This window comes from Bidens hawaiensis, unplaced genomic scaffold (genome assembly GCF_021521415.1).
Source record: "Bidens hawaiensis isolate Kalapana, Puna unplaced genomic scaffold, B.hawaiensis_p1.1 tig00005637_1, whole genome shotgun sequence".
Classification (NCBI taxonomy): domain Eukaryota; kingdom Viridiplantae; phylum Streptophyta; class Magnoliopsida; order Asterales; family Asteraceae; genus Bidens; species Bidens hawaiensis.
In genome coordinates this window covers 160,165-221,112 of record NW_027491366.1, presented here as the reverse complement: position 1 = coordinate 221,112, position 60,948 = coordinate 160,165, and the positions used below count along the sequence as shown (strand labels likewise).

Genomic DNA, 60,948 nt, shown 5'->3' with positions numbered 1-60,948 from the left:
GACGGAAGGTTGATAATTGAAGGGTGCTTGTGGATGTGGAACGTGGTAGAACCGTTCCTAATTCGCGACCTCGTAGACTTGGCAGCAGACTTGGAACAACCAAGATCAGGGGTGAAGAAGTTAAACCAGAAATACTCGGTGAAGTACGTAAACCATCTCATTTTTTAAGGACAAAGAAACACCTTTGTACTATAGTTCTAAGAAGCTATTTGCAAAACCGAACAAACTAAAGTTTTCAGTCGTGGCTGAGGATTTATGTTAAAGAAAGGCCACTTAAAACAGATTTCTGGCCACCTCCGCGAGCCCGTCTGTTTCCCAGGGTACAACAGCCGAAGCAGTATGTACTGCCGGGATTACCCTAGCACCTGAAACATAATGAAATCAAATTTCTTACACATTCAAATTGATCTCAAATAAACCACAAATACAAGCTTAATCCCAACTCTTTTGAAGCAATATTAAACCAGAAAATGTAAACCAACAACGTAAGGAGGTTCAGTATGGTTACATCAGTCCAAGAAAAAAACAAGAATCACTTATCAACTATGCTACATTTTCACTAACTGACCACGAATAATGTGAAACTAATAATGGTTTTCTGTCTATGTGGTTAATGCTAATCACTACAATTAGCAAGATCCCCGAGTTTATATGAGTATGCGCAGCACCGCCAAACCAACAGCAGAAATTGAGACAAGGGTACCTATGCAGTATTTTATCACATCATATTTTGCTGCTTCTAGTTGGGCCTTTAACGAATGAATTTCCTGGTTTAACACAAAGTTTACAAGTCAACTTTTTGGTCAAACTCAAACTTTAACAAATATACAACCAAAAACTCACCCGATCAAGTTTGTTTGTGAGGTTGGAAGTTTCTTGGCTCTGATTTGCTAGTTCATCACGAATTCTCCTGCAGTTATCAAACACTAATAATATTATTATAATATCACATTGGCTGTAATCTTTACTGGTAATTTATTTTAAACTGATCACAAATATGCATCAATATTTCATAACCTCAAACTTTTACAGTCAGTAAAACATTCTTACCCTCTTTCAAGATTCAAATCCAGACGTTGCCCTGCAGTCACTTTGTCTATCTCGTACCTGCATCACATACAAAATCACTACTTTTCATATGCTACCACCATCAAATAAAACTTTGATAATTAATAGTCAATTACACATAATACCTCAAATCACTACGCATCTTCTCTATATCATTCCTCAACTTTTCTGTCTCCCTTTGCAACAAAGAAAAATGGTTTTCCTGTAAAAGAATGAAACTTCATTTGGGAATATCATAAATTCCAAAATGCATATTAACATATTATGATAGCAATAGAAATGCTTCAAAATGAAACAAGAAATAATCACCTGAGAGCTTTGTACTTGCGATTTAAATTTCCCCAAATTACCATCTTGAGTCATCTCAATCTAGAAACAACACCAAACATCAAGAGTTAAACCATCAGAGGCATGTAAATTGACAGCGTACATAAGACTAAGCGTTGTGGGGTGGCACCCCAAGCCACCTCACCATCAAACCTCTGCCAAACCCCAAGCCACCTCACCATCAAACCTCTGCCAAACCATAACCAGAAGGTCGCCAAGGGCATCGAGTCCCCTTGGGCACTACCATGTTAACGGGCACAAGGGTGCAAGGATGCAGGACACAGTTTTCCAACCAATCAAATTCAGCCTTTCACATTTTTATTAAAAAATGAATTAAAAATAATTGCGTTTTTAGTTAAACCATTACCTGTTTTTGAGTGAAAAGTCAGTGAGGGGCCCCATGTCTAGGCATGTAAACGAACCGAACATTCAGCTAACTGTTCGTGAACCGTTCGTTTATTTAATAAACGGAAGAACATGAACAAAAAATTTGTCTTCGTTTCGTTTTCATATTAATAGAAAATATTATTTGTTTGAGTTATCTACTTAATGGTTTTATATTTGTTCGCCTGCGTTCATTTATGTCCGTTTATGTTTGTTTGTGTTTATTTACATTTGTTCATATATGTTCATTTACCTTTGCTCAGTTATGTTCATTTAACAAAGGAACATAAACGAACATGAACATGTTCATTTTAAAAAAAAAAACGAATATGAACACAAATATTTGTTCAATTAAGTGTTTGGTTCGGTTCGTTTACAGGCCTATTGGTTGTTTTTCACTTTTTAGTTAAACCACTACTACACATACACTATGGTAACAAAGAAATACAAGTATAATTCATATGACATAGAAACAAACCCTCTGCATTTCACCCTTGGAAACAAAAGACTGAGCCACATTCTCCAAACTATCATTCAAAACCTCGGTAATCGCAGAGGTAATCGCCTCGGCCTGTTTCGAAGGCACGCCTTGCCCTTCCAACCTCCTAACCTAAAAACATCAATCAATCCACATTTTCAACATTCAAACCCTAGAAATTAGGGCAAAATCAATACAACAACAGCATTAACATTAACCTAATTCATAACAAATAAAAAAAAAAGGATAAAGTAAATTACCAGCGCTAGCGTATCAACGAGGAATAATCGCTTGCCGTTGGATTGAGCGAGTTGAGAAATCTGGCGGGAATCGAATCTGGTGTAATAATGATGATGAGATGATGTTGTTGTTGTTGAGGCGTATTTGAAAAGCGATGAGTTGAAGGCCGGAAGAGATCGGAGTTTAGTTCCGGCACGGTAAGCGGCCATGAATGAATAATAATGAAGAAAAGAATGTAGAACGGAAATTAGATCGACGGGATGTTGTTATTATTGATGAATGATGATGCTGAAGGAAATGAAAATGAAAATGAATGGTTGAATGATTGGGTTTTATATTATTGTTCGTTAATTGTTAAAAGGAAGTTGGTTGGTTTTAAACGTTTCTTTTCTTGTTTGTCAAGTTGAGGATGAAAGAATAGAATGAAGAAGAAGCCATCCGTACACGTTTACAAGGAGTTGTCAAAAAATAAAAAATAGATACAACGCCCACCGTGGGGCTCGAACCCACGACCACAAGGTTAAGAGCCTTGCGCTCTACCAACTGACCTAGACGGGCTTCTATTCAAAACAACTCCGTTTATCCTAAAGAACAAGCCTCTGATGTTCTAGCTATCTTCGTAAAACCTATATACACACACGGGTTGAATAAATTAAAATTTCTTTAATTTTGCAACTTGTAAACTTGTATATTACGAATGAGTAAAAGATGAGATAAGATAAATAAGAAAATGTAGGTTGGAGTTTAGATAATTTCAGCAATTGACAGTGAGTGAATATATTAATTAACGTGTTAAAAACAAAACATTAAGAAATAAAAAGTTAAATTCCATTAAAAGAATAAAATTTCAATTCCTTTCGTCACCGACCAAACAACTTTAGTTTTGTGGTAAACCACATTACATGTAGAGGTTGGTTTTCGGTAAAGAGCCTCTTAAGCACTTGTACATCGTACATAGTGTTTATGACGAGAGAAAGAGAGACTTTTTTATACAATTCTCATATTTAAATTTGGTTCTATACTTCTATATTAAATAGTCCCCTGCATATATGGTCGTTAAATATATATCACATTTAAATAGAAAGCGAGGGGAGGGGGAAGCGTATAAAGACATACACAAATCGAGTTTAATGCTATACACATGGAGGTTATTAAACCGTATAATTGTCTCTTTCCCTCATGATCACGATGTACACGGGTTTATATAGTCCTTATGATTATTCATATAAAATTTGTTTGTATTACTTAATCTCTGGATTAATAGTTTAAAAGTGTAATTATGTATAATATTAAGCAAAGTTATATCAAAGTTGTTCCGAGTAATTACAACTTACAAGTGAAATTAAGATTGCAAATGCAGCAACAATTATTCAACTATGCTTTCGAAGAATATGCAGTACAAAAGTGAACTCATTTTCTGCAATTTTAAGTAGGTGTACAAAAGCAATACTAGGATGCATATCACAAACCTAAATCAACAACAAATTTGATACTTTGTTTCACCACATTCATTATGAGCAAAATTGAAAATTCAAGCATCCTTAAAAGTAGAAGTTTACCATAATCTTCATCTCACATAATCATCGCTTCAGTAGGCTGTAGGCATTTCCTTATTTTGGCCGTCTTCGATAAGGATACAAAATGTCATCAACACTTTCCGTTATTCGATTCCCAACTTTGCGAACGTTCTTTGCTACTCCTGATGCAACTATATTTGCATTTCTGGTAAATCTGTTAAGCATAATTCATCAAAGTCAGAATGATAAAGTTCGGGACTTGAGGTCAAAACTCAAAATACATTGTTTTTTATTAAAAATTTCACAAAAAAGACTGAATCTTGCATCATTTTGAAGCAGAGAATCATCTTACTTGACCTCAAAAGTGAAAATTTCACAATTATAGAACAAATGGAGCACATTAGAAAACATAAACATAACTACTTGCCTGCTAAAGAAATCATCTGATGTAGACTGAGGTGGTCTGTTTACTCGTGGTTGTGGAATTGCATGATTATCTTCAAAAAACACAATGCATTAGTTCTGCTTTACCAACTATGAGCACAGAAGATATATACAGATAGAAGATCAAGATCAGGTACAAAACAGCATAATTTGGCTTTGATTTAAATAAACAATTTAAAGGGGAATTTGCCTCTTCAACCTTTTAAAAACTATATGTATATCCTTACCTTTTGGAGAAAACAATAACTAACTATAAAGTACAACTACTATGAGTTATAATGATTGTTAATTATGTAAAACGACATATGTAATACAAGTTTGACATTCCATATCAAAGGATGACAACTAACACGTAACAAAGAGAGTATATCATATAAATAGATCTTTTGAGAGTTCACTCTAATTCCATAGAAACTAGTAACAAGAAGTCTCAACAAATTAACTCATGATTTTAATAAAACAATTTACCTTTGGTATGAGCATGAGTAGAAGGTGAGTTAGCATTAGTAACTTTTCTGTCCACCAGAACCTGCAAACAGTTATGTAAAAAGTGTTGTTATTGTATTATACATACATATACATATACATATACATATAAATAGATAGATAGATGGATAGAGAGAGGGAGAGAGGACCTCTATGCCAACACAGACTGGCAACTCCTTTTGTGTTTCTTGTACATGTCCAGGTTGATTTTTGATATCTGAATATACAGAATAACCAAGACAACCGTATCTAAAATCAGCAAGGCTCCTGCCCTCTTTTGAAGCTTCCATCTCAGATTCTCCAACATAATATTGAGCTACTAGTCATCAATGTTAAAAATCAGGATCTCATATATTTTAATTTAACTTCCATGATAACTTCATGTTCAAGTTAGACTTCATCGGTTTTCTAGCAATGACCAGCACAGTATTCAATAGAGTGTTGAGACTCTATTCAAAATAAGCAAGCGCAATAATAAATCTGTTTTCTTTCACATAAAGTTTATACTCAAATACTCAATACACCATAAGATTATCATTTCTCTTATCAAATGTAAAACAATTTGAATTGACATCCAAAAACAAGTTAAACATGTCAAAGTTCAACTAACACTACATGCATAGTATCGTAGTGAGGCACCAACAACTCAAAACTTCAAAAGAAGTTATTACATTTGTTAGTGTTATGACTGTTGTCACTACAAATTTCATATGTAATGAGGTAATATTGCCATGATACCTATGTAGTGTGATAAATTAGTTTTACATTGTTAGACCATCCGTAATGGAGGCGGTATCCCAGGCGTTTTCCTCCATAACACCGGGGAACACCGCCCCCCTAGGCGTTATGGGGGTGGCATTATGGGAGAGCATTTTCTACAAATGTAATTATTGTAGGAGAGTTATGGCGTTTTGCCCACTACGCCACTTTTTGCAAAACGCTCAATTGATGACGGGGGATGCCAGGTGGCGCATAATGCCTAAGGGTGGGGCGTTATGACTAAACATGGTCTTAGTATTCCGTGTAACTCCGCAGTAAACTAGCAATCTTAAATGTTACAATTATAATGAGTTATAATGCACAGATACTTAACATATAGCTATAGAAGAATCAAATGACGGTTTAAACTTAACTTCTCTAACTGATTTCTTTAAAGCCTAGAATACAATCAAATTACGAAATAACAATTAACAGATACTGCACCTGTTGCCATCCATTCCCACACAAAGTGGATTAGTTTCAAAGTGAATTGTACATAAAAACAAAATATGAAGCTGCCTGATATAAATAATCAAAAGATAACATGTATTCCAGATGCATATAATTCCAAATCAAAGCAACCTAAAGGAAAACAGAATACCTTTAGGAAGAGAACGGGTGAAGCCGAGGCAAAGGGGGTTCTTGGAACTGGATTTGAGAGTGGACGAATAGTACAAGCATCCTTTACACGATTTACCTTTTCTCATTCAACAATTGTAAATTATTATTATTATTATCATCTTTGTCTTTGGGGTTATTAGGGTGGGTTTCTTCCTTTCACTTCTTCTTCCCCCATCTCTTACCGTAATAATAATAATAATAATCTCTACATACAGAATAAATATATGTGCAACACAACACCTTATTTATTTTGCTTCAGATTAGATTACTTTCTTCCTTCCTTGTTAACTAAGCGCACCTAATAACTTTATTTGTTTATTTTGCGCTGCTTGTTTCAGAAAGGATCACTTGAAACAGGGTCGCTGCTTGTAACTACGGATCATTAAGCTTCACTTACTTTAGTTTGTTATTGAATAGAGACCGATTTAACCGAATTGATTGGAAAAACCACACCCAAAAAAAAACCTAATTGAAGCATTAACCGACGCTTATTTTTTGGTTTTTTCTTTTTCTGAAAAACTGAATTTTCTGTTTCGAGTCGGCTATCCATTTTAAACAAAACGAAAAAAACCGAAACCGAACTGATTGATGGTGATAAAGATTATCAAGATGATGACGAATGGACTAAATTTTGAAGATAAATAAGATGATGAATGAAAATTGGGACTAAACTTATAATATTTTTTAATTAAAAACTTTGCTAAATTTGAAACTCTATTTAGCAACTTTGTATTCGTATAGATTCACGTAACACGTGTTCATTTTTTGTTTTTTAAATTCAATATATATAATACGTTCTTATACAAGCTTAAAATATGAATTTTCATTTTTTTATTTTTTTTTGCAATGTCTACACAGAAATGGAAAAAAAAAACGAAAATAACCGAACCGAAACCGAAAATAACCGGAAAACCTAAACCCGAATGGTTTGTATATTCAAAAATACCAATTACTTCGGTGCCGGGTTGGGTTTCGTCTAATATCGAACCGAACCGTGTTCAGCCCTAATTATTATGACCGGGTCTTCCCACGTCCTTCGAGGAACCTTTGCCCCTAATGCCACTTGACACCGGTCCACAAGAGTTGAAATCCTTCATTTAAACAAGTGGTCTCCTAAAGTTACCATAACCAACTGGGCTAGCCCAGAATGTTAAATAGGGTTATGAACTTAATAGTAAAAAAAAATTAAATTTTGATTTTAATTTAGGAGTAATTAAGTTAAAACAACACAATTCATAAACTCAAGTCTCTACATTCGGTTCCCACAGCAAACACCGCAGCGTTCGACTAGTTGAGTGCATATACGTATACACAAGGTCATACTCCCCGCAGGCGAGCGTAATTGTGATCAGGTGTGATGTGCCCATCACATATGTAAGGATCCAGACAAACGTACACGATAGCCTGAGGCCAATGTTTATACTCTTCTTTATAAATGTTTTAGAGAAATTTAGTCTCATGTAAACCTTTTTCATTTAACACATTGACTCGTTTGAAAACAAGTTTGTAAAGTTGGGGCGTATTCACCTTTTTTCAATTTGGATCGGCTTCAAACACTGTCCGAGGGTCTTTCCCGTTGCTATCCCGCACCTATAGTACGAGTATAACCATATGTTAGTCGGATATACAATCCGGCTTAAGACCTTTAGTCTTATTTTATAAACTTTACCCCGATGAACCTTTAGTTCAAAATCTCTTTTACTTTAAAACCTTTAGTTAAAAAAGTAATATTATAAACCTTTTGTTTATTTATAAAACCATACGTTTCTTCTTCTCTAAGAAACGTGTATTTTTCTTTTCTTTATTATTTAAGAATAGTTATTTATTACTTAAATAATATTTCTATAACAAATAATCAAGTATATATAATGACACATATATATCTTTATCAATATTCATAATTTCTTTCTTTTATTTTTCTTTGTTATATTTTCTTTTCTTTTATCGAGGTATCGAGTATAACCTCGACTTAAAGTTTAAGTCTTTTTAATATTTTATTTTTATTTTATTCGTGCATTATGTCTACCTTTACTCGGCTTATAAACCCTAAATACTCGAGCAACACTCCAACAATGTTTCACCTTCTTTATCTTCTCAATCAATTCTTCTTCTTGTCACTTCTTCTTTGGCACCCAAATCAATAAACACCAATACGTCACCACTCGTTGGCACACTTCACAAGGCTAGTCATCATGATGTCGTGGATGGCAAACTCCTTGTTGGTTGATACGTCGGTGTAATGTGGTACAAACAACGAGGAAAAGACACGATAATCGAGGAATCGGGGCACGGATTTCAAGGTGGATCGATGGTATGGAACTTGGGACTTAGAGAGATGTTAGAGTGAGAATTGTATGTGTGTTTTGGTGTGAGAATGGAAGATGGTCATGATTGCTATTTATAGGCGAAACCAGGAGCCCGTCGCGATACGCGATGGATTCCTTGGTCACCCGTCGCGTATCGCGACGTAGCTTAACACAGTCACCCACTAGACCTGCCACATGGCGGGCGTTGTGCATCGTGTTGACACGTAGCAATCGTTCTACCACGTGGTGATACGTGGCGACACATAGTACCATCGTTTGCCACGTGGCACACGTGTCACATTCTGTCAGATAGGTCATCACGATACGCGATGACCTTGACCCTAAGGCCGTCGCGTATCGCGATCGGCCAGAAAAATAGACTTTTCATTTTTAACCTTGGGATTTAGAATTTGGCAGATTTGATCCCTTGACTTTGGAAATTTTGACAATTTGAATTCGAAATTTTCATGATGTTACACGTGGTTTACATATAAACTTTAAAATTTGTTTGATTTCAATATTCAGTTAAGATTACGTTAATGCATCAAATAAAATAAGATTATTAATCAATTTCAAATAAAACTTGTAACATGTCATAACAATTATTATTATTAGGTTAAGGGTGTCACACCCCAAACCATGGCCTAGGCGTATGACACATATGTTGGTACCACAATTGTAAATAAATCAGAGTTACGTTTAATGGCGGGAGACTTTATATACTTGTGGGTTTAAAGTGTAATATTACAAAAGATGGGATTATAAAATACCCGTTTTAAGTTATAACAAAAGCATTACTTGTTTTTAATTACAAACCACCATTTTAATATTTTAAGTTTATACAAAATAGATCCGAGCCATCGGATATCTTTTGAGCACTTCGTTCCTCCAAGCGCTAACTTTGGTCACCTGCAAAATGTAAAAAAATACGTCAGCAACGAATGTTGGTGAATATGCTGACGCTAAAAATATTTTCTTTACTTAATCACCCCTCGGGACTACGTAGGTCCCTGCCCAACGTGGCTTAGGAATAATCAAGTTAAAACATACAATTTATAAACTCAAGTCTTTATACTCGGTTCCCCCAGCGAAACACCGCAGCGTTCGACTAGTTGAGTGCCTATACGTATACACAAGGTCATACTCCCAGCAGGCGAGCGTAATTGTGACCAGGTGTGATGTGCCCACCACATATGAAAAGATCCAGACAAACGTATACTATAGCCTGAGGCCAGTATTTATTCCATTGTTTATAAATGTTTTAGAGACACTTAGTCTCACGTAAAGTTTTTCATATAACACGTTGACTCGTTTGAAAACAAGTTTGTAAAAGTTTTGGGGCGTATTCAACTTTTGATTTGGATCGGCTTCAAACACCGTTCGAGGGTCTTTCCCTTGTTATCTCGCACCTATAGTACGAGTATAAACATTTGTTAGTCGGATATACAATCCGGCTTAAGACCTTTAGTCTTATTTTATAAACTTTACCTCGATGAACCTTTAGTTCATAAATATCTTTTACTTTAAAACCTTTAGTTAAAAAGTAATTTATAAACCTTTAGTTTATTTATAAAACCCTACGTTTCTTCTTCTCTAAGAAACGTATTCTTTTTTATTTTATTATTCAAGAATAGTTATTATTACTTTAATAATATTTTCATAACAAAGATATATACTTACACACATATATTTATCAATATTCATAATCGTATCTTTTGTTCTTTTCTTTATCATGTTTACTTTTTCTTTTATCGAGGTATCGAGTATAACCTCGACTTAAGGTTTAAGCCTTTTTATAATATTTATTTTATTCGGGCATTATGCCTACCTTTGTTTGGAAAATAAACCTTAACGACTTTAGCAACTCTGCAACGCCGCTTCACTTTCTTGATCAACTCTTATTCTTGATTGTAACATCCCGAAATTTCAAGATAATATTAATTATATTACTTAATAATAGAGGGAAAGTTTACTCGGGTTATCGGGATATAGAAAGAGTAGGAGTTGGTATGGGTCGGGCTAGTGTTGGGTAATGGATATGGGTTATGGACTTGGGTTATGAACGAAGGAAGGAGAGTCCATGGGCTTAAGCCCATGATCCCTAATAAATACCCTTAACCACCATTTCTCACATATTCCATACACACACTCAAAACACACACATTCTAACCGATCAAGATTCGAAGCCGAGACCCGAGATTTTGTTGATAGATCTGAGTTGGTAATGTAAGAACAAATCCAACAAAGCTAATATTACTGAAAATGGTTAGGATTGGATGGGTTAACCGGACCCGAAACCCAAACTGCCCAAATCGGACCCCTAAAACGTCGATTTTAGGCCGATTTGATGGTTGGGTTTTGTAGGCGCCGATCATACGATTCCGTGGGTACCAAAATCGAGTTATTTGGCTAAGAAACGAAGGAGTTATGGGCAAACAGATCTGCAGCGCGATAACTTCGCCTGCAAGATTAAGTTCGCCTGATGAACTTCGCCTTCAAGCGTAACTTCGCCTTCAAGCGTAAGTTCGCCTAAGGTTTAACTTCGCCTGAAGCCAAGTTCGCCTAAGGTTTAACTTCGCCTGAAGCCAAGTTCGCCTAAGGTTTAACTTCGCCTGAAGCCAAGTTCGCCTAAGGTTTAACTTCGCCTGAAGCCAAGTTCGCCTAAGGTTTAACTTCGCCGAAGCTAAGTTCGCCCGAGGGTTAACTTCGCCTAAAGCCAAGTTTGATTAGAAAATAAATTATAAAGCGATAAGTTAAAGTAAGCTAATGCTAGGCCACCAGATTAGATCAGGCGAGTATTGATACGTGTAACTTGTACAGTCAGCCGAGCTCAGATAGAGAAGGGATTTACAGCTATCAGAAAAAGAAGCAGAGTTCAGGTGAGTTTCTAGCCCCATTCCTTGTTATGTTTTCGGGGCTGTGTGCATACTCGATGTGTTGTTAATACATTTATCCTAAGTGATAAGTGTATGTCATATGTGATATGTGTGATAGATATGAATGATTGTTTGTCGGTACGCGAACGATCTTCGGATATTGCGCGTACTGTCAGGTTAAAAATAAAGGTACGAATATTATATATCGAAGATGTATGAATATTTCAAATGAATACTTGTCGGGGCGTGAACGATCTTCGGATATTGCACGTAACGACAAGGGGCATGGTTGTTAAATGAATGAGGTAAAGAATGCCTAGAGTGTTCTTATGTTATAATGTAAGTATGTGTATATAGGTACACGAATGGCATGTGAGTTCTACGTTCGACATAGTAAGTTAGGATGGCAAATCCCTCTAGCTTCTGTCGGACATAGACTCGGCTGGTGATGGCGTAGTTAAGGACTGCGAGCCTTATACGTGAAGTAGATGATATATGTAAACGTAGATAAGGACTGCGAACCTTATACGTAATGTAGATAGACGTCAGCATAGGAAAGGACTGTGAACCTTATACGTGCTGTATTTGTAGCATAGGGGAGGACTGCGAACCTCGTACGTGCTATGAATTAGGTTGCAGCATAGGAAAGGACTGTGAACCTTATACGTGCTGTATTTGTAGCATAGGGGAGGACTGCGAACCTCGTACGTGCTATGAGTTAGGTTGCAACATAGGGAAGGACTGCGAACCTTGTACGTGTTGTGAATGTATGTCAGCATAGGAAAGGGCTGTGAACCTTATACGTGCTGGTTTTGTAGCATAGGGGAGGACTGCGAACCTCGTACGTGCTATGAGTTAGGTTGCAACATAGGGAAGGACTGCGAACCTTGTACGTGTTGTGGATGTATTATGGTATAGGGAAGGACTGCGAACCTTGTACGTACCATAAATGGTGAACATAGGTAAGGACTGCGAACCTTGTACGTGTTCACGACCTTGAGTACAGGTATAGACGGTGAGCTATGAACATACTCTCGGTAGACTGAGGTTAGTGATTGTAGATATGTATGTATGTGTGGTAGCAAGTATGTATGTAGAACAGAAGGGTAACTAGTGAAGTATGGATATGTATCTACGGATATGTATGTATGTGTATGTATTGTATGGCGATCGATTAACTAGAACTCACTCAGCGTAGCTGACTTTTAGTATGCACGCAGGTGAGCTGATTATAGAGTTAGCATGAGGATGACACACGGCATGGATTGAACGGCTGGCATCTGAAGAAAGAAGAAAAGATGTTTTAAATATAAAGTTTTGTGTTATGGTATCAAAGAAAAGATTTAATGTTTTGTAACAAATGATTGATGTTTTATATTCCGCGAAAAGTTTTAATAAACTCTGATTTGAAGGACTGTGTTTATGAGTAAATCCGACGCTAAAGTAGGGCTACCGGGTGTCGGGGCCTTACAAGTTGGTATCAGAGCATAAGTTCGAGAGATTTAAGCATCCTACATGCTTAGACTCGAACAGAAAATGGGATTTAAGTAAGAAAGGAAAGAAGATGTCAGTTCAAGAATGCCATGTGTCGCTCAAGCAAGATCAGTAAAGGTAAAGTGTATGATTAAATGATATATGTTAATGAGAAAGAAAAGATATGTGAACGATAGGGATAGGAATAATTGATTGTTTGATTTGACTAATTGCTTAAGTAGAACCAGCACAAGTAGACTCATAAAGGGGAGTGTATAGGACACGGAAAGCAACGTGATCAGCTAGTCACAGCTGGCCACTGTTATTACCTGTTATCCTTGCTATCCTTGTACTAAATAGTTCCTTGAGTGATGATGTTTGTGTTGTCCCTTTAAGAATACGGATGGCTGGAGCTGGAGAATTTGTTGAAACTGGGGGTCGCACTGGGCGTCGTGGCAGGCCTCGTCTTGTCCGGCAACCCTCGGTAGAAGAAGCTTCCCATACTGAAGATGAAGGAAGCGCAGCTGGAGGAGACCAGAACAACAACGAAGAAGTTCAACTTAGCCCTGCAGTTCAAGCAGCCATTGTTCAAGCTGTAGTTGCTGCTGTGAAGAACCTGAATCCCGAAGGATCTGCTGGAAGCCGTGAACGAACTGCTGAAGGGGCGGGTGGTGATGGTAGGAAGGATGGGGAAGGAGAAAGAGGGGCCTCGAGTGAGGATAAGTCTGTGAAAGTCGATGACAGGAGAAGAGGCCAAGGTGGGTGCAACTATAAGTCCTTCAAAGGATGCGACCCGCCAAAGCTAACTGGGTTGGGAGACGCAATCGCTACTCTCCAATGGATAGCCACTATGGACAAGGTTATCCGCATTAGCGAATGCCGTCCCGACCAAGCTGTGGGTTATGCTACTCAGTCGTTTGAGGAAGAAGCTATGTATTGGTGGGAAGGTGTGGAGCAGAGAAAGACTAGGGATGAGATCAAGGCGTTGAGATGGGACGATCTGAAGGAGTTGGTGATGAAAAAGTTATGCGCAGATGCCGAGGTTGAAAGGACGGAGATGAAGTTCCTGAATTTAAAGGCCGGTATGATGACGCATCGTGAGTATACTACTGAATTCAACCGACTATCTAGGTTGATGCCTGATATGGTTGACACTGAGGTCAAAAGAATCAAATGTTATGTGAGGGGATTGCCATAAAAAGTCCGCATGTTGGTCAGAGCAAATAAACCTGCTACTTTTGACTCTGCTGTTGAACTTGCAGAGGTGGTTTATGCTGACCTGGCTGAGGACGATGTGGTGGTGGGGGAAAAGAAGGAGAAGAAATGGGCTACCTCTGCTAAGCGGTCTGGCGAGATGGTGACAACAACTGATGAGAGGAAGGCCAAGGTTGGGAACAAGGATGCGTGTAAGACGTGTGGGCGAGTGCACCCGGGGGAATGCAGGATTGGGACAGACAGGTGCTATCGGTGCGGAAAGGGTGGGCATTACTCTCGAGACTGCCCTGATCGTCCAAAGTGCTTCAAATGCGGAAAAACTGACCACATGGCTAGGGATTGCAAGGAATCAGGGGCGGGAGGTGCGAAAGGATAAAGACTTGGGGAAACTGCGGGGAGGAACACCTGATGAAGGAATAATTGCTCATGCAATGGTTTTATTAAATTACATTTGCTTAAGAACTTGCTTTGTGTTAAGGTTTAAAACTTATGTTTATCAGTGACGTGTAATATATTGAGTTTGGTTATGAATGATTATTATGTTATGATGAAATGTTGTTTTAGACAATAGTGTTAAAAGTACTAATCGCAACCCTTAGAAGGATGAGATGAGTCTTAGTACATCGAGGGTCTCATGGACAAGCTACCTTAAATAGCTAAAACACATGACCACCATTCGATGACTGCAAAGTCGGAAGTAAGAAGGATAACTCAGAAAGCGAAGGCGATTCATTAAAGCGTGTAAATATAAGAAGTTTTCATTTTATAGGGAATAGGTTAGGTTTCGGGGACGAAACCTCTTTAAGGAGGGAAGACTTGTAACATCCCGAAATTTCAAGATAATATTAATTATATTACTTAATAATAGAGGGAAAGTTTACTCGGGTTATCGGGATATAGAAAGAGTAGGAGTTGGTATGGGTCGGGCTAGTGTTGGGTAATGGATATGGGTTATGGACTTGGGTTATGAACGAAGGAAGGAGAGTCCATGGGCTTAAGCCCATGATCCCTAATAAATACCCTTAACCACCATTTCTCACATATTCCATACACACACTCAAAACACACACATTCTAACCGATCAAGATTCGAAGCCGAGACCCGAGATTTTGTTGATAGATCTGAGTTGGTAAGGTAAGAACAAATCCAACAAAGCTAATATTACTGAAAATGGTTAAGATTGGATGGGTTAACCGGACCCGAAACCCAAACTGCCCAAATCGGACCCCTAAAACGTCGATTTTAGGCCGATTTGATGGTTGGGTTTTGTAGGCGCCGATCATACGATTCCGTGGGTACCAAAATCGAGTTATTTGGCTAAGAAACGAAGGAGTTATGGGCAAACAGATCTGCAGCGCGATAACTTCGCCTGCAAGATTAAGTTCGCCTGATGAACTTCGCCTTCAAGCGTAACTTCGCCTTCAAGCGTAAGTTCGCCTAAGGTTTAACTTCGCCTGAAGCCAATTTCGCCTAAGGTTTAACTTCGCCTGAAGCCAAGTTCGCCTAAGGTTTAACTTCGCCTGAAGCCAAGTTCGCCTAAGGTTTAACTTCGCCGAAGCTAAGTTCGCCCGAGGGTTAACTTCGCCTAAAGCCAAGTTTGATTAGAAAATAAATTATAAAGCGATAAGTTAAAGTAAGCTAATGCTAGGCCACCAGATTAGATCAGGCGAGTATTGATACGTGTAACTTGTACAGTCAGCCGAGCTCAGATAGAGAAGGGATTTACAGCTATCAGAAAAAGAAGCAAAGTTCAGGTGAGTTTCTAGCCCCATTCCTTGTTATGTTTTCGGGGTTGTGTGCATACTCGATGTGTTGTTAATACATTTATCCTAAGTGATAAGTGTATGTCATATGTGATATGTGTGATAGATATGAATGATTGTTTGTCGGTACGCGAACGATCTTCGGATATTGCGCGTACTGTCAGGTTAAAAATAAAGGTACGAATATTATATATCGAAGATGTATGAATATTTCAAATGAATACTTGTCGGGGCGTGAACGATCTTCGGATATTGCACGTAACGACAAGGGGCATGGTTGTTAAATGAATGAGGTAAAGAATGCCTAGAGTGTTCTTATGTTATAATGTAAGTATGTGTATATAGGTACACGAATGGCATGTGAGTTCTACGTTCGACATAGTAAGTTAGGATGGCAAATCCCTCTAGCTTCTGTCGGACATAGACTCGGCTGGTGATGGCGTAGTTAAGGACTGCGAGCCTTATACGTGAAGTAGATGATATATGTAAACGTAGATAAGGACTGCGAACCTTATACGTAATGTAGATAGACGTCAGCATAGGAAAGGACTGTGAACCTTATACGTGCTGTATTTGTAGCATAGGGGAGGACTGCGAACCTCGTACGTGCTATGAATTAGGTTGCAGCATAGGAAAGGACTGTGAACCTTATACGTGCTGTATTTGTAGCATAGGGGAGGACTGCGAACCTCGTACGTGCTATGAGTTAGGTTGCAACATAGGGAAGGACTGCGAACCTTGTACGTGTTGTGAATGTATGTCAGCATAGGAAAGGGCTGTGAACCTTATACGTGCTGGTTTTGTAGCATAGGGGAGGACTGCGAACCTCGTACGTGCTATGAGTTAGGTTGCAACATAGGGAAGGACTGCGAACCTTGTACGTGTTGTGGATGTATTATGGTATAGGGAAGGACTGCGAACCTTGTACGTACCATAAATGGTGAACATAGGTAAGGACTGCGAACCTTGTACGTGTTCACGACCTTGAGTACAGGTATAGACGGTGAGCTATGAACATACTCTCGGTAGACTGAGGTTAGTGATTGTAGATATGTATGTATGTGTGGTAGCAAGTATGTATGTAGAACAGAAGGGTAACTAGTGAAGTATGGATATGTATCTACGGATATGTATGTATGTGTATGTATTGTATGGCGATCGATTAACTAGAACTCACTCAGCGTAGCTGACTTTTAGTATGCACGCAGGTGAGCTGATTATAGAGTTTGGAGCCCGTCGCGGTACGCGACGGCCTTTTTGGCAAGCCCGTCGCGTATCGCGACGTAGGCTGCCTGAGTCACCATGTAGACCTGCCACGTGGCGACACACTTTGCCACCGTCTGCCATGTGGCACACGTGTCACACTGTGTCAGACCACGTCATCGCGATACGCGATGACGTGGATTCAACAGCGATCGCGTATCGCTGTTGACTCCTTCTAGAAACTTTTGACCAATCCCTTCGCGACACGCGATGGGCTTGTCCTTTGTCCCGTCGCGTATCGCGAGAGGACAAGAAAACAAAATTTTTATTTTAAACCCTAAGGTTTGGAATTTTGACATTTTTGATCCTTAGATTTTGGAAAGTTATCAATTTGAACTCGAAATTTTCTCGATGTTACAAAGGGTGTGCGTGGTGCGGTTCAATGCGGTTTTGGGCTATCATCAAACCATAAGTATATTATTAATTTTTATACAATAAAAATAATAATAATTCAAAAAATAAATAAATATTAGAAACAAATAATATAAAACAACCCCTGTAAGATTTGCTTGATTTTTAAATGGAGGCTTCTCATGCATTTGATCCGAATTCACGGGTATGGGTCTCATCAAACCAAGATATTTCTTAAATGAGCTATAACATCTCATTAAATTAAAAACTAATCTCACAAAATATTTGATATAAAAATCTTATAAAGTAGGGATATACTAAAATTAATATTTGATTTATTTAAAAAAAGATATATATTATTTATAATTAAAAAAACCAATTTATAGTAACAAAAATAAACGGGTCTTAGGTTTCATCAAACTCATATCGCTTTTAAACCTGGTTATAACATCTCATTTATTTCTGACACAATTTATCATCAAACCGTAAGTATATTATTAACTTTCATACAATAAAAAAAATAAAAATTCAAAAAATAAATAAATATTATAAACAAATAATATAAAACAACCCCCGTAACACAGAGGATAAAAAAAAGTATATATATATATATACTAGGTTAGACCCCGTGTGACACACGGGTTGGTCAAAAATATAACAAACAAAATAAAAAAAAATCATATATATTGAAAATAAGATAAAAAAAATGGGTTCATATTATATAAACAATTATACTACTTCAAGTAGACATATAAATTACAATTATCTAAAAATTTTCTTGATTTTGGTTTACAGTCAACGCAACATATGTATCGAAAAATTTTTATTATATATAGATTAAATTTCAACAAAACTAATAAATTTATCAAAAAAATTTAAGACTACTTTTAAAAAGTTTATTTATCTTTTTTTTTAAGTAACGCGATATTGCAAACTTATAAATAATTTAAATGTTTTCGTGAAAAATTTTGACCGGTGCTCAAAATTTTAAATCAAAACTAAATCTTTGATTTGTTCTCCCTACATAACTAGCAAACAATTTTCTGTTACAAAAATAACTAAAAAAAATTCTATAATTATCCTTCTGATGCGAATTTGATTAACAATGTGTTGTTGGTAATTTGTTACTAACACTTGTGGCTAAAGAAAATGCAGATTCAGAATGGTCATTTGTAAACATGATCATGATCTTAAATTATTCAATTGTTTTTTAAGTCACGAAAGTCTTGTTTCAACTACTTCAAACATCAAATTCCACTTTCTTTAATGTAACTGATAATTATTAACTCTGTAAATACTTTAATAACATAAGAAATCATATTGTCTACATATGAAATATTTGGTAGTAATAAAGGGTTAATATGAGAATGTTTTACAAAAAAAATAAAATTATAAACATGTTGGCATATTAAAAGTTAAAAAAAAACATTTTTCTTATAAAGACAATGTATGTACATTACATATAAATCAACTAAGTGAATCGATCAGATTACATGATTCGGATTGAATGAATCACATTAAGAAGATTGATCGATTGAATTGTGAATCGATTGAATATGTGATATAATGCTAAATATATATGTTTCCCTTGTTCATTTTAATTAATATTTTAAAAGTTTTTGTTCGCTTTTAGTCAAGATTTGTATACTACTAACATTTCTATGTTTCGTAGGTTCCGGGATTTGATCGTGATTAAAAAGTGCGAAAAACGAGCCAAAACAGAGATTCGGAATGCGTCATGAAGAACCAAAACAGAGAACCGGTCAGACCGGGCCGGTCTGACCGCCCCCCATGGAGAAGCACGCCGCGCCGCGCGAAGGGGGAAGGCCAAATGCCCTTAGCGCGGCGCCTAGGCAATGATGATGGGTTTTTAACTCGTTTTTGTTTATTGTCGGGCCTTGTTTTCGCTATTTAAACACCTTTAACTTAAACCTGACATAACCTGAAGCCACCAGCCGATTTTGGAGAGTTCTTGGAACTATTTTACGAGTTTGTTGGTGATTTTGAAGGCACGAGAACAGCCGGTGAATAGCTTTACGTTCAAGATCGAAGACTACGGGTTTTATCGCCTTTAATCTTTCGTTTCTCATTATTTCACCATGTTTTCAGTTTTATTTGCTTTGTTTGATTTAGACTATATGATGCTAGGCTAAACTTCATAAACTACCTAGGTCGTGATGAACCTTTGTTCGGTTTGATTTTGATTGGGATTTCTTTTCGTTATGGATTTTATGTTCTAAGTAAAGTGTTGAGTTTGAATTAATTGATGCGTATGATTGCTTGGTTTTATTTACTTGGATTTATTGTTTCACATTACCCTTGGTGATTGTTTCATAGGATAGGGTTTTGTTAGGTCATTTATTAGTGTGTTCTTGACTAGTTTATGATTGATATGCATTAAAATCATAGAAACAATAAAATCAATTAAATAGATAAAAGTGAGATGCTAGCCTAGAAAGCTGTAAGGTGATAGGTTATTGATAGATCTTTGTTGGTCAGGATTGCTAGGTTTAGTTCTTCGTAAGGAGTCTGTCTAGGTTTGATTGTCAGCTTAGTCTATTAAGTCAATTGAGTCTTCTTAACTATCTTTGATTTCCGCGCTGTAAGGTAGGATTTAGTCATAAAGATACTTAGACATAAATTATTAAATAACCGTAAGGAAGTTTAATTTATAAAACTGGTGAGTCTTAAAACTTGTTAGAAATCCATAGGTGTCTTCTTGAAGGTCAAGGGTCCTGTTCGGGTTTTCTGTCAATGGTCTATTTTACGATCTCGGTTCCATAACATAAGTTTCCCATTTGATTGATTGTCGTGACATTGGGGATTCTAGCCTAGATAGTTATTTTCATCATCTGAGTTAATCTAAGTGTTTTAATAGTTTATTATATTTTATTTAATTAGGGTTAGGTTTAGTTAATTAATAATTAGTTTAAAACCCCTCTTCAAACATTATTATTAAATAGTCACGTCCTGTAGTTGAGTCTAATTAGCTAGTATACGTAATTTATAGAGTCTCGTGGGTTCGATATCCGGACTTACTTAGCTGTACTAGAGCCGACCGGTACACTTGCCGGTTAGTAGTTTAAGTTAAGTTGAACCCAAGCGAGTTTGGCTCATTTAAGGTACTACACAAGCTCGAAAATATGTTAGGCTTGTTTAAAGTTTTGCTCAAAATATATAAAAACAATTAAAACCGTATATGAATTAATTAATGAATGATAACCGAGCTGAACTCGAGATTGAAAAATTAATTAAAAAGTCGTGCTCGACTAGACTCTTTTACACACGTGGTGCCTACTACTGTTTGATTATGTATGTGCTGTTTGAAGTTATAATAATCGAATTAATTATTTAATCAGATCATGTTTTTGTAATAATAAAATAGTAACCAGATTTGTTTTTTGTTGGTGACAATTTTGCTTATTTAGGGTTCTAATTGAGGCCAATTAGGTCAAATTACAACATGTTACTGATGGATATAATCATAGATGGTGCAGAATTAGTAGCAAAATTGTATATGCTGATTAAAGAATTACAGTATATGGGCAAACATGTAGCAATTGTTTGAATATGAGTTACCTGTGATTGTCTTCTCCTAAGCAGAATTGCAGAAACCAGAAGAATGGTGAAATCAAGTTTGGAGAGATGATGAAGGTAGGTGTTGAAGACATGGCGGGTAGTGGGAGATATTCCCGCCATGATGTTGACAAGGGCAAACATGGAATTGAATTTTTAACGTGATTTTATGTCTTTCTTTCTCTTCAAATCACTCCAAATTGGGAAGAAACATATAAAGACTAAAAACCCATGTGTTTCTCTTCTCCTCTCTTCCTTTCTCTCCTAAAAATAATCTCTGGAACATCAATTTTTTTCTTTTCACTCCAAATCATCTCTCTTCTCTCCTAAACTACAACTCTGGAACACAGTGTTAAAGTTGGTTGTTGAATTGGTGTGTTATAACTTGTTTCTTACGTTTGCCAATATGGTGTAATAACAAGCATGGCCTAAATCTTCAACAGTGATAAAATGATGGAGGTTGGTCATTGAGTGAAATGTTTGGGTTTGAAAATAATCAACAATGGAATGGATTGGATTGCTTGTGTCGGCTAACATAATAACAAGTAAAAGAGGTGATGATTGACTTTTGATATCTTAAGATATATTTGTGAATATTTTGTTTTACCACCATGAATTATTTAGATATTTGGGTGGTTTAGATTAACTATGTTAGTTTATGACTAGTTGAATGCATTATAAATGAACTAGGTGGTTAAGTAATATTGTATGGAGATTAGACATTAATCATAACCTTAAACATTCGAACGCTCACGTTCGGGTAGTGTAATGCAACGTAGGATTATAAAAGAAACGCTTGTAAATATTTTTGTATTCGTTGTTGATATTTATATAAAAGTTATAAAAATAATCAGGTAACATAGAATCAAACCTCCCGGGTTGTTCAAATATATATATCCAAGTAGTTTAAAGGTTTTCTATCATCAACGTTCGTTATCGACGAATATTTTTGCCGTTTTAGCCTCCGCCGTCGCCGTGTGAACTCCGGCGAGCTTTGCCATTCATCTAAATCAAGCATTGTTTAAGGTAATTCAATTGCCATTCTGCTCGTTTTGATTCCGACCAATACTACTTATTGAAGTTGTATCCACACAACACAAATTATGTAATTGAAATAAAGAAAAATCCTAAGTTATTTATTTGTTTATTTGGAGAAGACGTAACTAGTTTTTACTTTGGTACTGTTTAACTTTTGTTTGCAAGAAATTGTGTACGTGCTGTCATATTTTCATGATTAATAACCAATTGACTAGTGCATCTTTCTTTAGTTGTTTATTATTATTATTATTATTATTATTATTATTATTATTATTCGATAAAACAGTAACAAAATACTCAATTCTCATATTTAATTATTAGATAAATATTATTACTATCATTACTATTTTAAGTGTTCTATGTTTTTCATAAATGTGAACAAACTTTAATAAACGAATGATCAATTTGATTAAATAAGGAATTTAGATAAAACTATGTATTTCATTTATAAATAAAATTTTACGGATCTTTCGAAGTTACCCGTGTCTTTCAAAATATTTGATGGACTTATGCCATCAATCTCTATTATAAATGACATTCAATATTGCTTTATATAAAAACATGTTAAGATTTGTTTTTCTTTTTTTTTATGCAAGATTAAAGGTAAATTAAAGTCTAAATGATTATAATAAATATAGGTTCCGCATCAGTTACTTCTTGCTCAAGTAATCTCTCATTCAGATATTGCTAGCTCATCGAACCGAACCGACCCGGCCCGACTCTCTCATTTAACTTACTTTCATCCTCAAACGCGCATTTTACCATGTGAGTTTACATATCCCCCTTTTTCCTCTTTTACGTTTTGGGGGTGGCATGTATACCCTATTTAAATTACTTATTTTTTTTACTTATCTATTCACAACACAATTCAATATATGTTAATGTGTGATTATTGCATGATCTATGATAATGCTCTATGTGCTTAATAGTTTATTTTATGTTTGGTGGTTGGTATCTCATCCTCATCTATCCTCATCTAGTATGATCATACATTTACCCAAGTACTTTGATTTCGTATCAATAATAACGGGTTCACATCTATTTAGTTGTTTACATTTTCAAATGAATTGTAATACTCATCATTTATATACGAATTGTGGTTTTTATCTATATATATAACTCAACTAAAACTTATGTATTCTCACCAACATTCGTGTTGACAAACTCTATTTTCATACATGTTACAGGTACAAGTAGTTGAAATTATTCAAGATTGAAGAATTTAGTTTTACATTAGGATATTATTCAAAATACAAAACATGATGTAATTGTTGTTCTGTTTATTGAATTTGTGTACTTGTTTTGATATTAATGAATTAAATAATTATTGTCACTTTAATTAGTGTCTTTCGAGCTACTGTCCAATCAATACGTTACGCACCGACATGTTCCGCCTTTGGTCGGGGTGTGACAGGAAGTATGCATACTCTTTTCATTATGTTTAATATTTTTTGGTTAGTTTTTAGCTAGTTTAATTAAGACGTACATGTTTTATATTGTTTGGTTAGTTTTTAGCTAGTTTAATTATTTTGATTTTGAAATTTAATTAAAATAATTAGAAAATGTCATGTGATACTTTAAAGAAATTTGGTGAATAACAAAATGAGAATTTGATGGAAAATCCACCTATTTGTTATATAGAGAGATTGTTTGGTTACTTTTTAGCTAATTTAATTGTTTTGATTTTGAAATTTAATATAATTAAAAAATAATCAGAAAATGTCATGTGACACTTTAAAGAAATTCAGTGAAAAACAAAATGAGAATTTGATGGAAAATCCACCTACTTACTGTATAGAGAGATATGTGTTTTTTATTTGTACCTCATACTTCTGGCTTGATTATATAATTTATATTATTTCACTTATTAGTGGGTTTTGTTTCTGCACTTAGATCATTCATCTTTATTAATACTCTTAAGGGTGTCAACAAAGGTCTTTGTTGTCTTCAGCAATTATTTACACGTCCGAAGGCTAACCTTATAGGGTTATGTCTCCCTTATTATTGGTTCCTTTCATCTCCAGATTTTCTACATTTCACCTATGCTCTATTACTCTTCATCAATCGCAGGTAACACTTTTTTAGGGCTTTTTTTCCTTCATCGGGTTTTCATATTTAGATCATGGACTTATGCTCAGGTTTTGTGCTTTTAATTGGTTTTTCATGTGTTCGAATTTGGCCTAACAAATGCAAATTTGACTTTCATTGGTTTAGGTTTTATTAGTTGTAATTGAAAATTTTGCTATATTAGGCCTGCAAAGTTGGCGATCTTATTTATTTATGTTAGTCAAGGGTTTTGTGGTTCTAATTGGGTTTTGTGTGTTTGAATTTGGCTTCTAATTGGATTTTCATGTGTTTGATTTTCGCCATAGAAATGGAATTTTTTACTTAAAAAAGGGTTTAGGCTTCTAATTATTAATTGTAATTGAAAGACAGTAGTCATGGTGTTTGCATTTGGGTCATATATATTTTAATGAATTGCAAACGTCAGATATCTAACATTATTATTATTATTATAAGGTACCACATTGTTGTTTTAATTAAAATAATCCAACATACAAAGACAAATAGAGAAAAATAACAATTTAAAACATAATTCTAAGTTATGCCACATATTTCTAACTTATACCACGAAACAAAAAAAAACATATTAATTAAAACTTCATCATCTACTGAAGCCATATGTTGTAAATTATGAAACGTAAACATGTAGATGTTGTAAGTTGTGTGTTATAAAACTATTTTTTAAGTACACAACATAAAGAATGCTTGAAATATAAATATAACTGCAACATTCTAGGCAAATCCCACATCGGCTGTAGACAAGAGAGATCTTTGGTTCATAAGTAAATGTTATGCCTCTTAAATCACTAACGCGCTTTGGGCTTAACGGTAGTGGACGAGAGGAGAGCTTCACAGTTAAGCGTGTTCGGCTGGAAGTAGTAGCAGGATGCGTGACCTCCTAGGAAGTCTCCACATGAGCAACCAAAAACAAATCCGTGAGTTATTCGTGGGCAAAAACGGACAATATTGGTGGTGCGATGGGTCGAATGTTACAATAACAATGAGATATAATTATAATTTTTACTAAGTCGCACATTTAATAAAGCAACAATATAATCCAAACCTCGTGATTTAAACAACTATTTAAATCCAAACATCCAGTCCAAACGTTCATAAATAATTTTCCAAAATCCAATAATAATAATAATAATAATAAAGTTTAAAAATTTAGAAAAGTAACAATGAAAACAATTAATTGTCCTTATTACTCAATAAAAGATGATTATAACTATTTATTTTGAAAACTTCTTCAACTTAGGACTTAATGTTTAAAATTAATGTTCAAATTAACATGTGGTAATTATCATCATCGTACTCAGTATATCCCACCAATAGCAAAGTTATGGTAGGGTCTGAGAATGGTAAGATGTAGACAGCCTTACCTCTACCCCATAGGGATAGAGATGCTGCTTTTGGTGAGACCCCCGGCTCGATAGTAGTTTTGCATCAAGCCTTGGATATAAGACACATAACACTCAACCATCGGGACACCGACTCATTGGTGCATGTACCCTTGTCTTTCGGCTATCAACGCCACCACATGATGCCTAATTAACCTTCCACCACTTTTAACCTTATTTTAACGAGATTAGTAAAATAACGTCAAATTTAGTGCAATTTCACTTTTGCCCACCCGAGGGTTCACACATATATACATTATATGCGTGCACCGCAAGTATGGCGTCATGTGGTAATTATATAAATGAAAAATTGGTTAGTTGGATGCTTATGTGGACATACTAATTGAATGCCATGTGAAAACTTTGTATTGTTTTAATAGTGTAGTAAGATAAGTCATATCAAATGATAGTATTATATTTGGTATTATGTCCATTGTTTGTAATAGAGCTTACACTAAGGTTAGATGAAAACTAGCATATATCTTAAACAATTATTATACACTAAGGTAGCGTTTGGTATGCATGAAAGACAAGAGGAATGAAATGTATCATTACGTGAGAATAAAAAAGGTGGTGTTTGGTTGCTTAATGGAATGGAATCATCCATTACACATGGAATCCCATTCCATCAAAATCATTTCTTCCCATCCCCCTTTCTTTTTTTTCATTCCATTCATCCCTCACCATATTTTTTCAACACCACCACCACCTAACAACAACCACCACCACTACCATCACCGCTACCACCAATGACCGCCACCGGTGACACCACCTCCGCCGCCACCACCACTACCTTACCACCAGCGCTACCACCACCACCACTGTCACTGCCTAACCATCAACTTCGTCGTCGCCACCATACCATCACCATCACTACCAATGCTACCACCGCCACCCCACCGCCAGCACCACCACCACCATTTTCGTCGTCGGAGCTACCATCACCACCATTTTCGTCGCCGGAGCTACCACTATCGTCACTATTTCAGTTTTTTTTTTTGTAAAATATAAATATATTTTGAGATATGAATGTTTTTATTATTTCTATTTCATTCATACAATTTTGTTTTATACCAAAGAACATAAATTAATTATTCATTTCATTCCCATATGTTAACCAAACAAGACAAAGGAATGGTAATGATCCATTTTATTCCCTTATTCATTCCATTCTTTCTCTCATTCCATTTCATCTTCATTCTATTACTTCCAACCAAACATACTAGAGGTGGCAATAGGAGTGAGTTGGGTTGGATTTGGGTGATGGGTCAGGATGGGTATGGGTCAGGATGGATATGGGGTTAGGTCCGTAGGATGGATATTTAAAATAGAGGGTTAGGATGTATATGGGTCAAGATGGATAAAACTAACCCATCTTGACCCAAATGAAGGTTGACATACAAAGGGTTTTAAAAACCCTCAAAAAAATATTCAAAAAAACTATTAAAAAAATAATAACACAAAATATAAATAACAAACGCAAAATGTAAAATAACTAAAATATTTCCCCCATTCTCCTCGTTCATAAAAAAAAAATGTTCCGGTTCAATTTCGAGTTTTTCGGGGTTTTTTTTCGGTTCGGTTTTGTTTTTTTTTTCATTTCGGTCGGTTTCGGTATCTGCTCGGTTTCAATGATTTCGGTTATGATTTCTCGGTTTTTTCGGTTTCAGTGTTGTTTTGTTTTAGTCAGTTTTTTCGGTTTCATTTCGTTTTTTTTGTTTCGTTTCGATTCATTTGTTTTATTTTGGTCGGCTACGTTTCAGTTTTTTTGTTTCGTTTTGGTAAGCTTTTTGATTGCGTTTCGCTTTTTTTGTTTCGTTTTGGCCAGTTTTTCGGTTTTATATCGGTTTTTTTGTATCGTTTTGGTCGTTTTTCTATTCGAGTTTAGTTTCGTTTCAGTTTTTTTGTTTCGTTTGTCGGTTCGGTGTTTTTGATTCGTTTTGGTCCGGATTTTAAATTGCATTTAGTTTTTTTATGTTTCCTTTTGGTCAGTTTTTCAGTTTAAATTCGGTTTTTTGTTTTGTTTCGGTCGTTTTTCTATTTCGGTTCAGTTTCGTTTCAGTTTGTTTGTTTCGCTTTGGTCGGTTCAGTGTTTTTGTTTTGTTTTGGTCAGGTTTCAGTTGCATTTCGCTTTTTTTTTGTTTCGTTTTGGTCATTTTTCTATTTTGGTTCAGTTTCGTTTTGTTTTTTTTTGTTTTGTTTCGGTCGATTCGGTGTTTTTGTTTCGTTTTGGTCGGTTCGGTGTTTTTGTTTTGTTTTGATCCGCTTTTCAGTTGCATTTCGTCTTTTTTTGTTTCGTTTTGGTCAAATTTTCGGTTTCATATCGGTTTTTTTGTTTCGTTTTGGCGGTTTTCTATTTCGATTCAGTTTTGTTTCGGTTTGGTCGATTCGGTGTTTTTGTTTAGTTTTGGTTAGCTTTTTGGTTGCATTTCGCTTTTTTTGTTTCGATTTGGTCAGTTTTTCGGTTTCATTTCGTTTTTTTCGTTTTGGTCGTTTTTCTATTTCGGTTCAGTTTCGCTTTTGTTTCATTTTAGTCAGTTCGGGGTTTTTGTTTCGTTTTGATCGTTTTTTGGGTTTCGGATAAGTTTTGTTTCGCACATGATAGTTTGGGTATTTTGAAATAGATAAATTTTGGATAACTTGGATATTTTGTTTTGACCCATTTTAACCTATAAATGAAACCCACTTGTATATTTACAACCCATCCTGACCCACTTGTAGAATTTTTATGATCCATCTTGACCCAAAACAACCCATTTGGGTTGGGTTTGCCACCCTCAAAACATACCCTAAAAGTTATTATAAAAATAAAATTATATATTAACTAAAGTCAAATCACTTAAAACCAGGTCATAGTCATTATACGATATAACAGTTGTCAGTGTATAATTTGGATCCAATCAAGCACTCACTGGCATAATGCACTTGAACTAATGAATAAGCATCCCGTAGTGTTTGAGGTTTAGCTACGAATAAGATTGTTGAAAATACGGATGCTTAACCGTCGTCATTGAGTGGCCTAATTTGTATCACTAAGGTGACCTCTTCTATCTCATTATACTTGATTATCCCTAGAATCATCTCATTCCCCATGCGCTTTCCACGCGATTGCCAAGGAAGAAGTCTCACGCCATTGTTGAATTATATTATCAAAATCTATCTTCGTTTGTGGCAGAATAATAATAAACAACAAAAAATAAATTCTGTTGCCGGGACTTGAACCCGGGTCTCTCGGGTGAGAGCCGAGTATCCTAACCAACTAGACTACAACGGATTGATGCTAAGGGTTAATTCCAAACACTTATCAAACATTATTACTCTCGTGTTCAGGAGCCTTCTATCCCCTAACCTGACAAAAACCTTGCTTCAGTATTGCTCCTAAATCCTAATCCATTGCTTGTCGTCTGATAAATCCCCATGAAAACTACTCCGTACAAATTCAAACTATATTATCTCATTCTCTGATACTTGTCACTCAGTTCATCCTTCAGGTAATTTAATTAATTCCTCTTTGTATTAATAATTTTGCACTGATTTCCACCTAGGGCACGACATGTTTCATATGTATACAAACAGTACCCAATTGCTTGTTCGTACAACTACCCAACTGAATATGTGATAAGATTAGTTGAATACAATGTAGGTTTGCTGAAATTACTCTCATAAATCTGGAATTGTTCACCTTTTTCCATTAAGTTTTGTGTTAAAAGAGTCGATTATTGCCGCTCAGTTTATAACACCCAATTCAAATAATTGGTAACTGTTTTGTTATTTCGGGCAATTTGTATTTTTCATACTCATGGTCAATCTTGTTGTGTTATTAGGCTTAAGATCAAGTTTAGTTCTACGTGTTAGATAAGATGAATCTGTCCGGATTGACCGGAAGCCCCGTAAGATATTGCTTCAATCTACATTCGAGACGTCCAGCTGTACCGTGTAAGCGCGCTTCGGCTTTCCAAGATAAGGGTAAAGTCAGAAACTTGTTTTGTCTTGGAAGGTAGTTCTACTGATCACTCTTTATGACTTTGTATGTGACAACTATTTAATTAGTTACTACATTTTTTTTAATTATTTATTTGATATCGTTAACTGATTATGTAAGCAGACGGAATAATTTGGCTGGTTCAACAAATAGATGTTTCACAAAGAGAACGTTTATGGTGAAATGTGCAATGGATGCTTCGTTTGGTGATGCTAGAGATGAATCATCCGGTAACTTTTTAGTTATTGACTCTTTAAAAGTTCTGAAATTGCTTAAAAACTAAGTCTTTTTTAACTGCAGCCATGTTTCCAAGAATCAACATAAGGGATCCATACAAAAGACTCGGAATCAGCAACGACGCTTCTGAAGAGGAAATCCAAAGTGCTAGAAACTTCTTGGTTCAGAAATACGCTGGTCACAAACCAAGCCTAGATGCAATTGAATCTGCACACGACAAAATAATAATGCAAAAGTTTCATGAGAGGAAAAACCCTAAAATCAACGTGAAGAAAAAGATAAGGGAAGTTAGTCAGTCTCGAGTTGTCCAGGCTGTCACGAGCAGATTTAGAACACCGGCTACTAACTTCATTATCAAAACATCCGTTGCATTTGTGGTACTTGCAGCTCTTACAGTTCTTTTTCCAACCGAAGAGGGACCCACCCTTCAAGTTGCCATATCATTGTTTACCACGATATATTTCATACATGACCGCCTCAAGAGCAAACTCAGAGCTTTTCTTTACGGGTATGCTTCACAGTTCACACTTTCCATTTTTGTTATGTTTCATGAAGGGTTAATCGTATAAAGAAGTAACCAACTTTGGTCCAATTTCTATCTTTAGTAACAAACTTTGTTTTAGCTAGAAAAACATCAAAGTTTTAAAGGTTTTGGGTTATACTTCAAGAAGAGTTGAATGCATATAAAAATAACCAACTTTGGTCCAATTTCTATTTTAAAGTAACAAACATTGTTTAAGCTAGAAAAATATAAGTTTTAAAATGTCACTTCAAGAAGGGTTAATTGAATAAAAAGTAACAAACGTTGGTCCAATTTATATTTTTAAGTAACAAACTTTGTTCAAATGTTCAAGCTAGAAAAAAGCATCAAAGTATCAAAAATTTTGGTTAATACTTCAAGACGGGTTAAATGCATAAAAAAAGTAACCAGCTTTGGTCCGATTTCTATTTTTGGTAGTAGACTTTGTTTAAATTAGAAAACAATAAAGTTTCAGAATTTAGATCTAAGGTGGTGATCTAAGTATTTGACCCATCCGGTACAGTGGTACTTGGTCAAAATGATGATGTGGCGGCTGACAGGTCAGCAACTTTTGACCATGTGGACATTATTTTTCATATGTGGCGCTGAGCCACGTCTAAAAACTGTATATTTTAGATAATTACCTCTAATCAGATGGAAGTAGTAAGCTGGTTACTTAAGCAATTAGCTCTTCAATAAACCAAAGTTCTGGTAATTTAGTTAGAAAGTAGTTATTCATGACATGATACATGTTAATGCTGACGTATTTTGAGTTTCAGGGTGGGAACTTTTGCTGTGTCGTGGCTGTTGGGAACGTTCTTGATGGTGTCGGTTATCCCACCAATACTCAAAGGGCCAAGGAGTTTAGAAGTGACAACATCGTTGGTAACTTACGTGCTTCTGTGGGTTTCTTCTACTTATCTTAAATAGCAGAATCAACTGTTTGTTTCATTTAGATTCCAAAATTTTGTTCTTTAAGGTGGTAGCTTTGTTACAGAGATCAGCTTTTCGGTTTATTTGTTGCCTTTAATATGTTGTACAAGGGGTTTCATGAATCATGACATTACTTCTGTGACTTGTTTAAACTGTTTTTGGCTTCCTCGTCATGATTTATGATTTGTTTACACCATTAAGCTTTAACATGTCAAAATCATCTTCATAAAAGTGGTGGATTCATGTTCATTGGTATCACGTTGAACCGCCTAAGAATCTCACCACCAACACCACCACGATTTCATCCGTCAGTGATGCTAGTTTGTTGGAAAGATAGTGTGGTTTGGTTTGATGGTTGAGTTGATCTTGGTGTCTTGTAGTATGTTCTTGGTTTGATGGTTCAGTACTAAAAAAAATTGTAAAAATTGAAATTCATATTATTTTGTATATCTTTTAAATGGTACGAAATTTATTTAATTATTTACAAAAAAAACATATAGTAAGAAGATTCATACAGTAAAAATGAGTTAATTACATGGATAAATGCTATTTATGGTAAGGTTATATACAGTCATACACTTTCGGTTTCGGTTTTTTGAAAATTCAATTTACATCCCACACTTAAGGGTGTAAACGAGCCAATTCGAGTTTGGCTCGTGAGTATTTTTTGAGCTCAGACTGGGCTCTGGTTTAACTCATTTATACTTATTAATTAATTTAAAGACATTTATAATTATTTTTTTATATTAATTTGTAATTATAACTTTTACATATAACATAATATGTATTGTTTAGTTATCATAAGTTTTTGTATAATATCATTACAATATAAATATATGAATTATAGCCTTTTTAGACTCGCGATTCGTTTAAGTTTGGCTCAATTCAAGTTTCCAACATGCCAATCTAGAGTAACTTACGGGCGTCTTGGCTTGTTTACACCCTCTCATATAGTTACATTACTCGTTTAAACCTAGTATAACCTTACCACCGATACCGTCCGCACAATAATTAGCTTAAAAACAAAAGTGAAAAACCAAATCGAAAGTAACATAAACATAAGTCCAGTGACCATTAATGTTGTCATTCTAAGGTCTATAACCACACGTTCAATTAACGGCAAATAACACTTCTGACATGGAGCAACTTTCATCCCTTCATCAAATATCATCCCACTGCCACGTGAGCAAAGTTATCATCCCACATGGCAACCTCTCATTGGCCAACAGATTCTGGCCTCTAAAAGCATATCAGCAGTGTCACAAGTAGAAGTATAAAAGCAGTGAACCCAAAGACACAATGAGTGGTGCATAGTATATTATTCTAAAGGATAGAAGTTGATACCAAAACCAATCATGGTCTCAGCTTCTCTCTTCAAACCATCTCCAGCAACCATTCTTGATAAGTCTGAATGGGTCAAGGGTCAGTCTCTTCGCCAAGCCCCGGTCTCCACGGTCCGGTTCAACTCAACCGCACCATCTGCACTCACGGTCCATGCAAGTTCATACGCCGATGAGCTTGTCAAAACCGCGGTACATGTTTTACATATGTTTAGTGTTTAAACTTTATACTTTTGCATGTTCGGTCCGAAAACAAACATATTTGTAATGAGTGAATATGTTTATGTAGAAAACTGTAGCCTCCCCGGGCCGAGGAATCCTGGCCATGGACGAGTCAAACGCCACATGCGGAAAGCGGTTGGCCTCTATCGGTCTAGAGAACACCGAGGCTAACCGCCAAGCTTACCGGACCCTCCTGGTGAGTGCACCGGGTCTAGGAAATTACATCTCGGGTGCCATCTTATTTGAGGAGACTTTGTACCAGTCAACGGTCGATGGGAAGAAGATTGTAGATCTCCTTGTGGAGCAGGGGATTGTTCCCGGTATCAAGGTCGACAAGGTAATGTATCTAGACTCGACACGACGTGTGTCTATGGGCTTGTACATGAAATATTATTATCGTACACCCTAGAAAAGGACATATCACATATGTGCAAGCCTTGGTTAACCGAAGGTTTATGTTTTACAGGGTCTGGTCCCGTTGGTGGGTTCTAATGACGAGTCATGGTGCCAAGGTCTTGATGGACTCGCCTCCCGTTCAGCTGCTTACTACCAGCAGGGAGCCCGTTTCGCCAAATGGTAAATCTTACTATTAGTTAATGATAGGCTGGTCAGTTAACGAGCCAATACAGGTTCAGGTCCAAACGGGCCGGGTCTGATTGACCCGGCAACGACTTTTTATGCATGTTGTTGGACATTTTAGTTAACGGGCAAATACAGGTTGAAATCCAAACGGGCCAGGTCCGCTTGACCCGCAACCACTTTTTATGCATTTTGTTGGACATGTTATATATTATTCGATGTTAAATATAACTACAAAAACCATATGTAGGAGGTTATATGCATTAGACGCACTTTGGACTACTTTCAACCCGTTAAACCTATGTGGCCCGTTCCATTTGGGTGGACTTTTACTAAACCGACTCGTTCCGTTTAACAACCCAAATCACGAAAAATGGGCCAAAATCACAACTGCTAATTCAGTTATTATATCATGTAGGCGTACAGTTGTGAGCATTCCCAATGGCCCGTCAGCACTTGCAGTCAAGGAGGCAGCTTGGGGTCTGGCTCGTTACGCTGCTATTTCTCAGGTAATAAACTGATTGATGAACTATGGGTTGATGTGGTTCAAGGTCTGAATTTGTGTGGTTTGTAGGACAACGGTCTGGTCCCGATTGTTGAGCCCGAGATCTTGCTTGATGGAGAGCATGGAATTGACAGGACCTTTGAGGTTGCACAACAGGTGTGGGCTGAAGTGTTCTTCTACTTGGCTGAAAACAATGTTTTGTTTGAAGGAATCCTTTTGAAACCAAGCATGGTTACACCCGGAGCGGATTGCAAAGAACGGGCCACACCCGAAAAAGTTGCTTCTTACACTCTCAGCCTTCTTAAGAAAAGAATCCCACCGGCGGTTCCTGGAATCATGGCAAGTATCCCAAACTACTTAACTATTTACAAAAAAAAAAAGTTCTTAAAACAGGCCAACTCAGCCCGGCCTGGCTCGTTTTGACTTGTACTAAAATTCGATTTGAATGCAGTTTTTGTCAGGTGGGCAATCTGAGGTGGAGGCTACACTCAACTTGAACGCAATGAACCAGAGCCCGAACCCGTGGCACGTGTCGTTTTCATACGCGCGGGCTCTTCAGAACACTTGCCTGAAGACATGGGGAGGAAGGCCCGAGAATGTGAAGGCGGCTCAGGACGCGTTGCTCCTTCGGGCGAGTGCCAACTCACTGGCTCAGCTTGGGAAATACACCGGCGAGGGTGAATCCGAGGAGGCTAAAAAGGAATTGTTTGTTAAGGGCTATGTCTACTAAGTTATTAAAAAAAATATCATGAATGTGTGTTAATGTTATCAGCCCATGGAGACTGTTACTTTTGCTCATAGCATATCTACTTCTAGCATTTCTATTAAGTTTTTCATGCTATTGATGATGATGAGATATAATATCTTGTAGCTTCAAGAGAAATCTATAAGACGCCATTTTTACTAATTACGCAACAAAAAAACGACACAACTTATGAAACAACGAAGGTCGTATACATTGTATGTCTTATTTTTATCATCATCATAATACGTGCTAAGACTTATTAGGAACGTATAACGTTATAAACTATAGCAGATCTAAAGAAAGTGATACAATTACATGTTAACTTGACCACCTGTTAGATGCTTGACACTGAGACAGCCATAAGTCTATATGTTCAATTATCTTTATTCTTACTTTGTCAACCGCATCTGGTGATGTGCAATTCTTAGAGCTCCCTGCAGTATATCATTAAGAAATCCGGTCACAATTTGTCCCAAAAAGGTTTAAGCTGATGCAAATTATATCTTTATGTACAAAATATACTGACCTTCAGGAACTAAAGGAGACTGTGGGCATCCTCTTAGATCACTTCCGTGACCACAATTGTGACATGTGATTATGTAAGACGGCACTAAAGAAAAAAAACAAGTTTAGTTGCGGGAAAATGAAACCAAAAATGAAGAAATTGAAAAGATAAATCAGTTACAATATTAGTGTTGGCGACTTACTAGTTGGAGATGACACCTGCTTGGATGCACGTCGCCATGGATCTTGTGATCCATTTGTAAAAACTATTTTTGATCCTGGATGTACATGTTGCAACATTAGATTTTAACCGGTTGATCACTACTCAAATGTCCAAAATACCCTTAAAATTCCACAAAAAGAAAACACTGAAATTAAAGTGTGTATACCAGCAATTTCTGTGCCTCCATAGTACAGGTTAGTATCATCAACAGTAGGATAAACGCCCTCTCCAAATACATTTTTGCATAGATCCAAATGGTACCTGTCACAAATCACATCAAATTACAACAAATAATAGACCAACGGCGTATGCTGTAAATTTAAGAAACTTGAAAATAATGGGATGTAATGTGTATGCCTTGTGTTGACTTTTGAAGACCGGATGCTATCGTTTGCAGGTGCCACTTGGAAATATGCAACTTCAGTACAAACTTGGAACCACCATAACCGAGAACCAGATGAGTCACTCTGGGTGGTGCTTTTTAGGCTTTCTTGGTTATATTCTTCAACTCCAACACCAAGACTTCCGACATAATAATCTTTTATGTAATTTGCATAGGCATTCTGCGTAAATATTTAGAGTTTTTTTTATTATTATTATAAAAGAAATAGGAGTTTAGATTAGGAAACAGATTCAAAGAGACATGGGATTACCACTAGATCATCTCCGGCCTTCCTAGCTTCAATCATTGGAGTGCAAACTTTATCAGGATTCCCATATTGAAACTATCAAATGGGTAAAAAAGTCAAAAGTGGCGCATAAAACTTCCTAAATCAGTTATTTTTAATAAACTAGATTGGTATCGTAGTATCATTTATGTAACAATATTAAAATATATACAAAAAAATAGTTTTTTTATGACATAAGCATTTTGGTAATGTAAGTTATGATGTAAGCTATGGCAAAAAGATTATAAACAAGATATACGAGATAACGGGAAACAAACTTACGGCTATGGCTGCAGCATCGGCTAGAAAATACAAGAAGTCTCCATCTATTTTTAGCTGAAAATGACATTTACATTTAATCAAACATAACAATGGTTCGTCAACCTAGGTATAGTTGAACTGAAGTGTTAAGTTTTGTATACCTGGGTAGCATTAAATGTGGCTTTTAACGTTTTAGCATTTGACGCAAGCTTTTCTTCAACAAGTTTAGTGACTTCCTGTAATACCGCTTTGCATTCTGGTCCTGCAGACTCGCCAACCTGCCATAATCACAGAATTTGGTGATACAAATATCAGAAAAGTCAGACAAACATATTGAATTAAACACATGCAATTAAGTTATAAAACATTTTGGATCACCTGCTCATCAAATTCAGTGAAGTTGTAAACAGCAAGAACTACAGCAGAACTTGCAAGACTGCCACATGTCAGATGAGGGAACTTCAAACGAAACCATGCGCTGAGAGCTCCAGGATAAGAAACGCCAAAAACAAACCACGGATTATCGACATTCGTTCGGTTGAGTTTCAAATTTAAGGATTCCTACATGATCATGAACATAATTTGTGATAAACCATTAGTCTTTCCTATCAGATTTTGTAAGCAGCTTGCCTGTCGTATGACATTATTCACCCTATCATACGGCTCAAATGGTTTTTGTCAGTGGTCACATCAATCATTTCTTTTGTCAGGAAAGATATCATATAGGTCAGTATAACCTTTTTTTCCCTATTACATGGCTGTCAAAACGACCAATTTGACGACGTTTCGGCCTACCATATGGCTTGTATGACCTTTTTCATTCTATCATATGGGCCGGGCCGTGTGATGTCATGTGGACTGTATGATAACGTGAAAAAGATCATACGGCCTGTATGACTCTTGTCGGTTCTCACATCCGTCATTTCTTTGTCATGCAAAAAATCATACGGCTCGTATGATTTGTCCTCATACGACCCCTACGACCTTTTTCACCACAAGATACGACCCGTATGACTATCAAAACGACCCGTTTGACCACTTTACACCCTACCATACGGCTCTTATGGTTTTTCGTCCTATGCCAGGGTGAAAAACGCCATAAGGACTGTATGACTTTTGTTGGTGGTCACATTAGTCATTTTTCTTGTCAGGCAAAAAATCATATGGCACGTACGATTAGGCCCTACCATACGGGCCGTATGACACGTCACTGGTGTCCGGATAACACATAAGTGGTGTTTGTATGGCCCGCTTGTAAACAAAACATGCCTGATAAAATTGACGAAAAGCAGCCAAGTCAAACAGTGCTTGCTTAGACGAAAGAAACCGTAGATTCTTGGTAGCCAGAGACTTAAAAGGCGAACTCTTTCCATAATAGCGATGCTCAAGGCTCACCACAGCAGCTCCAAACTTCTTAGCCAAAACCTGTTTGAAATTAAAACATTCTGTAAAAACTAACTCCGACTTTATACAAATATACACAACTTACAATCTTATCAATCATTTAAACATGTATCTTGAAATTTGGTCAAACCAGTTAGAACATACACTGAGATAATCATTTGGTATCCCGCTACACGCAGATTCACCACATATCTTTAAGAAGATGGGACCATCAGGAAGCCTGAAATCATCCAAGTACTCATAGTATCGTTGTCCAAATTTACGATGATCCTGTTAAAATGTTACAGTTTAGAATAAGAAGAATGAAAATGAAATCAATAAGCTGAAAAGTAAGTGTGTTAAATGGGGTCTAACCCGAACCCGAAAATCATGAGAGACACATGAACCGGAACACGCCCTCGCATATTCACGGGTTGACCTGAACATGACCCGTTTGACCCAATGGCTTTTTATTTTTTATCACATAATAATACTTAAAATTTAAACTTATACAAGAAAAAATATACACATTTATATAAAACAATTGCATTTTAGTTATAAAATCTTATGTCAAATACCTTTTTAGTTTCAGATTTTCGCAAAAGATACCCAATCAATAATGGGTTACACGGGTCAACCCCCGATCCGTTTAGCTAAACGGGTTAGTGGGTTCGACCCGAAACCGTCTGAAGAACAGAAGTAGCAATAATTAAAAAGCTGTTAGGTAACAATTTGAGCATCATTAGAAGCAATTGATGCAGAAAAGAGATAGTGTGAGAATAAGGAGTGATACATAGGGAGAAAAGTGATCAAGTGTCTGATTGAACCAGAGTTCATCTGTCGTTAGATACTTGCTACTGCTACTGCTTTGCATGTGCTCGAATATTCGAGTAGTAGATAAACCTGTACAAACACTGATAAACATCAAAGTCATCAACATAAACACAATCGGAACCATCATTGTTAATACGAATCTATCTTCACTCTCGGTTCGCCTAGTATTACTGGTCTGAGGTTGAAAATTTATGAATCTTTTTGTCACTTGATTTGATTTTTTTCTTGTCTTTTGACTTCAAACTCAAATAAATAGTCATTCAAGTTGGATCTGGACTTTCCAAACTGACCCGTATTTCATAAACTAAAAAACCCGAACCAATTACTTGAGTAGCCGGGTGCCAAAGCTTGAAGAGAATGCTAGGAAAGCCGGATTCTAACATGTATTATAAATGAGGCGCGGGGGAGGGGGGCGCTTAAACTTTTTAGTTAAAAACGGGTAAATTTACACTACGTATAAAACACAAAGGGGTCGGTGGCCCTCACTATCCTTGGCCAATGGAAGCATGAGAAGTAACGAAATGCTACAATCACGTGTTCAATCTTCGGTGGAACTGGTGATCTTCGGTGAAACTGGTATACCACTTGCTTGTTTCGCATAGGAGGGGGGGTGTGTTTCAAATTTTCGGTCGAAAACTAATAAAATTTACACCGCTGCATAAAAAAACGGTGTGTGTGTGTGGAGGGGGGGGGGGGGGGCTGCCCTTCATTATCCTTCGCCAATGGAAGCAGGAGAAGTATACAACTGTGTGTTCAATCTTTGGTGGAACTGGTAAACCACCTGCTTGTCTAGTGTTGCTTTATGAAGAGCGTGTGGGACCAAGTAAAAGTATGGTGCAACATCTCAGGATCTCAGGGTTAATAGGAAACTCCGTCTCAGAAATACTCACTTTTTTAGAATTACAAAGCTCCTCAAAGCCGATAAAAAAATTAATCGACTCATCATAGCTAGGGAGTAGGGAATTAAGGTGTTTATGGAAAGCGTGGAGCGCAAAAAAATTCAACCACCACCACCCAACCAAGGTTGTTGAGGAGAGATAAAGTTATCCGTTTTCCTATAAGTCAAACCCGCGCAAAGGTTCTATTTCCACAATGCCTAATGGGCATTTGTATTTCTTCTTGTTGTAACTGATTCTAGCATCTTGATGGTTATCGGTTTTGTTTTAATATACATTACCACCATTCGAATACAATGTAAATGCATATTTTAAAAAGTTGCTATTTTAGTTATTAGTGAGACATAAGTATATAATCTCTACAACATCATCATCATCATCATCATCGTACTCAGTATATCCCACCAATAGCAAAGCTATGGTAGGGTCTGAGGAGGGTAAGATGTAGGCAGCCTTATCTCTACTCCATAGGGATAGAGAGGCTGCTTCCGGTGAGACCCCCGGCTCGATAGTATTTTTGCATCAAGCCTTGGACATAAGGCACATAGCACTCAATCATCGGGACACCGGCTGATCGGTGCATGTACCCTTATCTTTCAGCTATCAACGCCACTACATGATGCCTGATTAACCGTCCGTCACTTTTAACGTTATTTTCACGAGATTAGTAAAATAACGTCAAAATTAGTGCAATTTCACTTTTGCCCACCCGAGGGTTCACACATATATACATCATATGTGCGCACCGCAAGCAGGGCTATATAATCTCTACAACAATAATCGATTATGTTCGTCTAATGCCCATGACAAAGATGCAAGACAAGGTTGTAACATCGAGACCGCCATCCGATAGTCAAATTATCCAGGATCAATCATGGGCCTATAAATATATATTGTGTACTTGTGTAGTGTACAAGTTTGTTGGAAATGAAGTCATTTATCAATATCATTTACACACCAACTATTCTAAGAAGATTTCATGTGATAATGACATTCTACAGGCAATATTACTAGTGTAAACAATAGGAAGATGTATTACATGTTTTAAAAATCTTTTTTGGCTGCTTGACACTGAGACAACCATAAGTCAATATGCTCTATCATCTTTTGTCTTACTTTGTTAACCGCATCAGGTGAGCTGCAGTTCTCTGAGTTTCCTGCAATATATGATCAAGAAATCCGGTCACAGTTTGTCCAGAAAAGGTTTAAATTGATGCAAATTGTATCTTTTATGTCCAAAATATATACCGACCTTCAGGATTTGAAGGAGACTGTGGGCATCCTCTAAGATCACTTCCGTGACCACAATTATCACATGTGATTATATAGGATGGCACTACAGATATAGAAACAAGATTAGTGGTAGGAAAACGTTTAAAAAATGAAAATTGAAAAGACAGATCCGTGTAATACAAGTGTTGGCGACTTACTACTTGGAGACGACACCTGCTTGGACGCACGTCGCCATGGATCTTGTGATCCATTTGTAAAAACTATTTTTGATCCTGGATGCACATGTTGCAACATTAGATTTTAACCGGTTGAGTCAAATGTCCAAAATACCCTTTAACATAATAATTCCACCAAAAGAATACACTGAAGTTAAAGTGTGTATACCAGCAATGTCTGTGCCACCATAGTACAGATTTGTATCATCAACAGCCGGATAAACGCCCTCTCCAAAAACATTTTTGCATAGATCCAAATGGTACCTGTCACAAATCACATCAAATTACAACAAATAATAGACCGAGCGCGTATTCTGTAATAACTAAGAAACTTGAAAGTAATGGGATGTAATGTATATGCCTTGTGTTGACTTTTGAAGACCGAATGCTATCATTTGCAGGTGCCACTTGAAAATATGCAACTTCAGTACAAACTTGGAACCACCATAACCGATCACTAGACAAGTCACTCTGGGTGGTCCTTTTTAGGCTTTCTTGGTCATATTCTTGAACTTCAACACCAAAACTTTCAACATAAAATTCCTTTACGTACTTTGCATAGGCATTCTGCATAAATATTTTTTAATTAAGAATTATAAGAGAAACATGAATCTAGAAAAGAAATTCAAAGACTCGGGATTACCACTAGATCATCTCCGGCCTTCTTAGCTTCTATCATCGGGGTGCAAATTGTATCGTGATACCCATACTGAAACTACCAAATATAAATATCATGTCAGTTAAAGTAGATTTATAAAAAATAAGATTAGCTTAAAAAAACACACCAAATGTGTCAACCGAGTCAAAGGTCACCAAGAGTGTATTTAAACATAAACCTCTTAAATCATTTTATTCGATAGATTAGACTGGTATCTAAAAAATCATAAGTATATAATTTAGAATAAATTACAGCTTTTGTCCTTTATGTTCATATATATTTTTTTTTACAAAAGCGTTTCATTTTGACCCATACAAAAATTACCCGTTTTGACCTGTTAGCCAACCAACCTGCATGGCTGCATCTGCCATTTATGTCCCTATAATGTGAGCTATGGCAGAACGTTATATTCCCCACCGAATAAACAAGATACACGTGATACAAACAGCTTCAGCTGCAGCATCCGCTAGAAAATACAAAAAGTCTCCATCCATTTTTAGCTGAAAGGAAGCATAACAGTGGTTCATTAGCCTTTAAAATTTTATCCGAGTGTTCCCACAGTTTAAAGAAAATGTTAGCTTTTTATACCTCGGTAGCACGGAATGTGGCTTTTAATGTTTTAGCATTTGATGCAAGCTTTTCCTCAACAAGTTTAGTAACTTCCTGTAATACAGCTTTACATTCAGGTCCTGCAGACTCACCAACCTGCCATAATCACAATTTCGGTGGTATAAGTATCAGAAAAATAAGACAAACATATTGTATTAAATACATTGCATCACCTGCTCATCAAATTCAGTGAAGTTGTATACCGCTAGAACCACAGCAGAACTTGCAAGACTGCCACATGTCAGATGAGGGAACTTCAAACGAAACCATGCGCTGAGAGCTCCAGGATAAGAAACGCCAAAAACAAACCACTGATTATCGACATTCGTTCGGTTGAGTTTCAAATTTAAGGATTCCTACATGATCATGAACATAATTTGTGATAAACCGCCATAGTCTTTCAAATAAGATCCTTTAAGGGTACACTGGCTTTCCTGCCACATTAAACGCGCCCTTTGGCAGTGGTCACATTAGTAATTTCTTTGTCAGCCAAAACATCACACGGGCTGTCAAAAGAACCCGTTTGATCATGATACGAACCCATCACACAAGAAGGGTCGGGTCAAAGTCAAAGCTATTTATTGGACCTAGTCAAAGTCATCTATAAGGAGTCAAAGTCGCTTATTTAGGGGAGTCAAAGTCAAGAGGCGTATTTAGTGGAGAAACTCCTTATGACCTTTTTAGTATAAATAAATCTAGGTCTCTTCTATTTCAAGGAGTCTAAGTTATTTTAAAATATATCAAGTTCTATTATAATTGTAATATGGAGACTAACCCTTCTCGAATTGGGTCTTTTATCTAAGTAATCGAATCTTTTGCTTGAGTCTAGATTCTAGACTCTATCGGATCACTTTTCAGGCTACTATAGGCTCGTATGGCCATACATACGCCGTATTACCTTTTTGTCCTATCATACGTGTCATATGATAAGACAAAAAAGGTCACATAACCCGTATGACTTTTGTCAATGGTCACATTAGTCATTTCTTTGTCAGACAAAAAATCATATGGCCCATACGATTTGGCCCTCGTACAACTTGTATGACCCTTTTCTCCCTACCATACGGCTTATATGGCCATACAGACCATATGACACATATACTAGCGTCTAAATAGCACATAAGTGGTATTTGCATAACTGGATCCTCTTATAAACGAATCGAATGCGGAACATGCCTGATAAAATTGACGAAAAGCTGCCAGGTCAAATAGTGCCTGCTTAGACGAAAGAAACTGTAGATTTTTGGTAGTTAGAGATTTAAAAGGAGAACTCTTTCCGTAATACCGATGCTCAAGGCTCACAACCGCAGCTCCAAACTTCTTAGCCAAAACCTGTTTGAAAAATTTAGAGCATTCTATAAATACTTACTCCACTTTCATACAAATACACACGATTTATTATGCTTGTAAACGAACCAAACCAACACGAATGGGGCATGTTCATGTTACTTCGTTTAACTTTAACCAAAGAAACAATGAAACACGAACAATTAAATGAACAGGGTTTCCTTCTTCGTGTTCGTTCGTTAAAGAAATTAATGTGTTCACATTCGTTTGGTAACAGTATAAACGAAAGGTTCACGAACGTAAATGAACCAACACAAGTGAACATAGATGAATGAACATAACTGCGGTAAAACCAGTTAAAGGTAAACACAAAAATCAATCAGCTGGGCTCGTTTATCAGTAATAGACCTAAAAATTCTAACCAAATATATAAACTTACGTAAACCAACGAAACCAAACGGACATAAACAAATTTAAATAAATGAACACCAACAAGGGATGTGCTCATGTTCATCCGTTTAAGTAAATGAACAAACATTGTTGTTCGTATTCGTTCATTTATTAAATAAACAACTTCCTGCCGAAGAACACTTCACCAAACTTTCGGTTCATTTACATGTTACATGCCTACGATTTATAAGTTTATATCACAAGAAATCTGCATAAATCAATTAATGGGTTTAAAAACACCATATGTATCTTAAAATTTGGTTAAACTAATGAGAACATACACTGAGATAATCATTTGGTATCCCACTGCATACATATTCACCACATATCTTTAAGAAGATAGGACCATCATGAACCCTGAATTCATCCAAGTACTCATAATATCTTTGTCCGAATTTACGATGATCCTGTTACAACATTACAAGTTTAGAACAAAAGATTTAATTCTGAATAAATAAATGACAAACATTAGTATGAGAATAAGGAGTCATTATGTAAGGAGAAAAGTGATCAAGTGTCTGATTGAACCACAGCTCATCTGTGGTCAGATACTGGCTACTGCTACTGCTACTGCTACTACTACTACTTTGCATGCGCTTGAATATTCGAGTTGTAGATAAGCCTGTACAAACACTGATAAACATCATATTCATCAACAAAAACCCAACTGGAACCAGTGGCAACATCATTGTTACTACGGTTTTAAATTGTTAATAATTGTTGATCAAAAGTTTCTCTCAATTTATATATTGTTTTGATCTAGTGTTACTCTTGTTGGTATGATGCTAGTTGTGTTTTTATGAGATTAAAGTCTCTTGATTTCAAAGTCACGTTGTCACTTATCCATTCATGGTGGAAAATCTAGTTGGATTCCGGTTTGCAAACTAATACGTATTGAAAAAGAAAACCGAACCGGTTAGTTACTTTATGGCCCAATAGTTAAGGATTACAGTTTATTATCTGAGAGAGCCCAAGGACTAGGCCCACTATGCCTAAAAAGTAACTATAGGTGTGCACGATTTGGTTATTAGCCTAAATCAAAAAAGAAAGTTAATCTATTATATTAACCAATCGATTTGGGTTATTCGGTTTTTTGTTCGGTTCGGGTAATATTCAATACAAAACTTTTTAATATTTTTGCTTAGAAATATATTATATGATCGTGTAGTACATGAAATGAAGATATAAATACATGAATCGGAACATTAAATGAGGCATAAAACATCAAATATTGAAATGAAGGTATAAAAGCTAGAATATATGAATGGTTTAAAAAAAGAAACTGATAACCAATTTTCGGTTAATTTGTTTCTCGGCTAATCGGTTTTGGTTAATTCATTTTTTGGTTAGTTTTCGTTAACGGTTTGTTTATTGCTCATCCCTGCCTAAAACTGGTGTTAAGTTGGACTCTTCGATAAAAGATCAACTATGACAAAATAAAACAAATGACAAACATTAGTATGACAATAAGAAGTCATACATAGGGATGGCAAACCCGAATCCGATGGGAAAACCCGAAACCTGACGTAAATGGGACGGGTAATACCCGACCCACTAGGGTTTGGGACGGGTTTGGGATTAGTATTAAAATTTTTCACGGGTTTGGGACGGGTTTGGGATTTCTAATATACCCGATTACCCGATAACATAAACCCATTTATCCGATTATATACCCGATGTACCCGATATAGATTATTATATTATAAATATACTATAGTCCAAATAAATTATTTGTCGAAACTTGGTTATGTTAATTATTTGAGATATTTTATCTTTATGGTAACCATCTTTGTAATCGATTTGTTATATTTTGTCAAAACCTGACGTATTTTATCAAAACCCGATAGGAAACCTAAAACCCGAAGGAAAACCCCGAAACCCGACGAGTAATTACCCGATTAAAACCCGACGGGTTTGGGACGGGTTTGGGTAACCTGGTATGGGTTTGGGAATACCTAAACCCGACCCATTGCCATCCCTAAACAAAAGGGGAAAAGTGATCAAGTGTCTTAACTACACCCAGTACAAACACCTAACATTAAAATCATCAACAAAAACCAAACTGGAACCACCGGGACTGTCATTGTTACTCCGGTTTTATAGCACGTGTTAATCCGAATCGTCACTCTGGTTTCGTGTTGTATTGATCTCAAATCATAAACTTTAGAATCTTTTTGTCAATCTATCAGTATGAATGTATGATGCTAGTTGTTTTTGTTGCCAGAGCCAGAATTTTTTTTCTATAGATTCGATATGTTTTGGTGTTCGATTTTTTTCCGGCATCACAACCATAACAAAAGTATATCATCAACATTATAATAAAATACAATGTTGACGTATATAAAAAAACTTACGTATTATAATTGTTCCATACGCGTTTTCATGTATTGAAAACGAATCATAACATCTTCAGTTGCGACTATCAGAATCAACTCATTTTCAATATAGCAAATTCAAGCATCATTCATATAACCGCTACACATACGACTAGTTCGAATACTTTTTTAAATGATAATAGAGGAGATCAAAAGGAGTACATTCTCATGGATAAAAAAAAGGGCGACGAGAGGAACTTGATTGGTCGAGTTTGTGTAAGTTTACATTTAAAAAAAATTGAAGTTTGGTGTTGTATGTTCCTCCGTTTCAAGCTTCTTTCTATGTATAAGAGTTTTTTAATAATATATTAGCCGCTCAAAAAAATAAAAAATATATGGATGAATGATGATGACCATTAAACAAAATATGGTGCTAAGCATATTATTATAATAAAAACAATATTTGTCTAGACATATATTGTTAAGACTTCTCATCAAAACATTTTCTTCTTCATGAGTGCCCTAAACTTAAATGGCATGTACTTAAAATATCACAAAAACGACAACATACTAGCTGAAGAAAATGATATTGTTGTCCCTCTTTGAAATTCAAGTTTTGTTTTTTTTCACCGGCGAACAGTGAAATGTTTCCGGAGATTTCGTGACACTATGTTCGTTCCCAGAAAAAGAATGAGTTCGTTGTTAAATCGTACCTATAAGTTATATATAAAACCTAAAATGGACCAGGTTCGGCCAAACCCGGTGACTTTTATGGGGCTCCGCCACTTGACTCACTTCCTGTCTTCGCATTTGATTGATTTCAAACTCACGTTGTCAACCATACATTCATGGTGGAAAATACAGTAGCTAGATTCTGCCTTGAGTTAGTATGGCCCAATAGTTGGACTAAGCCCATTATGCTTAAAACTAGAGTTAAGTTGGACTTCCAAGAAAATTAACAATGATCTTGAAAGCCATTTATTTTTGTGTACTACAAGTTAAAGTTCTATATTTATTTAACAGTTAAGTGTACATTTTAAGAGGTTACTATTTAGTTTGATTAAATAAAAGTTCATAATCTCTTCAATTAACAGATAAATGATATTGATGACACTAATATCACCGACAAGTGAGTGGGTGGGGATCATGTTGAACACAAGTTATGGAGCTTGTTGCATGACATGGACCATGTGGTTGATGGTGCTAATGTTGTGCCTGTTTGTTGAACTCATAAATCATCTCCCATAGAGAGGCTTGGGCATAGTCTAAGCTCCAAATTTCAAACATTGTAAGATTAGTGGATTGGAACAAATACAAATTAAATTAACGTGTTCATAATAGGGCAATTTAGCCACATTTTCCCAAGGTTTAAACTGCATATAATCCGGTTAAAAATATCTTGACCTTAGCCTATATTTTCGGTCCATACTGACTGTTGTAACATTAAAAGGTTAAATAGTTTCCAACTTATAATAACTGTTTCAAAAGACTTGGTAGCACCATCCAATGTCCAAATTATGTTGACAATTCCATTTCTTTGCACTCTTTTAATACTTCTTGTTTGACTCTTCACTTTTTAGTTTTTTCCTATTTGTCATTACTTTCTTGTTTGAACTATACTAATATTTCATTTCTGTATAATTTATATACTTGTTAAAATCTACAATATTTTATATACGTGCTAACCACATCTATAGTTTACATATGTGATAAAATAGTTACTATAATAAAAATCCAAATACAATTAACAATTAATACACATATATATACTCTTCTCTAGCTATGATAGAAAGAGTAGGCCGGTTTAATGAAGCATCAATGTACGTATTGCATACCCAAGTTCATATGGAAGACAGTGGTGGCTGGATTAACATCAGCATTGGCTGCCATGCTCATCGTCCATGGATTACTTCATCGCCATTATCATCGTAACTTCATCAACACGTATGACACGACTCTAACCATCTTCTTCATTGTAGTGTTTACCATAATATCTGTTTGCATGGTGTTTTCTGTTGTTAAAGATGTTCTTGATCTTAAATATATCGTCTTCAAGACACCTACTGAACATGAAGAAAAACAAGTGGGAAACGAGCAAGTCACTGCCATTGACCAAGTTTGATTTTGTTATATTTTTAACTATAGTATCAATATTTCTTAACTTTACTAGTATGCATCATTTAGACACATATATTTTGTTTTGATTTTAAGTGTTTGATAAGTGAATATATTAATTCAATCTACTTTTTGGTGTTTATGGAAGGCTAGGAATAATTTTGGCTTTAATAAAAACCATTGTCTCATATAATGGTTGTTGAGGAAACATAAATCTTCGGGTATTATGGGTTCGGATGTTGAAATCGCTCAAAGATTGTCTCTCTTGGTTGGGAAGATTGGCGGATTTCAATTTAAACTTTCTAGGAGCAAAAAATTGTGATGGTTTTTTAAGAGTATTTTGGTGGCTTCCGCTATAAATATCTTCAACGACTGGGGTCTGCTTTTACTATTCTTTCTTTATATATACAAGCTTTGTTCGTCGTTCAAGAAAAATAAAGTAACTAAATATAGATAGTTTTTTTTTTTAAATTGTGTTGTGTTGTGTTATTTTATAGTATTTTTATCTTTATTGGTGGACCAATTTTTACTTCTTTTTTAATAATATTTGAAACTATCCTGATACCCAAGGAAAAAACTCATCACTATAGAAAACCACATTAAGTCAGGTTTCAAATCTGAAAGCATAAAGATCTCAGACCTTAATCATTACTCACATGTTATTAAACCAGAAAACCAATTTTTAGTTATCATAGTAAAAAGTCATGAATATGTCACACTACCCTTCAATATCCAAACCTCACATAAAGCTCTTAAAATCAAATTTAAAAATCAATCATTAAATCAAAATTTTTGGAAAATCAATTATTAAGCCAAAATTTCTTGAAACCAAGTTTAAAAATCATCGTTAAAGCGAAATTCGTGACACAAAATTTGGAAATCATTCTTTAAACATAAACCATTCAAATAAAATTGGGAAATTTCCGAAACTAGCCAATTTTGATCAAACTTCTGTAGAAATATCTCAAGACCAACCAAAATTTCAAAAGTAGCCTAAAAATTCGACGGAAACTGTCACTGATCCGATGGATTAATGACCTATCAAAACACGCCACGAGCATACTATTATGTCGGATCCGACGATTGGTTTTGCCCGATGGATTAATGAAACAAACCAACGTAATAACAAACAGTCGGATCTGATGGTTCCGACTGTTTAATTTGTCCAACAAACCCTAGATTTTTCAATTCAGTGTTTTTTATTTTGAGTTCTAGAGTGAAATTGAACACTGTGGTTGTGTTCATCTCGAAAAACTAAGTGATTTGCACTATTGATTTACTTGATTTTGTGGAGAAATAAGAAAGATGGAGATGTAGGCTGGTTATGGAGGTTTAAGGTTTAAGAGGTAGAAGATGAAAAATTCCGTTTGACCCACTAAAATTCCGTCGGATCCGACGGTTTTTTAAGAAATTCAGTCAGATTCATTAATATGTTGATGCATGGCATGATTTTAAAGGTCCAACAATTTCGTCGGTTGGTGTTGAAATTCTGTCGGATCTGACGGAATTTTTAGGCTAGTTTTGGGATTTTGGTTGGTCTTGAGATACTTCTTGAAAAACTTGGTTAAAATATGTTACTTTGGGAAATATCCCAATAAAATTTCAACATGAAATATCTTGAAATCTAAAATAAGTTAGAATTATTGTGTGTGAGTGTAGAGGATATTAAATTCCTTTAACACTTTAATTCATTTTCTTTTTAACGTCCTTTAATCTATAAAAAAAGATGATGTGCCACTCATTAACCTTCACCAAATCAACCTTAATGCCATGGATGCTAAGGTATGCCCCATAACCTTAAACAAGATTTTAGCCAAACAATAGCAATAGCATATAGCATATAAACACACGTATCAATGTCCTACAACATGATAGATAAAATTAACAAATAGATACGAAAATAAAAAACACATACCACTAGAGTCGAATTGAGGTTCTTAGGCTTTCTAAAGTATTATTTATCCTTTTTCAAATTGATGGACATGGTGGTGTTCAAAGAGCCAAAGACGGTGGTGGAGCATGTTGTCATCGACGTACCTATCAGCTATGTGTAAAACTATAATATTAATATTATTATTGTTACAAAAATCCATAATTTGTCACTCGAATCAAACTCGAACATAGAGTTAATGCTATAAAGTTAGCATACCTTTTCATTTTCCTCCGAAGTGTTCCTCAAGTCACTTTTGGTACGTTAAAGTTTGTGAACACATGTTTATAAATTCAACAAAAAAAAAACATCACTTACTGGTGGTTTATAAAATCAAAGTTCCAACTGTATTTAATTGTTTGACCTGTGGTGTAATTAACATGTCAAGAAGGTAATTATGCCACCCTTTATAGCAACAATAATACCTATTAAAAAAAATTAATAAATAGATCACATCATTATTACAATCAATAAATCACTTATAAATAATAATGATCAATTCTTTCATACGAAATCATAAAATAATTCAAAGTCATATACCTATACATTTTAATTTTTAAGCATAAAAGTTCATTATTTCCTAAATATCATTATCAAGTTAAAAAAAGTCAAAATGATAATTCTAACCAAAATTTTGTACAATATAATATAAAGTTAGTAGCTAGAAGGTTTACAATGATGGTTCAGAAATAAGTGTTGATAGAAAAGAGTTAGTGGGAACTTGATAGCAAGAAGAGTGAAGTTTAAGATCATCCTCTCATAATCATCAACCACTTTATTACATGACAACATGACCATTTAACATAACAACTTCGTAATCATCACTATAAACCTAGAAAATTTCTTCAGTGTCACAAATACATTATTTAAATAAAGTATTTAATAATAAAACTAGTATTTCCTCTTTTAGATGTAACCCTCTATTAACAGAAAACTCATAGGACTTCTCAATACCATACTAACCAATAAGGCCAGGTATAACATATATGGTGTTGATCAAGTTGCCTTCAAACTAAGAGCATCTACAACAACAAACTCATATAAACCGCCACGTCATATTTCAAACTTTTATCAATAAACTAACTTTCTTTCACAACAAAAAACTTTCACAAACCCTATTAAAAAAATATTAAATATGTATACATGTGTGTTATATTACATAATATGGGTGTATGAGAAAGAGGGGGCCCGTATTATAAGTTTGCAGCAAGTTTGCTTAAACAAACTAGCAACAAACATTCATGCTCCACATTGGTTGAGTTGGGTTCCCTTCATGTTTGTAGGTTGACACATAGATTTGGACCTTGGGGAATGGATTTTCACTTTGTTTTTATAATAATCTTTTGAAGACCACCTGTCCAGCACAAACTACGATTTACCTAACCTTGTAGAAAACCAAGGTCTTGACGAGTCACATTAGTTTACATGTGAAAGTTAACATAGTTACTAAAACTCTAAAAACAAAAATATCCTAGAAGTGATTTAAGACAGGAAAACAATAAAATTGTACTCGAACTTGAGAACTAACGACTCTTGTTGTACCACTCTTTTAAGGTATCAATAAAATAAAGTATCAAAATATAAAACAGGCAAAGACCATATTACGAGCCCACCCCATCCTATCTTCCACTTTAGTTTTCTTGCAAATATAAAAAGAATCAAAAATATTTTTTTCTTTTTACATTCTTAACAATAATAATAATAATAATAATAATAATAAGAGTTAATGGCCACTTTCGTCCCTGTGGTTTGCTACTTTCGTCACTTCAGTCCAAAATTTGTAATTTTGTCAACTTAGTCCTCATAGTTTTAAATATTAGCCAATTACGTCCCATCCGTCTAACGGCATCCTGCTATGCCGTTAGTTTAAGGGTATTTTTGTCTTTCTCCTTTTAATTTTGAGTTAATGGTCATCTTAGTCCATGTGGTTTGATATTTTTGCCAATTCAGTCCAAAGTTTGAAAATTTGTCAGTTTAATGTTCAGTTTAATTCAGTTTTTTATTTTTTTTGTTTATAACCCTGAAGAGCATAATTCAAGCCCAAAACCATCAAGAAACCTCAAATATGGTATGCATTTACTCTGTTGACAACAGTAATCATCCCCCCTATATTTAGTTTATAGACATTTCCTAAAATCTTCTCCATGGTGGAACTCAATGGTAAAGTGGTCAAGGTAATTCCTTGAAACCGAATTGTACAGAAAAAACCCAAAATCATTTCGTTGATTAATGTATAATAGTTGATTACGACCCAGATTTTCGTTATGATATGTTAATCTCTAAACCCTAACTATTATGCATTCATCAAAGAAACGATTTTTAGTTTTTTCCGTACAATTCGGTTTCACGGAATTTCTTTGACCACTTTAGCATTGAATTCCACCATGGGGGAGAGTTTAGGAACCGTCTAGAAACTAAATACGAGAGGAGGGGGTATGAATACTGTTGTCGACAGAGTAAATGCAGACCTGTTTTGGGCTTGGATAATGCTCTCAAGGGTTATAGACAAAAAAAAACTGAATTAAATTGACAAAATTTCAAACTTTGGACTGAAGTGGCAAAAGTATCAAACCACAGGGATGAAAATGACCATTAACTCAAAATAAAAATGAGAAAGACAAAAATACCCTTAAACTAACGGCATAGTTGGATGCCGTTAGACGGATGGGACGTAATTGGCTAATATTTAAAACTATGAGGACTAAATTGACAAAATTACAAATTTTGGACTGAAGTGGCGAAAGTAGCAAACCACAGGGACGAAAATGGCCATTAACTCTAATAATAATAATAATAATAATAATAATAATGTATGGAAGATTAAAAATGAATAGTTCAAATGATTAGGTCCACCACATGATTGGACAAAACTAATGCCGACCACCGTCCGACGTCGACAGCCACTAGCCGCCCATACTCATCTCATCACCAGCCACCACCTTTCCGGCCGGCCTCTCCTTCAACAATATGATAATCAAAACTGGTTTGTTCATATATATAGTTAAAATCACCTAAAGATGATGATCAAATAATATTGGAGATTATAATTTGAATTTAATACTTTTAACTTGTCCAATGAAATATTATTATGATGTTTTACATAAATTTTGATAAGAGAAAGTTTATTATTGTTGATTTGATTTTTCAATTCTTAAAAAGATGTTGTCACAATCCAACATTGGTCACACGTCCCGAAGATTCGTAAAATGATATCGACCATTCACTCTTGTTATGTTGTCTATGTTTGAAACATGTTTTACGAGACACGTGTTGTTAACTCAAGTGGCGCGATATGGTGGAAAAATCTTTATTTGTCAGTTCAAATCTAGCTAGCTTTTTCACGAATCTCGTAACTAAAATTTATGTTATTTTTACTCTATTGTCAACATTAGCTTCTAATTCTTTTTTTAAATTGCTTTCTAGTAAAAGAAGGAAAAAAAAGAAGAAAAAGAAGAAGGCAATAATAGGTTTTTTAAAACGGTTTACTTTTTTTAGTTGCAATTTTTCTTAGAAAAACTGCCACTTTTCCGGTAGTGATGCAAATAAGATAAATCAGCTTATTATATTTATAGACATACATTTTTTTCAAAATAAAATATAACACACATGCTTAAACACAAATCAAACAATAAAAAATATCTCAAGTGATTGTACCACTAACATATATCACATGCTTAAACAACAATAAAAACATAATATATAATATAGCATTCAAAATAAAAATAAAATATATCACATGCTTAAACAACAATAAAACAATAAAAGTATCTCAAGTGTTTGTACAAGATATATAGTGACTTGAAGCCGGTAGGATGATAAAATAAATAAAAAATTTTATGTTATAAGAGTGTCGGTAAGACACTTGCAAGTGGTGGATGACATTTTCAAACCAATTATATGCATATGTCTCCCTAATAGTATTTTCGAATAGTATTTTTAGTATTATAAATATTGTGTGATTGTAAGTAACGTTGACATCCAGTAGAATTGAGAATCTCATATTTCTTTACTCTCTTTTCTTAGTTATAACAAAAGTTCAATTATCACTTCAATAATATTGTTATTAGAGCTAATATTATAACACGTTATCAGCACGAGCCGCTTATATCCTAATCAAGAAAGGTAATAGACACAACGGTATCTACATAAGCATCATAAACACTTCTTTAATTATGTACATTGAAAATATATCTATGCATATACATATACTAAGTAATAACAATAATGTGTATAAACATTGTTATTAAAATTTGATAACCATTCTAATTTTTATATGCACACTAATATATCATTTAAAAGTTAGATTTATTTACACTAACAATTTTATTCTTATTATTATGCATAATAATTATATATCTTATAAAATAAACTGTATTTATTATCTTATTTATTATCTTACTTTAAAATAATTAATATTATATACACACACACACACACACACACATACAAACGGTAATGTTACCGTTATAAAACGGTAATATAGCCGTTGTAAAACGGTTATAAATTTTTACTATAAATAACCAATTATTAACCCCATTTCATTTACAACAAACATTCTTCTTATTAAATTTATCCAAGATAAAGTTTTCAAAATGATTCACCCGGTTTTGTTGTTGGTCACTATAATGCTTATACTACTTCTCATTCTAATTTTTAATCTCCCATCTGAAGATTTCGGCATTTTCTTTTTCTTTTATATGTTTATAGCTCTACCAATGTATTGTATCTCATTGTTGATTGATATATATGGATTCTAATATTTATCTTATTATTTGCTCTATTATGTTTAGCAACAAAATGTCAAATATAGCAAAACTTGAATTCCCTGCACTCAACATTTCTAGAGAAAATTATATGTCTTGGACAACAAATGTCAAAAGACATTTAAAATCTATGGATGTGTTAGAAACAATCCAAGAATACAATGATTGCTCTGACCAGAATAAAGCAAGAGCTGATGTTTTCATCCATAAACATATTGATGAATTACTACAGCATGAGTATTTTAATTATGATAACCCATATATGATATGGGAAGATTTGAAAAGCAGATTCGGTCATCTAAGGGAAGTTTTACTTCCTACTTCTAGAGATGAATGGAACAGTCTTAGGTTCCAAGATTTTAAGAGGGCAAATGATTACACCTCTGCTTTATACCGAATTTGCTCAAAGCTAGAATTTTGTGGGTATCCCATAACAGAGGAAGAAAAGTTAAAGAAAACTTTCTCCACGTTTCATGCATCAAACATAAACTTGCAAACACATTATCGTTTGCAGAATTTTAGGAGATACTCTGATCTAAATGCATTGCTCCTTGTAGCAGAGAAAAATAATGAATTATTGATGAAAAATCATCAATCTCGTCCCACGGGTTCATTAGCAATACCAGAAGCACATGTTGCTCACAAAAGTTCTCATAAAAATTCTGGTCATAAATGGGAACAAAGTCGAGAACGAGGCCGTGGACGTGGCCGTGGTCATTTTGACAAAAGACATTTTAATGATCGTAAACTTTCATTCAAATGGAACAATAATTCTTACGGTCGTGGTCGTGGCCGTGGCCGTGGTCGTAACCAGAGTCATGTCCCACACAATACCAATTCCAACCACCAAAATAAATGGAATGAAGCTGGTAGGTCCGAAAACAATGGCACTTCATGTTTTAGATGTAGAAGTACAAACCACTGGACAAAGGCTTGTCGCACAGCTTCACATCTGTGTGAACTGTACCAAGCCTCTCTAAAAGGAAAAGAGAAAGAAGTGAACCATGTTGATAACTTTAATAATATCAATGCTGAGCTGAGCGTTGAAGACTTTGAGGTGGAACTTTGAAACAAAGTTGCTTGACTACTATAATTAGATGCAATTATTAAGTGTGTTCTCATTATCTTTAATTATGTAGTTCCTCTTTCATGTACTACTTGTGTTTCAATTAACTAAAGTTCTTATTAAAATATCATATGTATTCGTTATACACTTATTATTTTTTCTTAATATTTTTCAAGATTTAAAATGAAAATCACCGGAGCACAAGATCAAACAAATGAAGAAGATATATGTATAGCGGATAGTGGAGCCACGCATACTATACTTAGATCTAAACAATATTTTTATAAACTGAAACCAACAAAAGGGATCATCAATACAATATCAGGTCCTACAAACTTGATAGAAGGAGTAGGAAAAGCTAATTTAGCATTACCAAATGGCACAAAGCTCAAAATAGAAAATGCTTTATTTTCCCCAAAATCAACAAGAAATTTGTTGAGTTTCAGAAACATATATCATAATGGATATGATACTCAGTCAAGGACTGTTAGTAATGAAAAATATTTGCATATCATAAGCAAAGATCAAATATTGGAAAAATTGCCAATGCACCATTCTGGTTTGCATTATACATATATAAATGTGCCTCAAGCACATATGGCAGTCAAAGAAAATTGTTGCGATTCTGGTATCATAAACTTATGGCATGACAGATTAGGCCATCCAGGATCCACAATGATGAAAAGGATCATTGAAAATACATATGGGCATCCATTGAAAGGTCAAAAGATCCACAAAATAGATAAAATGCCTCAATGTACATCTTGTTCTCTTGGAAAATTAATTACAAGGCCTTCGCCATTAAAAGTCGATAAAGAAACACCAATGTTTCTTGAAAGAATTCAAGGTGACATATGTGGACCAATTCATCCACCATGTGGACCATTTAGATACTTCATGGTCTTAATAGACGCATCCAGCAGATGGTATAATATCTCTTTATTATCGACTCGTAATGTTGCTTTTGCAAAATTTCTTGCTCAAATTATCAAATTACGTGCACATTTTCCGGATTATACCATTAAAAGAGTAAGGCTTGATAATGCGGGAGAATTTACATCACATGCTTTTGATGATTATTGCATGTCTGTGGGGATTGTTGTAGAACACACTGTTGCTCATGCACACACACAAAATGGCTTAGCCGAGTCGTTGATCAAACGCCTACAGCTAATAGCTAGACCATTAATAATGAGGACAAAACTCCCTGTTTCTATTTGGGGTCATGCAATTATGCATGCTGGATCATTAATCCGTGTGAGACCAAGTGCAAATCATAAATACTCTCCCACACAACTTGTTTCTGGAAATGAGCCAAATATCTCTCATCTTAGAATTTTTGGGTGTGCTGTGTATGTTCCTATTGCACCGCCACAACGCACAAAAATGGGTCCCCAAAGAAGGTTGGGAATATATGTTGGATATGAAACGTCTTCCATCATAAGATACCTTGAACCTTTAACATGTGATGTATTTACAGCACGTTTTGCTGATTGCCATTTTAACGAGACAATGTTCCCAGCATTAGGGGGAGAAATGAAAAAGCAAGAAAGAGATATATCATGGTGTGTGCCATCATTGTTACACCTAGACCCAAGATCAAAACAAAGTGAGACAGAGGTTCAAAAAATAATACATCTACAAGAAATAGCAAATCAGTTACCTGATGCATTTACTGATATAAACAGGGTCACTAAATCTCATATACCAGCTGCTAATGCTCCAGCTCGAGTTGAGATTCCAAGCAAGCAAAACCATAATAATGCACCTCATGAATCTCAAAAACGTTTAAAACATGGAAGGCCAATCGGTTCAAAGGATAAAAATCCTCGAAAAAGAAAGGGTTCTGAGAAGGATACTGACCCTAAGGAAGGAATAATTGACAAAACCTTCCCTCAGGAAAGAATAAATGATATAACATTTCCTTAGGAAGAAATAAATGATTCCAATAAAGAAATGTCAATAAACTATGGTAAATCACATATAATGTGGGATCGAGATGAAATGGAAAATATTGATGATATATTTTCTTATTCTGTGGCAAGCGATATCATGGAAGAAAATGATGACCCTGAACCAAAATCTGTAGATGATTGTAAAAATCGACAAGATTGGAACAAATGGAAAGATGCTATGCAAGATGAATTAAACTCACTAAACAATCGAAAGGTTTTTGGACCTATTTTCATTACACCAAAGTCAATGAAACCTATAGGATATAAATGGGTTTTTGTGAGAAAACGAAATGAGAAAAATGAAGGTACAAGATATAAAGCAAGACTTGTAGCTCAAGGTTTTTCTCAGAGGCCAGGAATTGACTATGAAGAAACGTATTCTCCTGTTATGGATGCTATTACGTTTAGATATTTAATCAGCTTAGTAGTCTCTAAAAAGTTAGAGATGCGTCTTATGGATGTTGTCACAGCTTACTTGTATGGATCACTAGATAGTGACATCTATATGAAAATTCCCGAAGGATTTAAACTCCCCGAAGCAATAAGCTCAAAGCCTAAGAAAATGTATTCCATCAAATTACAAAGATCCTTGTATGGACTGAAACAATCTGGAAGGATGTGGTACAATCGTTTGAGTAATTATTTGATAAGCAAAGGATACACAAATAATCTTATTTGTCCATGTGTCTTCATCAAGAAGACAACATCAGGATATGTGATCATAGCTGTGTATGTTGATGATCTAAATTTAATTGGGGCACAAAAAGAAATTAATGAAGCAATTACTCTTTTAAAGAAAGAATTCGAAATGAAAGATCTTGGAAAAACCAAATATTGTCTTGGTTTACAAATTGAGCATATGCATAATGGGATACTTGTGCATCAGTCAACTTATACTGAGAAACTCTTAAAACGTTTCAATATGGACAAAGCAAATCCTTTAAGCACACCGATGGTTGTCAGATCACTCAATGTTGACAATGATCTATTTCGTCCTTGCGAAGATAATGAAGAGATTCTTGGTCCCAAAGTACAATACCTCAGTTCAATTGGAGCACTTATGTATCTTACTAACTGTACAAGATCTGACATTTCTTTTGCAGTTAATTTATTGGTAAGATTCAGTTCATCCCATACTAAAAGACATTGGAATGGCATTAAACATATTTTTCGGTATTTAAAAGGAACTGCTGATTTAGGTTTATTTTATCCTAACGATTCAAAAGAAGGGTTAGTTGGTTATGCAGATGCAGGTTATTTATCTGATCCCCATAAAGCAAAATCTCAAACTGGATACGTATTTAAGAATGGAGGAACTGCGATTTCATGGCGTTCTCAGAAACAAACACTCATTGCAACATCTTCAAATCATGCTGAAGTCATTGCATTGCATGAAGCTTCAAGAGAATGTGTATGGTTAAGATCTATATCACGACACATATTGATTTCTTGTGGACTAGAGAAAGATCAAATTCCAACTCCTATATATGAAGATAATGCAGCTTGTGTCTCGCAAATGAAGGAAGGGTATATCAAAAGTGACAGAACAAAGCATATACCACCAAGATACTTTGAGTATACTCGAGACCTTATTAAAGACAATCAGGTTGAGATGAGATATGTCCAGTCCAGCAACAACTCAGCTGATATTTTCACAAAAGCACTTCCCACAGCAACATTCAGGAAACATGTTCATGATATTGGCATGCGCCATGTACGGACAATGTAACGACCTGCAATATGAGGGGGAGCTATATACTGCACTCTTTTTCCCTTAGCTAAAGTTTTTCCCATTGGGTTTTTCTTTAGCAAGGTTTTTAATGAGGCAGTACTTCAAGACTCCGAAGTTTTGAAAATGTGTCATCCAAGGAGGAGTGTTATAAGAGTGTCGGTAAGACACTTGCAAGTGGTGGATGACATTTTCAAACCAATTATATGCATATGTCTCCCTAATAGTATTTTCGAATAGTATTTTTAGTATTATAAATATTGTGTGATTGTAAGTAACGTTGACATCCAGTAGAATTGAGAATCTCATATTTCTTTACTCTCTTTTCTTAGTTATAACAAAAGTTCAATTATCACTTCAATAATCTTATTATTAGAGCTAATATTTTAACATTTTAGAATATGTTGAAAGATGTTTAACCATTCCGTGACCGTATGTGTGTGAAACCGTTCATACAACAATATAAAACACTTTATAAACATGAATTACAATACTTATATAGTGACGATATTACCCTCACATGTTAGGCATGCATGTGAAGAGGTTGATTATTAGTGGTAGTACTTAGATGTTACACAAAATAAAGTATATAACCTAAGCATCATGTTACTTGGACCTTAATACCAAAATTATTATTTTTCAGAGAAACTTATAGTTAAAGCTTTGCATACCAGCTTTGTAAAGACGAGAGAATTAGAGAAATACCAGTATACCACACTCATGAAGCACATTTAAAAGGGTAGGATACTTTATATTTTAATTTTTGATAATTTATGTATAGACATCTCTCAACAAAATATAATATATAAGTATATTTCTAAATTGCAAGATCCAAAATTTGCATTTGAACCTTGAGAAATTAAAACCACTTCATCCAAAAATCGTAAGATCAATCAAGTGACCATCTCACTTCCCTGGCTCACTGTCAAATATTCTACAAATAAATTTGATAGTTAATCATCAGTTATGAATTCAGCTACGACATTCCCGACTATTACTCACTTGTTTTACGCGGCTGATGCCATTTTCTTTTGGAAGATATTTGATCCTTTCAAAATAGGCTGAATTTGGCACGATTTCTTAGATGGTTTTTCATAGCATTGAAGATTAATGTAGACCTTAATAAAAGTAAAAATCTTATG

General features: G+C 35.3%; 6 protein-coding genes and 2 non-coding genes across 8 annotated transcripts; 2 read left to right on the top strand and 6 right to left on the bottom strand.

The window, feature by feature from the left end:
- Positions 1 to 498: 498 nt before the first annotated feature.
- Positions 499 to 2,833, bottom strand: LOC143630270 (protein FMP32, mitochondrial-like). Its single transcript, XM_077099329.1, has 7 exons — positions 2,518 to 2,833; positions 2,258 to 2,389; positions 1,378 to 1,437; positions 1,194 to 1,270; positions 1,051 to 1,107; positions 844 to 910; positions 499 to 767 (listed from the first exon to the last, which is right to left on the bottom strand). The coding sequence occupies exons 1-7, from the start codon at positions 2,704 to 2,706 to the stop codon at positions 648 to 650; spliced, it is 702 nt and encodes a 233-aa protein (XP_076955444.1). The 5' UTR covers positions 2,707 to 2,833; the 3' UTR covers positions 499 to 647.
- Positions 2,834 to 2,982: 149 nt separating this feature from the next.
- On the bottom strand, positions 2,983 to 3,055 carry TRNAK-CUU (transfer RNA lysine (anticodon CUU)). Its single transcript has one exon. It is a non-coding gene; the product is annotated as a tRNA-Lys (tRNA).
- A 790-nt stretch (positions 3,056 to 3,845) lies between these two features.
- LOC143630269 (uncharacterized) lies at positions 3,846 to 6,499 on the bottom strand. The gene is made up of 5 exons (XM_077099328.1): positions 6,305 to 6,499; positions 5,094 to 5,263; positions 4,927 to 4,987; positions 4,442 to 4,511; positions 3,846 to 4,228 (listed from the first exon to the last, which is right to left on the bottom strand). The coding sequence occupies exons 1-5, from the start codon at positions 6,408 to 6,410 to the stop codon at positions 4,108 to 4,110; spliced, it is 528 nt and encodes a 175-aa protein (XP_076955443.1). The 5' UTR covers positions 6,411 to 6,499; the 3' UTR covers positions 3,846 to 4,107.
- A 22,351-nt stretch (positions 6,500 to 28,850) lies between these two features.
- On the bottom strand, positions 28,851 to 28,923 carry TRNAE-CUC (transfer RNA glutamic acid (anticodon CUC)). Its single transcript has one exon. It is a non-coding gene; the product is annotated as a tRNA-Glu (tRNA).
- Positions 28,924 to 29,452: 529 nt separating this feature from the next.
- LOC143630267 (protein CHAPERONE-LIKE PROTEIN OF POR1, chloroplastic-like) lies at positions 29,453 to 31,516 on the top strand. The gene is made up of 4 exons (XM_077099327.1): positions 29,453 to 29,646; positions 29,755 to 29,861; positions 29,932 to 30,376; positions 31,168 to 31,516. The coding sequence occupies exons 1-4, from the start codon at positions 29,510 to 29,512 to the stop codon at positions 31,316 to 31,318; spliced, it is 840 nt and encodes a 279-aa protein (XP_076955442.1). The 5' UTR covers positions 29,453 to 29,509; the 3' UTR covers positions 31,319 to 31,516.
- A 1,093-nt stretch (positions 31,517 to 32,609) lies between these two features.
- LOC143630318 (fructose-bisphosphate aldolase 1, chloroplastic-like) lies at positions 32,610 to 34,795 on the top strand. Its single transcript, XM_077099370.1, has 6 exons — positions 32,610 to 32,853; positions 32,951 to 33,220; positions 33,350 to 33,459; positions 33,881 to 33,971; positions 34,037 to 34,306; positions 34,419 to 34,795. Exons 1-6 carry the CDS (start codon positions 32,677 to 32,679, stop codon positions 34,695 to 34,697), a joined length of 1,197 nt encoding a protein of 398 aa, XP_076955485.1. The 5' UTR covers positions 32,610 to 32,676; the 3' UTR covers positions 34,698 to 34,795.
- Positions 34,796 to 34,897: 102 nt separating this feature from the next.
- Positions 34,898 to 38,763, bottom strand: LOC143630317 (putative serine protease EDA2). Its single transcript, XM_077099369.1, has 12 exons — positions 38,545 to 38,763; positions 37,917 to 38,042; positions 37,638 to 37,793; positions 36,747 to 36,929; positions 36,530 to 36,646; positions 36,390 to 36,443; positions 36,093 to 36,164; positions 35,797 to 36,002; positions 35,606 to 35,700; positions 35,420 to 35,494; positions 35,239 to 35,322; positions 34,898 to 35,146 (listed from the first exon to the last, which is right to left on the bottom strand). The coding sequence occupies exons 1-12, from the start codon at positions 38,710 to 38,712 to the stop codon at positions 35,031 to 35,033; spliced, it is 1,452 nt and encodes a 483-aa protein (XP_076955484.1). The 5' UTR covers positions 38,713 to 38,763; the 3' UTR covers positions 34,898 to 35,030.
- Positions 38,764 to 40,511: 1,748 nt separating this feature from the next.
- Positions 40,512 to 44,685, bottom strand: LOC143630320 (putative serine protease EDA2). Its single transcript, XM_077099371.1, has 12 exons — positions 44,401 to 44,685; positions 44,215 to 44,340; positions 43,373 to 43,528; positions 42,370 to 42,552; positions 42,176 to 42,292; positions 42,034 to 42,087; positions 41,573 to 41,644; positions 41,291 to 41,496; positions 41,099 to 41,193; positions 40,912 to 40,986; positions 40,734 to 40,817; positions 40,512 to 40,638 (listed from the first exon to the last, which is right to left on the bottom strand). Exons 1-12 carry the CDS (start codon positions 44,620 to 44,622, stop codon positions 40,526 to 40,528), a joined length of 1,503 nt encoding a protein of 500 aa, XP_076955486.1. The 5' UTR covers positions 44,623 to 44,685; the 3' UTR covers positions 40,512 to 40,525.
- Positions 44,686 to 60,948: the final 16,263 nt, after the last annotated feature.

Coding starts and splice junctions, on each gene's coding strand:
- LOC143630320 (XM_077099371.1), bottom strand. CDS start 44,622: ATGATGTTGCCACTGGTTCCAGTTGGGTTTTTGTTGATGAATATGATG. Junction 41,497..41,572: donor AGGCCGGAGATGATCTAGTG/GTAATCCCGAGT, acceptor ATATTTATGCAG/AATGCCTATGCAAAGTACGT. Junction 40,987..41,098: donor TGGTGGCACAGACATTGCTG/GTATACACACTT, acceptor ATGTGCATCCAG/GATCAAAAATAGTTTTTACA.
- LOC143630267 (XM_077099327.1), top strand. CDS start 29,510: ATGAATCTGTCCGGATTGACCGGAAGCCCCGTAAGATATTGCTTCAAT. Junction 29,862..29,931: donor TGCTAGAGATGAATCATCCG/GTAACTTTTTAG, acceptor TTTTAACTGCAG/CCATGTTTCCAAGAATCAAC. Junction 30,377..31,167: donor CTCAGAGCTTTTCTTTACGG/GTATGCTTCACA, acceptor TTTGAGTTTCAG/GGTGGGAACTTTTGCTGTGT.
- LOC143630270 (XM_077099329.1), bottom strand. CDS start 2,706: ATGGCCGCTTACCGTGCCGGAACTAAACTCCGATCTCTTCCGGCCTTC. Junction 2,390..2,517: donor TCGTTGATACGCTAGCGCTG/GTAATTTACTTT, acceptor TGATGTTTTTAG/GTTAGGAGGTTGGAAGGGCA. Junction 911..1,050: donor GATTTGAATCTTGAAAGAGG/GTAAGAATGTTT, acceptor TGATAACTGCAG/GAGAATTCGTGATGAACTAG.
- LOC143630318 (XM_077099370.1), top strand. CDS start 32,677: ATGGTCTCAGCTTCTCTCTTCAAACCATCTCCAGCAACCATTCTTGAT. Junction 33,460..33,880: donor GGAGCCCGTTTCGCCAAATG/GTAAATCTTACT, acceptor TATATCATGTAG/GCGTACAGTTGTGAGCATTC. Junction 33,972..34,036: donor GTTACGCTGCTATTTCTCAG/GTAATAAACTGA, acceptor TGTGGTTTGTAG/GACAACGGTCTGGTCCCGAT.
- LOC143630317 (XM_077099369.1), bottom strand. CDS start 38,712: ATGATGGTTCCGATTGTGTTTATGTTGATGACTTTGATGTTTATCAGT. Junction 38,043..38,544: donor TTGATCACTTTTCTCCCTAT/GTATCACTCCTT, acceptor ACATTTTAACAG/GATCATCGTAAATTTGGACA. Junction 36,444..36,529: donor CCACATTTAATGCTACCCAG/GTATACAAAACT, acceptor TGTCATTTTCAG/CTAAAAATAGATGGAGACTT.
- LOC143630269 (XM_077099328.1), bottom strand. CDS start 6,410: ATGAGAAAAGGTAAATCGTGTAAAGGATGCTTGTACTATTCGTCCACT. Junction 5,264..6,304: donor CACCCGTTCTCTTCCTAAAG/GTATTCTGTTTT, acceptor ATTGATGACTAG/TAGCTCAATATTATGTTGGA. Junction 4,512..4,926: donor TACTCATGCTCATACCAAAG/GTAAATTGTTTT, acceptor TGTTTTTTGAAG/ATAATCATGCAATTCCACAA.